The following is a 65,122-nucleotide window of genomic DNA, read 5'->3' on the forward strand; positions in this document are numbered from 1 at the left end:
GTTTTTGTTTCTGTCCCTGGGTTGGTAGTGAACAGCTCCAGGGAGGGAATGAAGTTTTCAGAGGAGGAGGAGGAGGAGGAGAAGAGCCATACCTGTGCTGAGGTTGCTGCACAGCCCGGCTCCCGGAGACTCACCAGGAGAATCTGTATGCCCAACACGGATGAACTGGAGCCATCATCTGTCTTCAAGGGTCTCTCTCCAAGCTGAACCCTGCCCAGCAAACACCCCATCTCCCAGGCACACCAAAATCCGTTGCAAACAGGCTGCCTCACCCATCTAACTCATCCTCTCGCTTTCTGATTAAAATCGAGCAGGAGAGCAGCTGTGTGCCAGTGTTAACAGGGGAAAAAAAACCATCCCTGGCCACATTTCCTTTCTCCAGGCAGAAATCGACCACTTTGTGTCACACACAGTCCCATCCCTCCAACGATTCGTCCACCCCCTAAACCATTTTGAAGCCAGACATCGCCTTAACCATGCCTTCAGCCTCAAGGCATCCTATTCAAGAGATCCATCGAGGTGGTTCGTTAAAGCACTTTATTGGTGATCACATACTCTGTGCACATCAAGCTTTGCATGAAAAAACCCTCCATTAACACCAGGGTGAGAGACAGCCACCAGGAGCTTTGAACGCTGGTTTGGCTCCCTGCAGCAGAAGCAAAAAAAATATGTTTAAAAAAAAAAAAACAAAACAGCCAAATGGGCCACACCGGTTGGACTCCACCAGCAAACCAGTCCCCCAGTTCACAGCCCAAGCCGCAGCATGGAAAATTAAAAACTCTTTCCCAGAGGAGCCTGGTTTGGTCTTGCTGTCGCCAAAGGGATGCACGGAAAAGGCTTTGCATCTCCTGCTGCGCTCCGCCTTCGGGGTCCTGCCTCTCACTTCTGATGTTCCACCATCAAGTGCTGCTGTAGTTTATTAAGACTAATTAAAAACCTCATCTCAAGAGCTCTAAGCCAGCAGGGAAGAAGTTTCCACGCCGGCCACGGCCTCATTTGTCATCGGAGAAGCCCTCCGGCAGCAGGGCGCTGCTGGAGCTCTTGTTGCCTTTGTGGATGCACATGCCGCAGTCCAGCTCCACGTCGATGTCCCCAAATTTCAGCTGGCAGGATTCGTTGCAGCTGCGGGAGGGACAGTGACACCAGTCAGGAATTTGTGGGCAGCGAGAGCCATCGGCTCACCCCAGCCCCCTTGGGAAGGTTGCTGTGGACCATCATAGCATGGTGGCACCGAGTCCATCCTTTCCAGCCAAGCCGTGGACTAGTCCATGCTTGGACATCCATTTTTCTTATCCCTTGATAAACTGATTTCCCAAGGTAGCATTCTCTAGGTATTGCTCTTGGTCCTCCAGCTTGTGCACGGCATGGGGACCCCCCTGGGACCCCTCTCCCCCACGTACCAGCGAGATGCAGCGGAGTTTGCTGCCAAGACGGCGAGAGCGCCCGCGTAGTGCCAGCAGAAGCACATGGTGAGGAACGTCAAGTTGCTGCCGTCGGTCTGATCCCAGCCTGGTCCTCCCCATGGGGGAGACAGCACAAACCCAATCTGGTGGCAGACCCAAGAGATGTTAGGCATCAGCACGTGTCAGACAGCTCTGACACTAAGCCTCGTTTCCTCCTCTTATTGACTGAGATATTCCAACCAGTTTACGAGTTTAACCCCAACAGATGTGCCATAAAGGGCTTCGCACCCCACCCTCCTCTTGCCTTCTTGGGTGCAAAGGCCACTGGTCGGAGGGGAGAGCTGGATGCGCACTGACCTGCCAGAACCAAGAGCCCTGGAGAAGGAAGGAGCCGGTCCTGAAGGTCTCCAGGATGATGTGGTCTCGGATGAAGATCTCTAGGAGGGCACAGAGGGCTCCAGCAAAGATAGCCATGGCCAGCAGGGAATGGAGGTGGTGGTCCAGTGCAGCATCGCTGTAGTCACGGAAAGAGAAGAGCAAACCTGCCAAGATTCATACTGCGTTAGAAAAGGATGCTCTGGGATTCGGTTTTAAACAAAAAAACATTAAAAACTGAGACTATGCTCTAGGTCTTGCCGTGATCTGCCCGGTGGGATGTGCCAGGCAGCAAAGAGCCTGCTGTCATCACCTCCACTCTGCAAGGACCACGCAGCCCCCAGTGCCAGGGTCTGTTCTGCTCATGGAACAGAGCTGGGATCCCCATGCCCCAGCCAGGGCCATGGGGCTGGCAGGAGGAGCACAGTGATGGGGACCAGCTCAGAAGATGACACTCGGAAGTGTTCAAGACCAGGTTGGATGAGGCTTTGTTCAAGGCCAGGATGGATGAGGCTTTGAGCAATCTGTGTAGTGGAAGATGTCCCTGCTCATGGCAGGGGGCTTGGAACTAGGTGATTTTTGAGATCCCTTCCAACCCAAACCATTCTATGATTCTATGACCCTTTGTATCAGGGTTTGTCCTTCCGTGCATCAAACCAAAGCGGGGGGATAAACAGCTTTTTGCCACTCCAGAGAGCCACCAGAAGACACACGCATCCCTAGGGCCTCGTGCATCCCCTGCGCACCTGGGGCATCCAGCCACGGCCGGGTTCATGTTTGGAGAGGAACAGGGAGGAGGTGGCTTTGGCACACATCTGCACACCCTCCAGCTCTGGCTGCACCTCACCAGCCTCAAAACAGTCCAAGGATTCGGGGCTGTGGCACCCTGGTGACCCTCCCAGGGCTTCCCCTAACCCGTACTCCATACTCTGCCAGGCACCGCGTGCCATTCACCTTCGATGAGCAGAGCCACGGACAGCGAGAGCCGATCTAAGCCACGCGGCAGCTTGAGCGGGGAGTGGGAGACGATGTCCACGATGCCGGAGAGCAGGAAGAAGAGGTACATGGTGGTGTAGTGCCAGGAGGTGAGGTCCGTCCAGCTGTGAGCCTTGGGGCTGTACAGCTGCAGGTGAGGGCCATCGGGAATAAACTGCTCGATCAATATCCCTGGGGAGAGAGCAGAAAGCACGAGTTGCAGGAGACTTTTCTTCGTGATGGTGAAGTCCTAGCGGTGTTTGTCCAGAGGAACGGCAGCGAGGTCCCATCACGGAGAGTGCCACAAGCGTGTCCCCAAGCCCTCCCACACCAGCAGCAGCCGTTCCCCGCTACAAACAGCCTCAGTCTTGTAGGAAAGAGTGGCTGCAGCCCCAGTAGATATTGGGGCAGAGACCCATTGTCCTCCCTTACCTGCTAGAGCAAAGAAAGCTTTGACTGCCCCTTCGAAGATTTCCACCCGCCGGACCCCGTGGCTTGGCTGGCTCTCAGCATTGGGTTTCCGCCTGAGATACTGCAGGGGGTATCGCACGGACCACCAGAGACCAAAAATGAAGAAGAAGGTGCCCCGGAGGGCACTGCCGAGGAAACTTGTTGGCATCGGGCTTGCTTGGTGGACCTGCAAGGAGAAACAGTGCCTCGAATTACCCCCGAGAGAGATGTTGGGCTGTTTGGTGTCCTTGGGGGGCCACATCCTGACAGATCAGGGGTGCAAACAGGCAGATGTGACATCACCTCGGAGAAGCTGCCACCACGTACCACTGTATATAGGTGTATACGTATATAGGTGTGTGGTTGCACACACGCAATCAGCAGGACTTGGCCGTGCTGGAGAAAAACACATTAGCATCCAAGAAAGCAGAACGGCTACATGCTATTAGAAGAGGAACCATAACAAAGTTTTTGCTAATAAAAAGCAACACGACAATTATTTCCTCGGAACATAAACTCCCTCCAAACTAGATAATTACCAGGGCGTGAATCCAGCCAGCGTTCTCAGCAGCTCCAGCCAGCCAAGGCTTTGCTGGGCCCTATCTGCTGCACGACAGGAAGAGGCAACCCAGGAGCCATCACTGTTTCCAAAAGAAGCCTCATGCATATTCCACACAACCTTCCTGTGGCACACGTGGGCGGTGATTTGACACAAGGGAAAGAGATTTCATCTCCAGCAGGAAGAGCTCGAAGTCTAAAGGCACGAAAATTGCCTTTGTGCTAAGCTGGACCAAGGCCACCGAGTACCAGCGAGGATGCAGAGCAGCAGAGGTACGGCAGGATGACCTGCTGCTGTGGGCAAAGTTATAACCCTCAAAGTATTTAAGCCCTTGTTCAAATTGTTGGAAAAAAAAAAAAAACCCAACTCAGAGAAACAAGCACGGAAGGGAATAAGTGATGATCTAAATGCTTATAGCAGTGAGCTTCTGATGTTACCTTGGGATGGTCTTGTTTCCTCCAGCGAGACCTCTCTCCTTGCTCTCTATATGCATCTATCACCCGAGGAGGCCTCACCCTCTCCCTCCTCGCAGGCTTTCTGGTCCTTTCCTACTGCTCGGATGCGCACGGAGGAAGGCATTACTCATCCCAAAGCTGCCACACCGACTTGCCCTTGCATCACAAATCACATCCTCGCTGTGTTTATAAATACCGAAGCAAATTGCAGAGGCTGGATGAACAACTCCAGCACGTTCTTCGAGTCCTCCCACACTAGAAAGTAATGAGGTGCTGCAAAACAAGGGTAGGACGTGGCACGGCAAGTGCCTTAGGTGAGAGAGAGCTCTGCGAGGTGCACCCGGTCGGGTTTCGGCTGCGGAGCCGGAGTTGGTGGAACCGGCTCAGCCCACCGTGGGCAAGCGTGGCGTTTGGATGCGGAGACCGTCGTCATCCATCGCATCTGCGGGACACGGGCGATCTGGGGAAGGCTGGAAGCTGTTTACACCGCGTTCAGGTTTCCTTTCAGGAGGGAAGTTACTAAACAGCCTCTCAGGTAGATGAGAAACGCCCCACCCCAGGAGCTGGTTTGGTCTATCTGCTCGATTTTGGACACCTACATCGGGGTAAGATGGCTCATGCCCCACGTCTTTCCTGATTATAGCCTGGACACCCAGTCCAGGGCACGTACCTTCCTCGCACAGACATCTGCACGCTGAAGGCACTAAGAACTAACGTGCACAATTGCACGATATATAACCAAATGTTGCCATTGTCCTACAGGGACGGTGACTACAAGGCCAACAGCCTGAAGCTGGAGTCAGGAGCGTGCCCTGATCAACATACGTAGCAGGAGCGTTAATTTGACATGGTTGATTAGAGGACTGACATGTCCCACCAGCAACTCCAGAGGCTGCCGCACCAGCATCCAGCTTTAACCCAGGGATTTATCACCTCACATCCACCGGGCATCCCCCCCCCTCTGCCTTCGTTACCAGCAGCCCCCAAAACAGTCTGTTTCAGAGCTGTCCCTGGGATCTCCTGCCCCAAACCATCCCTCTCCCAGCGGAGCAGCCTCGCTCTTCACAGTCCCAGGGACCCTTTTGCTTTGTAACCTCCCAGCAGCCCAATTCAGCAAAGCTTTTGGCAGTCGTCACCAGTCCCCTTTGCCTCCCACCACCCTGACGCAGCTCTTCAGCAGCCACCACCTATCCTGGGGCACATCTCACTTTAGCAGAGATGTCCCAAACCCACTCTTTGGTCAAGCAGAAGCTTGGATGTAGCCCGCTCAAAAAAAAACAAACCCAAAACCCAAACAAAACCCCAAAAAAACACATTCTTTTATAAAACAGCCACTATTTTGCAGAGAAACCAGACGTGTTTCCAAGCAACAGCTCACGTATTCGAGGCACGGCAATACAACCCCCCAACATCCACATGGCCCCGGGACCAGCTCACTGAGCCCAAATCCAACCCCTGTCCCCCGCCAGCTTCCCCCAGCCCCGGCACTCGAGCCCACGCTCACGTAAAAGCTGATCAAGCTCCAAGTGAGCCGCAGCCGGGGAAGAGAGCACCGATTGAGGAGAGGCGCTCCGGTGATTTATTTTTCCTGCCAGCTAGTTTGTCTGTCAGAGGACCTGAAATATGGCCGCCGTCAGAAGTTATTACCTGAGCTGCCCTTCTCCCTCCGCAGCATCCAGACTGCGATGCTTTTGCTTAATAGCTGTACAGGAGCTGCCTGCTCTCCTCACCGTGCCTTGCACGGACTCCTCGCGACCTCCCCGAGCTTGGTGTGGTCTGCCCAAATTCCAAGCTCTTCCCCAAGAGCCATCACAGCTCCTGGTCCGTCACCATTGATAATCTTGGCCCCGTGCAGGGGTTCTTTCCCGCTGATGCGGGAGGATCAGTGCTGCCAGGAGGATGCTGTCTGTGCCAGATGCATGAATATCCCCTACGAGCACCCATGGGTGCAACCATCAGCCTGGCAGGGAAAGTGGCATCCCAGGACAGCCAGCCTGAATGCACAGGGCAAGCTCAGCATCTGGCCATGGACGTTTGGAAGGTCTTCTCCTTGTGGATCCTCTTCCATCCCTGCTACCCAGGCACATCTCTCTTGTGCCAACAGCCCTCACCCAACAGAAGAGGCACAAGTGCCTTCTCCTGCCGAACCTCTGCCATGATGCAGCTCCAAAACCAGATAACCCTCCCCAAAGAAGAGCTAAAGCCATGGATTGCTGGCAGACTGCCTCCATCAGCACCGCTTCCACCAGCCTCATGAGTGGCTGTCATCACCCTAAGCCTTTGCTTTGAAGAGATGGACTCTCCCAAAGTCCCTTCTTCTGAAGCTCATGCAGCTACATCCATCCCATGCGCAGCTGCTCCCCAACGTATTCCTCTCTATGGGTAGAAGAGTTTACCTGCGGCTCCTGCCTGTTCCTCTCCCGGCTCCAGATGTGGCAGTGAGGAGCTGTTATTACTCAGAAGAGGCAGATAAAGGGAGAAGCCACCACGGGGAGGTGGCCCTCAAACAGGATGTTTAGAGCCGAACATCCTCCGGGCCAGTTCAAAGCGCGCTGAGTCAACCAGCTTTCACAACCTGGGACACCTCGTCTCTGCTATTAACAAAAAAAACCCCAAACAAAACAGTCTCCCAGAGTTTGCCACAAAAATCAGGACGAGCAGCCAATTCCTGTTGCCATAGCAACCATGTAGAGTCAGTTATTATGTTGGGTTTTTGGATGACTGAGGAAGGAGCCAAGAAGAGACAAGGCTGCAGCATCGCCCAACGTGGCCAGGCTCTGCTGGAAGGGCTCTGAAGTCTTTGAGCTGGGACTCCAGGTACATGATGACCCTTTTAGGGGGGGTCTGGCCTTATAAAGAGTTCCTGTAGGCAGGAGATTTTTGGGCCAGGAGCTCTCAAACCAAAGCAGAACCCTTCCTAGATCCATCTCCCAGCCCACGGTAGCCAAGAGAAGGAGAAAGATAGCCTGCCCTCCGCCAAAACATGGGCCAGCAGGACACAGCAGCCTGTTTCCATTCCTTCTTACCTATCCAACACTCGACGCTACCCAACGCCAAGCACCCCCAGACACAAACCACTACTGATCTGCTGCACATCACGTCGCCGATGGCTGCACGCCCAGAATTAGCACCTCACCAGCTGTATAGACGAGCAACATAAGTGCCTCAGGGCAAGTAAACACCACCAGCCACCCCAGCGTCCCCATCTCCCTCCAAAGCACCCAGTTGATGGTGCAGAAACACCCAGCACCACTCAGCAGCACCACCCGAGCCCCTAACTACCCGAGGACCACTAACAACCACCCAGTGCGTTGGCACCCCAGTATTTGTCCAGGTTGCAACCACACGCACATAACTCCTCGTGCAACCAAAAACTAAACCAGTGGGGCCACAGCCATGCCCAGCACTGCCAAGAGCCACACACGTGAGCCAGCACCCCAGGGAAGCCCCGAGGCTGGAATAGCACGGAAGCAAACCACCCTACACAACCCTCCCCAGGGTGATGGGATGTTTTCCAGCACAGGTATAAAAGCCACCAAGCCATAGCCAGGAGCTGTTTTATACTCATTATCTCTGTATCAGCAGTGGCAAGGAGGAGGAAGGAAGACAGGAAGGAAAACAAGAAGCTGGTGGTGGTGCTGGCACGTAGCCCTGCTTGCACGCCCATCGCTGCTCACCTCCAGCAATGCTCGGGGGCAAGACGCCTTGTAGAGGGCTGAGCACTCATGCAAAAAGGTCCTGTAACAGCAGGGAAGCCCACAGCAGCAGAAGGGCTTCCATAAACACAGCTAGCTTCACCCAAGCTAAAGCTTCAGGAGCTTCCCACCACATGAAGCCCAAGCACAGAGAGAAACACAACCCCCACAGCAGCTCTTCCTTCCAGACCTACCTCTAAAAATAATACAGCAAGAAAAACACACCTTTCCTGCTGGAAAAAAAAGAGCAGCAGCACCATCACAGACTTCTTCACAGCTCCAGTTTTCCTTTCTGAGACCGCTCCACTCTACAAACCATCACCCCGAAAGAGGCAGCTCAGCCCCGAGCTGCTTCCCAAGCAAGACGAGTCAAATCCATGGAGAAAGTGGGAAAACACAAGCTGGGAGGGCAGCAGCTGGAGGGAGAGGGGAGGAAACGAGGCTCAGCTGAAAAGAATCTGCTCAGAGGCTGAAGGTGCCTTTTTCCATGGAGCTTAAAGGGCCAAGAAGGAGAAACGTTTCCATGAAAAGGGCAACTGGTATTAAAGTACCCACCAGTCAGACAGGGGAAAAAAGTTGTAGGTGTAGGAAATGGTGGAGGAAATGGGGTTTCCAGCCTTTGAAACCTTCCCCGTGATAAAAACAAGGACAAAACTGTGCCAAGGGGTTGGGAACAGCCCCAGGAGGGGGTACCTGGAGAAAGGACGGCACCCCCCTGCCATGTCATATCACCGGGCGTGCTGAAATCACTGCAGGCACAAAGGGATGCAATTCCATTACAGTTCTTTAGCTGTAAACTGCTGAGGCACGGAGGAGTATTATGGGATTGTACCACGCACCTGCCCTCCTCTTCCTCCCAGGGAGAGATGGGGGAGGCAGATCTGTGCCTGACCCGCTACAGCCCCTCTAATTTTCTCAAGCCAAACCCTGAACTGATTTTTTTTTTGTTATTTTATTATTATTATTATTTTTCCCTTCTTTTCCTTTTTTTTTTTTTCTCAGATCTAACTGCAACATCCTCTCCCTGAAGGTTCATAATCAGCCTCGGTGCTAATGAAAAAATGTGATAATGTTTGCCTGCTTCCTTGGGGGTGGTGGGAGGCACAATCTAATTAAAGGTTTGCCAGCAGCTCGAGCTCTGCAGATGGATGCTTGTTCGGGAAGTGCAAAGTATTATTACGATGATGATGATGATGATGATGATGAATGCTAACATGGGCTTTCATAAACGGGCAAAAGAGGAGGGGAAGCAGGTGGTATAAGCATAGGCAGGGCTTGTTCTGCTGCCTACACCATCGTTTCAGCCTTACATAAATGTGGCAGCAGTAGATCCCATCACTGCCTGAGGAATGAGTGGCTCGTGGACAAACTGTGCCAGGGCACTCGATGAGGGCTTGTCTTTTTAGCTGCAGGAAGAGCTGCCTGCCAAGGTATTAATAGAACCACAGACTGGTTTGGGTTGGAAAGTACCTTGAAGATCATCTAGTTCCAACACCTCTGCCATGGACAGGGAGGCCCTCCACTACACCAGGTTGCTCAAAGCCTCATCCAACCTGGCCTTGAACACTGCCAGGGATGGGGCAGCCACAACTTCTCTGGGCAACCTGTGCCAGTGCCTCACCACCCTCAATGTAAAAAATTTCTTCCTTAGATCTAATGTAAATCCCCCCTCTTTCAGTTTAAAGCCATTGCCCCTTGTCCTGTCACTACACACCCTTGTCCAAAGCCCCTCTCCAGCATTCTTGTAGCCCCTTTAGGTACTGGAAGGTGCTGGAAGGTCTCTCCGAAGCCTTCTCTTCTCCAGGCTGTACAGCCCCAACTCTCTCAGCCTGTCCCCGTAGCAGAGGTGCTCCAGCCCTCACATCATCTTCATGGCCTCCTCTGGCCCCGCTCCAACAGCTCCGTGTCCTTCTGATGTTGGCTTATTCGGCTGCTTGGGGGGTGTTGTCTGGGTTCCTGCATAAAAGGAGGTTAGATACCAGCATTGGGACGATCAGCAGCTCCTACCTCGGACAGGCAGGTCACTGATTTCAGGAACACCAGTAGCCCCCACCCTTAAAGCCAGCTGTAGATATGGCTACAAATACAGCCCAGGCCCCTTCCAGCTGCAAGGCCAATGGGTCCAGTACAAAGTTTCAAGACACCAGCTAACAATTCCATTTACATGGTGAAATATTAAGGTTGTGTTTAAAGCAGTAGGACTGCCCTGGTATATCTATTACCTGAGAAATAAAGATGAAGATGGCTTGTGATTACCCCTCCCTGTGTAACAAACCATCTCTGGACCACTCACCATGCACCTCCAAGTCCTTGTTGGGCTACCTAAATTCTTTACAACTGTGGCTTTTAGCTATAAAACGAAAATCCTTAATTCTCAGCCAGAAATGATCACCGCCTGCATGTTCTTCCTTAATCACAGGCTGGATCTCTCTTCCTTCGCTGACCTTCATACCTCGGGAAAGAATGTGCTCCGGCGTCGGAAAACAAATTAGCGAGGGCTATAGTGACAGTCCTGGGATGTTTGTAGGAGCGGGGAGTTAATGAGGCAGACAGAAACTATTCCAGCCACCGAGCGCTGCGGAGGGGAAAAGCGTTTTCGTGGCCACGTAGTGACAAGGGACAAAGGAAACCTGGAGGTGAGAGGAGAGGGTGACTTGATTAAGAGGCGCCAAGAATTAAATCAACCTTCGAAAGCAAGGAGGGCTTTGAAAAACTTTAATCTGGGTGCCCTCGGGTGGAAATAACCTCTGGTTTTTGAGGGGACAGCGAGGAAGAGGGTGGTACAAGGTGATCGCAACCTCAGCCAGCCTGGAGCTTCGTCACCTGGTGCTGCCCTCATGTGGCTATTTAACGGGAATAACGATGTTTGGTCTGTTGGCGAAGAGAAAATCACTCTGAAACGATGCAGAAATAATCCAGACACCACGCGAGGCCTTTTCGCCGTTCGATTAAGCCGATCTCTGTCCTGCAGCGCTCCAGGTAACTCGGTTTGTCACCTTGAAAAGGAGGTTTTTTCCGTGCATCAGGAAACGCTCTTCCCGGCTCGTGTCTCCTCGTAGCACCAAGAGGAATTCACCCAGTTTAGGAGAACCATTTCCCTTGGCAGAGGGGAAAAAAAAGGATCTGCAAAACGCTCGTCGCGTTCAGCCGTTACGACTCACGCGACGTCATTGCGCCGTGTTTTATCGGACAGACGGAGATGTGCTGTATATAATTCTGTGTTATATTTGAGGTACTGTATAAAATATTGTATATAATATGAAGATGTATTGCTCTGCTGCTCAGTTCTCTTCGCACCAAACCTCTTTGCACCTCCCCGTATCCAGTCCTGCGGATAAATAAAATAATAACAATAATAATAAAAAAATAAACCAGCTCAGTGGTGGAAACAGAGGAAAGCTGGTATTCCAGGAAGGCTGGTTAATCTTTATAGCACTCTTAATAAGCAATAAAATCCAGGCTGTAGCCCCCTTAGCCTGCAAGGGGCTCTTTGCACAAGGGGAAAGACAAGCTTTGCCTTCCCTGGCTGCGGGCGCACAGTCGTGGACGCCCGGACCTGCCCGTTGCTGCTTTTCTGCTTTTTCATGCACACGAAGCCAAAAATCAGCTGCCATCCATCCCCCCTCCCTGGTTACACAGCAGCCAGAAGACTCCAGCACAGAGCATCCTTCCAGCCCCGGGGCTCTGAGACACGAACAGTTGTCATTCAGCTTGTGCTGGCGTTTATTTTTTTATATATATTTTTTTTTTTTAATTTTTTTTTTTACCGGCACATTTTCCTCCTGTCTAGGAGGTGACATTTCCAGTCGCTTTCTGCAAGAAATTAGCAGGCTAAAAACAAAGTGTGTGCCTGCTTCATCTCGCTTTCCCAGCTGAGGGGTTTGTTTTCAGGGGAAAACTGGGACGTTTTATGAATCCCTGCTGCTTAGCCGTGTAGCTTACAGCCCTTCAGGCTTTCCAGGTCTAAGGGATGGATTTGTCTAAGCTATGATTACACACTCTATAATTTATCAGACTTAAATTTAAGGATATCAGCTCAGGGAGGATTTTTATTTCACATTTATTCACTCTTTCAGCCTTTAAGTGAGCACAAAAACTATTAACAAACCCTCTTCTTTAGTTCAAAGCTTCAGTGATAAAATTTGTATTGTGCACAATCAAGCCATGACGTTGCAAATTTGACATAATTTCGCATTTAAAGCTCTTTTACTCTTCCTTCTTGGGATGATGCCTTGACACAGAGGTACATGACCTCAGCCTGAAGGTTTCCCTGACTTCAGTCATGGCAGGTCTAAGCCTCCAGATGCTTGGAGAAGTCAACTGGCCAACAGATGCCCTCCATTGCTACGGAAACACCTGTGGGAACCCACAGGACAAAATTCAGCTCATCACGCTGAGTTTTTGCACTTCATTTTGTTGCAAACAGTGCTCGTTTCAGAGCTGGTGATATTCGGGCACGGATGGAGAGCAGGTACCTCTCAACGTGCTTCCCAGCAGCACAACGGTGGCACCTCTCTTTGCTCTTCCGAAGCATAGATATTTAATTAGATTTGATTTTTCTTTTTTGCTTCTAGAAAACAGATTCTTCACATATTTGGAGGAGGAGGTTGCCCCCTCTTCACTCTTCATCAGATCCATTTAAGAAGGCGGCTCGGGAGCTCGTGCCACTCTTTTTCTGCCGGACTATGAGACCGATGTAGGGCTCTCCGCTGCCTCTCCGGCACCTCTGGATGCAGCTGCAACACACAAGCGATAAATCGCCGTTAGCAAAACCCCCCAAAATCAGTGCCACTCACCAGACTGCTCAGGGGAGCCAAGTGCCCTTGTAATGAATGCATAGAGGGGGAGAAATTATTATAAAGGTCTTAAAATAATGTTTTTTTGATGTTTGGGTTTTTTTTTTATTTCGTATAAAGTCTATTTGCTTGCATGGGTTGGACTATCCCTTCTGTAGCCCATGTCTCAGCCAGCCATGCAGCGTCCCTAAGAGGTTCCTAGGCTGCAGAAGCATCCCTGAAAGTGGGATAACGTCCCCTTCCAGCCCCCTTGGAAAAGCCACGCCGAGGACCGGCAATGTCTTCACGATAACACACTGCTGTTATTCCTCTCTATATCCTATATACTGTCAACCGCTTCAAAATCCTTGCAGGAGAGGGGACGAAGGGTCAGGCGGTCCTGGTGATGCTTTGATTTCTCAATCAAATTAAAGTTTGACTTCCAGCACCCGGTGCAGAGGGAAAAAAAGCAGTGTGAGTTCCAGGAGCGGCTTCGGGGGCTCGGATATTTGACTTCTCCGCGTTTAATGCCCGTGCCTCTTGCTGACACTCTTTTGCATTCTGTGCACTCAACAAATAACACGCACGTTTGTCACCGTGCCCTGAAACTCGTGGCAGTCAGGGGCTGCTTATTCAGCTGTGACTTTGCACTCCAGGATCGGCTGGAGTACTTCTGCGTCTCGCTCCAGATGTCCCCATCCCCGCCTGCCCACCCTGCTCCTGCCCAAGTTCATGCCCCAGCCGTACCAGTAAGCGAGAGTGTAGTTTATAGCCAGGATGGCCACCGCGGCTGCCCAGTGCCAGAAGAAGCACATGGTGAGAAACATGATGTTGCTGTGGTCCTCCTCGTCCCACATCGTACCTCCCCACGGCCGGAACAGCACGACTCCGATCTGGGTGGAACAAGCAATTTATTACTTTGGGGGGGAAATCAGTGTACTGAAGCCCTCCAGCACCTCTCTATCCATCTCAGTTATTGCCATGATCCAAGTAGCGACCGAGGAACATGAGCCTTGACCAGGACGGTGGTTTTTGCTGGGACAGTGCTGGCCTCCTTGAAGTCCAACCACACCAAGCAAGTCTGCGCCTGCAGTCTCTCTTTTTCTGTACGATATCCAAACACAACCGTCCCTCTGCATTGCAGGCTCCTAGCCATCCTTTAAAAACTCCAAATTTAGTATTTCACAAGCTCAGCCCAGATTTAATCTCGGAATAAACCGTTTGAGTCAGCGCAGCAGACCTGGGGCTGAGAAAGAGGAGAGGAACTCACGTTTCTTTTGGACAGCCTAGTTTTGGGAGCGGTTATCTCCATCTCATCTCTTTGCTTCTCCAACTACTGCCAAAGCTAGGAGCTGGCCGTGTTTTTACTCAGCCATTTTATTGCTTGGTGGGCTTTGCATCTTTCCACTAAACCAGAGGGAGTGCTGCAGGGTGCATTAGACACATTAAGCAATTAGTACTTGGTCGTTAGCTACTGCAAAACGTTGCTTGCTCACTGCAAGCGCTCGCTTTTTCGGCTCCCCCCGGAGAAGCAACAAGCCAAGCCAAACAGCTATTTCAGCAGGAGCAGCCATCAGAGATGACCTGCGATAAGTAAATTTTCATTCTGGGTTATGATCTATTTATGAAGCGAGCCCGGCATAATTATCCTTCAGAGACACACGATTGATACGTGACGTACGGCATCTTTTCCTCTTCTCCCCTCCCTCTCCCACCTCTCCCATCTCTGCTCTGCGAGAAAAGGCAGAACTCACCTGCCAGAACCACGTTCCTTGGACGATGGTGACACCGGCTCTGAACATCTCCAGGACAATGTTGTCACGGAGGAAGACCTCCAGCATGATGCTGCAGGCCCCCGAAAAGACGGCGATGAGCAGCAGGGAGTGGATATGCTGATCCAACATGGGGCGGTGAAGGACGTGGTAATAAAAGAGACAACCTGCCAAAAGATGTCCCGCGCTTAGAGTAGCACTAACACCACCACTCATGACCACAGAGCCCTGATAGAGTAAATCACCCGCCCGGTTGGTGGATTGAGACAGGTCACTGCGAAAACAAAGGACTTCACATAGCACCATCCCTCCAGGTCTCCTGGCATCCCACCATCCTGGAGGGATGAGATGCCGAGCATCGGGGAGGGAGGATCTGAGCAAGATGGGGACTAAAGCAGAGGACAATAGAAGGGTGATTTTCTTCTCGTGTTGGTGCCATCACCTCTTCAGGTCACCCACCCCTCATGGCCATGTTGCTGTGTCCTGCTTTTCTGTTGCTAAGCTTCACCGTTTTCTCGGGCACTGGAAATTATATATTTCCCTTTCTTACATATCAAACGGTACCTGTTGAGATGCCCCTGCTGCTGCTTCAAGAACCATTGGGATTGGGGAAGGGAAAATAACAGGAGCTGTGCCTTCCTTAAGGGGTTTTCTGTATAAGCAAGACCTTCATTTCTTAGTGCCTTTTCCCTGCATGACCCAAGAGGGGTCTGAAATCCTGGCTCGCGACTTCCAGGACAGCCTGAAGACAAAATGATATTCATGATGTGCTGAAGGTGGAATAAGTCACTTGAATTTGCCACGTGCGACGCAAGCAGATGAGGATGACGATGCCTGCAGTGCAATTAATGGCTCTCGGGGGGGAACGCGGGGCACGCGAACAGCTCCGTAGATGTAAGATAAATGCAGCATCCACCAGCCATTTATCATAATGAGGAAACTCAGCCCGCTGCTTTGTACTGCTGTCACCCCAGAAATCCCAAACCAGGCAAAGCCAGGACCTATGGATGCCTGTATTTCCCATCCTGCTGCAGACCGTCCTTCAATAATACATCACCTACAACGTGTCCTATCTTCCAGGGCATTCAGAGCAATATCTCAGTCTGGCAAATTTTGGTCCCTCTCTGACTCCCCCTCCAACATCCCTCCCCGAATTAAGCACCACCTTCTGCTGACCTTCAACGAACACAGCGATGGACATCATGAGGCGGTCCAGCCCCTGCGGCACCACCTGGGAGATGCAGGTGAAGACATCCACCACGCCGGAGAGGCCGTAGAAGAGGTACATGGTGGTGTGCTGCCAGTTCATCAGCTTCACCCAGTCGCGGTTCTCCCCGCTGTAGAGGTACAAATGTGGACCGTCCGGGACGAACTGCTCTGCCAACATCCCTGCACGGACATGTAAGATCACGCCATTTCTGATGGTTTCTATGCAATGATGGTTGATGCTACTGTTCTGAATCAACAGCTGATGGTTTTGTGGTAGGGAGAAAGGACTGGATATAAACATCAGGCCTACATTAATGTAAGCTCAGGTTTGGGAAGGCGTACAAGACTTGGTCTTTTCACACCAAACTCTATTAGAGATTAAGACAAGATGACTTTTGACAAGGGTGTGTAGTGACAGGACACAGGGCAATGGCTTTAAACTGAAAGAGGGGAGATTTCGACTAGATCTAAGGAAGAAATTTTTCACAATGAGGGTGGGGAAGCACCGACACAGGTTGCCCAGAGAAGTTGTCGCTGCCCCATCCCTGGCAGTGTTCAAAAATACAACCCTTACCTATTAGAGCAAAGACGATTTTGATTCCTCCTTCAATGGCATCCACGCGCTGGAAAAACCACGTTCTGTGGGATTTCTTATTTAGTTTCTGGCTGAGATACAGCAGTGGGTATTTCAGAGACCACCAGAGCCCGAAGAAGAGGAAAAAACTGCCTGGAAGTGCATGACCTTTGAAGTTTGCCATCCTGGCAATGTCCTCCGACTACAAGGCAAAGAAAAGCAATGTCATTATACAACTTACGATAGTTATTTGGCATATGCTGGAAAACAAAAAAGGATTTTCTTTTCAGGAAGGACTGGAAATGGCTTGGCCAGGCACATGGGAATAGGAAGGAGCACTGGGAAACCCTCTGACGCTAAGAGGTGAGAACATCAGGGACCTCTCTGAGGTCCTTGCCCCTAGATTAGGAAATACCCAAAAAAGCCAGAGCCCAGACTGGTTTAGCAGAGGCCCCGTATCTGCTACAATCTCTGACACATCCCAGCCTGAACTTTGCATCCCCTGGGATCCCTCCCAGCAGTAGCTCTTGCTTTTCCTACTCTTCTGCTGCTGCGGACCAGGGCAAGGTGGGTTTTTCAGGACCAAGCAGGAGAGAAAATAGACAGGGAAAAGAGTAAGGTCTAGGGGTAAACATCAAGTGGGTTTCTTGAGCTCCTCCAACAGCCACAGAAGTGGTATGCTATGTCCAAAAAAGTTTTAAACTCCTGGAATTTTTTCAGCCCATGCAAGATGAAAAAAATCCCCACCCAACATCTATTTTGCAAAGCCGAAGTGTTTTGTTAAAAATATAGCTTCAAAAATACCCCCAAAGCTGCTGGAAACAAAAAGTTTTGGTTCTGGGCAAAGAAACCAACTCACTCCCTGCATCATTTGCCTCCTCCCACCCGTTCTCTCTCCGGAGCATCACTAAGCCGGGATTTGCACCGCACGGAGCCCGGAGATCCCAGCCGAGCTGCTCAAGCCTCCGTGCCGGAGCACACGCGCACACGGTTAGGAGGAGAGCCGGGGGACCCGTTTCCTAGGAGAATTACAGCAATTAAACCCCAGCCAGCTCCTGTTTGCCGTTTGCTGGTTTCCTTAATTAGGTGGAGAAGCGATTAGCTCTTTGATGTGGGCTCGAGCATATGGTTGGGGTGCCTGCCTTGGCCCGACGGCGGGGCGGTTGTGTCAGGCTGGTCAATTAGGATTTTTTTAATTGATAGCAAAGGCTGTGCTGCTGGCACCCAGGCCGTCCTCCTCCCTTTAGTAACGCTCCTCTCCGCGCTTAACGCCGGGCACAAACCGGCGTGGGTGCCATCCATCCACATAGCAAGGGGCCGTGGAGGTTGGCGCTGGACCTGACCTCCCCATCCCATCGCCCACGACCCCGTTATGCTTAAACCACCTTCCCCAGCTGCATTTTGGGCTTTAGTTCCTGCTCACTGGAAATATAAACCCAAAAATGCCCTTTTTCTGCTGCTGCCTGCCTTCTGCGGAAAGGTTGGGCGTGAGGTTGAGCGTGGCTTGCTGCTGCCAGCCTTTGAGAGAGGACAGTGCTTTCTTTGGCTTTATAAATATCTGATTTCAGGTCGGTTTGTCCCAGGAACTCCTTGTTTTGCCCCATAAAGTCCATGTCCCCGGAGCTCAGCTGGGTGCAGATACCATCTCCCAGAAGCAGCTGCCCCAGGGCTGGAAAATCCGTTGGGTTAGCTCAGCCCTGCAGCTTCGATTCAGACTGGTTTAACCAAACCAGCTAATCCAACACCTCCAGGTAAGCAAACATTGCCTCCTCGTGCAAACACCTCCCCGGCGCGTGCAGCTACGTGCACAGAGCTGATTTACTTGCAGCTTGCACCAGCCTGGTCCCACGGTCCTGCCTTCCCCAAACACCTACGAGTTGCCGTGGTGGGTTTCATGCAAAGAAATTTAGGAGGGGGTTTAATCCGAGGGTGGAAAAGCTGCGTGTGGGAATATTGTTTTCGATGGTCTGGGCCAGCAGCTTTGCAGGCAGCGAAGGCTCTGCCTTATTTCATGACTTAAAAGGAGAGATTTATTGGCAGTGGGTGCATTGGGTGATTAAACCCAAAATCAAAGCCAGACGCTGTTTACCAGCAATGCCAGCACAGCCCAGTGGGTTAGTACAGTGCTGAAGAGGCTTTAGTCCTTTGAAAGAGCCAACCAGGGAATCAGAGCATCCACCTGTATCCCTGCAATCACGTGAGCAGCATCCCTGAGCCAGGGAGATGGCTGAAAAACCTGTGTTTTCTTGGTGGGCAGAGCATCCCATCGCATCTCCACAGGAGATGGATGCCGTCAGAATGGGATGACCCAAAGGATACACTGATGGAGCAAAGTGGGGAAACTTGGAGGTCACTTAAATGGAATATATGTAACCTGGCTGGCTGGCACGTCCACCAGTGCTCACGTGTGCTGGGGTGAGCTCTGCAGGGCAACAGGGATCATTTTTGGGGTCGCTGCCACCTGCACCAGCCCGATCGCTCGCTAGCAGGAAGCAGGGTGGCTTATCTGGGACGTGTGACGAGCAAAACTGTTTCTCCTGCTTCTCTTCCTCCTCTGAAAACATGCAAAAGGTGAGCACAGGGGGGAAAAAAAGGAACAAACACAAAACCAATTATGTTTTCAACTGTGAGTGCCCCGGAGCAAACAGCTCCTGTTTATCCCTACAGCTCCAAACACAGTGAGACTTTTCCAGCCATCAACCACACACGGGAACAGAAAAAGCTGGAGGTCTGGCTCATGTTGGGGTTGGCAGCAACAACCACCACTACAGGGCATCCCTGCCAAGCGTGACTTTGCCCCATTTCTTCGTCATCCAACCTCCTGCGTCCTCACTGGCTGGTAATTAACGCCCTTTGCCCCCTGTTTATTACGACGCCGTGTGCACGCGCCGGCTTAATGATTTACACTTTCATCTGCTCTTATCACATCCCAAAGGAGCTGGTTTCTTCTTGGTTTATTACTAATGCACCCAACCACCCAGGCTGACATCTGGAGCAGGAGGAGGATGGCAAGGAGCCTGACTAGGCTTTACCTCCTCCTCTCCCCATACCCTGGCAGCCACAGATAATCTCTTTTCAGCCAAACCTTGGGCCCTTGGAGTTTTCCAAAGGTCTCGTTCACTTTACCCTTTTTTTTTTTTTTTCTGTGAAGGTTTTATTAGTTGATCGATAATGACTCGGTCAGGGCATCACTTCCATTTTCCCCAGGTTGGAAATTACAGTTTAAAGTTCGCTGTGGGAAAGGGCTCGCAGCCATCACCCCTGCAATTAACTCTGCCCTTCGACCTCTCCAAATCGGGTGGCTCAGACACACCAGAGCTGGTTTGCTCCCCGTGGGACCTGCTGCCTGGCTCTCAGAGTGTCTGCAGGTGACAGGGATGGTCCCCGGGGAAAGGCTGACTCAGTGAAGAGAAGAAATATTTTGCCTTGCAAAAACAAAGGCTGAGCTCAGGCTGAGCTCAGGAACGCCACTGAGGTGTATATCTGGAAACAACGAAGCTATTTCCAGCCCTCTCGAGGTGGTTTGGGTCTCCTCAGGCTGCATCTGAGACTGCAGGAAAGCATCAAACTGAGACCTAAAGACTGCGAGCAGCTGAGGTGCTTTGGACAAAAAAAGCATCCTCCATCAGCCCAATTCCTACCCCGCATGCTCTCCACGTGCACCACATCTTCTGCCGAATACAGCGTAACCCCACAGCCCAAATACTCTGCCTGGGATGGTGGGAGGGAAGCCAGTGGCCCACCGATGGGGTGGCTGGAGGAGAAGACACAGAGGTGAGATAACTGTGCCTCTGTGGACAGAATGTTTCTGGAGAAGACGTCCAAGAGAAGCCAGGAGAGGCATCTCCTATGAATAGAAGCTCTCCTGCTGCCCGCTGCCTCACTCCATCACCAGCACTGCCTTACTCGTCTGCAGAGGCACTTCTAACCATGGCAGTGCTTCCATTAGCTCCCCAAGGAGCTGGATCCCTAATGCATTAGTGTCAGACTAAAACCCCACTCTGGACCATTTCATCCCATTATTGTCATTTTTTCTCCTGTCTCTGCCTCCATCCGCACTGGAGGACGGTGACACTGAGCAATCACGTTGCTTGTTACTGAAACTCGCGTGCCCAGCCGCATCTGCAGAACCAGGAAAGCAACTTTTCCGCCTCTAAAGGATCCTTAGGGGTTAAAAATCATCATCATTCTTGGAACCTATTAGGCCCAATGGCTGGGGGAATATCTGAAGGACCATCAGGCGCTGCAGGAGTTTGTGCAACGGCTGCTGATAGACACGCGGGATAGACGGAGCGAAGCTGAAAACAATGGAAAAATCCAACATGGAAGTTCAAACCAGGATGAAAGCTTCCCATCAGAGATGCTGGACCTCAGGTCTATTTACTAGACACAATGGACCCAGCTGAGAAGAGGCACTGGGACGGGGAGAGAGACCAAAAAGCTGGTGATGGAGAGGTTATACTATGGGGATGTATGAAGAGCATTCGTATATGCTACTCCTCCTCCTTACATCGCCTCTTTTTGCCTTCTGTTTTCCAAGTCCCTGCTTTGGACTCTCCATCCCCACCCCTGCGCTGAGCCTCGCCAGCAGGGGAAGCAGCAAGAAGCAGCTCCGAGTTACAGCCCAGCAGAGAAAGCTGAGAAATAAAACAAATTAGCCAAAGTCATCTTAATTACAGGGGCTCGGAGCGGGCGCTTTGTCATCCTTTTGCTTCTCTTTACGACCTGCATTTGTTTATTTGTGGTCCAAAGGCAGCGAGGTCTGACTTTAAAAATGATCTGGTTTGGGAAATGCAAGTTACCATCTCAAAAGCCATTTTTCTTGGCCTCTGGGCGATGCCTAAGCGATTAAAGTGCTTTTTGAAGGCGGTGGTTGCCATGGGACTCAGTGAGCCAAGGTCTGTGCACCAAACTGCCTCCCCAGCTCCGCGATGTGCCATGACAGAGTAGCCCTCACTCCACCAACCCCTCCTACTTCACAAGTACTGGCACAAAATGAGGACTCCAAAACAGTGTTACTGACGCTGGCAATGCAGCAAAAATCGGTAGTTTCCAAAGATAAGATGATTGCTTGTCCTAAAATCACAGAATCGCAGGATGGTTTGGGTTGAAAGGGACCTCAAAGATCACCTAGTTCCAACCCCCTGCCATGGGCAGGGACACCTTCCACTACACCAGGTTGCCCAAAGCCTCATCCAACCTGGTCTTGAACACTGCCAAGGATGTGTTCAAGACCAGGTGCCAGTGCCTCATCCAACCTGTGCCAGTGCCTCACCACCCTCAGAGGGAAGAATTTCTTCCTTAGATTTCATTGAAATCTCCCCTCTTCCAGTTTAAAGCCATTGCCCCGTGTCCTGTCACTACACGCCCGTGTCCAAAGCCCCTCTCCAGCTTTCTTGTAGCCCCTTTAGGTACTGGAAGGTCTCCCCGGAGCCTTCTCTTCTCCAGGCTGAACAGCCCCAACTCTCTCAGCCTGTCTCCATAGCAGAGGTGCTCCAGCCCTCACATCATCTCCGTGGCCTCCTCTGGCCCCGCTCCAACAGCTCCATGTCCTTCTGATGTTGGGGACCCCAGAGCTGAATGCAGCACTGCAGGGGGGTCTCAGGAGAGCAGAGCAGAGGGGCAGAATCCCCTCCCTTGACCTGCTGGCTACTCTGCTTTGGATGCAGCCCAGGACACGGTTGACTGTTCAAGATGAGCTACTAAAGAAACCGTTTCTGTTGCAATATACCCCAAATACACCCAGTTATTCAGCTTAAACACATACACCCAAGCTGTCGAGAGGCACCTCAATGTCTTAGATAGCTGTGGCTGCCCGACACTGACCTCTGCCAGCCTTGGCAACTGCACCCTGGGCTGCAAAAGCGAGATGTTAGGAGTTGTTTGACAACAAGTTGGTAGGAAGAAGGGAAAAACCCTTCCCCAGCAGTGCCCTGCCCAGGGACGCACCGTCCCTCGAGCCCACTAGTCCCCAGGACTCTGGTTTTCCTCCTGACCTACACATTTCAGGGCACTAAAAGAGACTTTTCCAGGCAATCCTGCAAGGAGAGGAGGGTGGGGAGAGAGTTTCTGGTTCGCTGCACGTAGCAACGATTTCGGCGTAGCTGTTAGGCAGAGCTTCTGCGTTTAACTGGGCTGGGGAGCAGGGCAGGGAGCAGGAGAAGGCTTCTTGCAGGCTGCCCAGCAAGGGGCTCAGGGGATTTGGGGGGGGACCCCTTGCCCCGAGGCTGCCCGGCTCTCGGGCCGCACAGACCGTGTTTATTTTTCAACTTCCTCCTTGGAAAAACGTCGCTGCCCGCCTGCCCCATCACGTCCCACTGCCGCGTCCCAGCCCAGCAGGGACAGCACCAAACCCTCCTCTGCCCCCCGTCCCGCCGGGACCCACAGGGTGGTGGGACACCCCGATGGGTTGAGGAGAGCAGAGTCCACGCCCCCTGCCCTGTCCTCCCCTACTTTGCTTTCCCAAGGGGAGTGGGGCTGGGATCACCCACTCCAATCCTTCTCCTCCCTCCCGATGAGGCTGGTTCAGATACCAAATTTAGGGATCCCCCCACCCCAAAGGGTGAGCAGGTGGGGTCCATTCCCCTCCCAGCTACCAGAGGTGAATCCCACAGCTCAGAGGGACCTTCCACCCTCTTCCTCAGCCCCTCCCCAACACGAAGCCCCCTCCTTACGCCAGCCCCAGCCAACGGAGCCTTACCTGCCCTGGCGATCCCAGTAATCCCAGTGATCCTGCTGCCGCACCTGCGCCCAGGTGAGCCGTGCTCCTCCCCTGCCTGCAGCACTTGCCTCCTTCCTGCCTGCAGCACCTGCCTCCTCCCTGCCAGCCCCAGCCACCCAAATCCCAGCCGGAGAGGGAAGATGGCCCAGGACCCATTAAAAAAAAAGAAACATCATTGGGCAGTTTTCTCCCCCAAAACTCATCTGAGACTTCCTAACTTGAAAAACTGGCTGTCTCAAGGTTTTTTTTTCCCCAAAAAAATCTTTCTTTTCATTGCAAGGATTAAACTTCCTCCTATCAGATTCTGCCATTGCCCACCTCGTGCGGGATCAGGGGGGCTGCCTGGGGCGTTACCCCCCAACCCCGAGTCCCCGCACCCCTCAGCACAACCCCTGCCATGACCCACTGCAGAACAGATTAATTTCTTTAAAGCCTTTCGTTTTCCGTTGCTTCCCGGGGCGTGATGGATGCTCCTCCGGGGATCCCCGCTCATAACCCATATTTCAACTCGGAACGCAATTTTCCGACCAGGCCTCCTATAAAATGTAGTTTATTCTTAATAAGACTTTCCACTTTCATCTCCAGCCCTGCAAGTGCTTTACAAATGTTAAATAATTAACCCCCACGACACCCTGGGGAGAGAGGGAAGCGTTATTATCGCTGTTTGTAAGGGAAGCACTGGCAGAGCCAGAGCCCTGGGTTTAACTGGCTTTTACGGAGCGGCGCAGGTTACTTCCATCACCGACAGCAAATACACCTGCCGTGGGGAATTTGCAGTGAGAAAGCTGAATTTTAATATTTTAAACGTATCCACCTTGCTTTATAAATGACTTCGTGGTTGTAAGAGCTGTCTGGCAACCCCCTGCCTTTTTTTTTTTTTAAATTATTTTGATTTATTAAAATCAAATCTATTCCCTCACCCCGTCCTGCCGTGTTGCTTAAAGAGGTGACTTCTTGTAAAAATAATTCACCATGAATTCATCTTTTCTCACCTCTTGGAGACGTGGGTGCTGCTGGAAGGGGGGAAGCGTCCCACTGGCATCCTCTCGCCACTGATTCTATCGGTGGTGGGGTTGGATGCCCAAACCCCCGTGTGGTTTTTCAGGTGGGTTGATTCAAACTTTCCAGAGGCAAAAGCCAAGCTGTAGGCATTTCTTTTCTCTGTTAGACAGTTCCTCCATTAAATTGTTCCATGAACACTCTAAGAGCCTGCTGCCATTTTAATACTCGTCCCTCAAGCTCTGGAATAAATCAGAATAAATTAGGGTGCTGCAGGCACATGGGAGGATTTAACCCCTCCCCGAAAAACCCTCCACCAGAAACTGAGATTGAGAAATAAATGGGAGAAAAATAAGTGATGAGATGGAAACATGAAGAATTATTCAGCTGGGGAGTTGCTGTCTCTGTGCAACCTCATGAAGAAAATCAGAAAATGTCCAAAAACGCAACTGAAGCACCATAAATGCTTGTTAGTGATGGAGTTGCTCGACCTGGTCCCTGAATCCCACGGCTCCTCTCATCTCGAAAGGCTGAGTTTAGCTAAAAACCTAAACCTTTAGCTAAAAACCTAAACCTTTAGCTAAACCTGACTCAGGAATGGAAATTCGTCCCCACCAAAGCCTCTGCTGCGTCACGTTGGTGTTTCTTGGCTACCAGGAAATTTGCACCTTCAAATATTTGCAGAATGAAACCACGGGGTTTGGGGGGGGTGGATCTGACTATGAGGAAACAAATAACCTTTACCTGGGTATTTATTGCAGTAAAGATCATCCCTGAGCTGGAGGGTTAAACAGAATCTGAACTCAGCAAAACTTCTCATTTCCACATGATCCAGAGCAACCATTTCCCAACAGAACACATTAAAAAAAGTAATCTCTAATCTATAACTATATTTTCAGTGGGGCTCAGCCACCACTTAAAACCCTCATAGTTCCTTAAACAGCTTTGAAATGACATGTAAAGACTATAACTTATCTGACCTATGTCCAGATTTTGGCCACTGGGCTACCACTGAAGGTGGGACTCCTGGTCACCACGCTGCACCACACACCCAGCCAAAAAAATACCTTGATTAGCAGGTTTTTTACATCTTACTGCTTTCACAGGAAATCAGCCCTGGAAAAAAAAAATCACAAATCCTGTTCTAGGAATTTTTGAGGGTTCAAAAGGCTCTTTTACGTCCTGCCCATCTCTCATGTCCCACCTCTCCATGTCTGTTTTCTCCCTGCCTGTCCCCCACAGGATCGCAGCCCTTAAACATATCCATAGGGCCTCTGACAGCAAACAGCAGCCTGCCAGTCTCTTTACATCAACAGACAAATCTGCAGGGAGTAAGCAGGAAAACAGGAGTTTGCTGCTCTTGGAAACACCTCAGGATGCCCTCCGAGAAGATGACCTGCTCTTTGGTACCCGCAGAGATTAACTCCCTCGTTTTTGTGTGCTGGCAGTGAGGACGTGTGAGAGAGACACCTGCCATGTTGCTCCTCATAGAATCACAGAATCTTAGAATGGTTTGGGTTGGAAGGGACCTCAAAGATCATCTAGTTCCAACCCCCCTGCCATGGGCAGGGACACCCTCCACTACACCAGGTTGCCCAAAGCCTCATCCAACCTGGCCTTGAACACTGCCAGGGATGGGGCATCCACAACTCCTCTGGGAAACATGTTCCAGTGCCTCATCACCCTCAGAGGGAAGAATTTCTTCCTTAGATCTCATAGAAATCTCCCCTTTTTCAGTTTAAAACCCTCACCCCTTGCCCTGTCACTACATGCCCTTGTCCAAAGCCCCTCTCCAGCTTTCCTGTAGCCCCTTTAGGTACTGGAAGGCTGCTAGAAGGTCTCCCCAGAGCCTTCTCTTCTCCAGGCTGAACAGCCCCAACTCTCTCAGCCTGTCTCCATAGCAGAGGTGCTCCAGCCCTCACATCATCTTCGTGGCCTCCTCTGGACCTGCTTCCAACAGCTCCGTGTCCTTCTTGTGTTGGGGACCCCAGAGCTGAATGCAGCACTGCGGGGGGGTGTCACAAGAGCAGAGGGGCAGAATCCCCTCGCTTGACCTGCTGGCTACTCTGCTTTGGATGCAGCCCAGGACACGGTTGGCTTTCTGCAGAGATGAGCTGCACAGGTTGCCTGCAATTTTAGGATGCAGGAAAACTGGAAAGCAAGCTGGAGAGCTGCCTGGCACACCCGCCCAGACACAGGTATTTCTGTGATCCATCCCTGGGATATCAACATATTTCCAACCATGACAATCACACTTTGTTTTCCTTCACTTCCCTCCTGCACCCATGAAACTGGCCTCAATAAGGTCATGTATCTGTGGGAAAATGGTTGCATACATTGCATACCTGCATCCTCCGATTTTTTATGCAGCAACAAACAGCTCTGTCCCATCAGCCTTGCTGGTACCCAGGGACAGATCCCTTCAAAGCATCATCCCATCTCAGCGTCATTTGTTGGCTGAGCACTCACCCATCACGTGCGATTCAGCTTTGCAGCAAGGCTGAAGGACCTTGCAACAGGGCAGAGATCCACAGCTGCCTCCAAAGTACCATCAGCACAATTTGCTCCCTGCCGTGGGCAGCTTTGGTCCCCAGGGAAAGAGCCCTGGGGAGGTGAAAAGCAGGAATTAGCAAAGGAGAAGGTGAGAGACTCGCCGAACTACGCTCGAAAAGTGCCCTGATTCTTGCAAACACCCCATTCCCTCGCCAAGATGTCTAGGAAAGAGTTTTCCAGATGGAAAAAGAAGACGAATAAATCTGATATGGTGCATCTGCAGAGAGCAAAGAGCATCCGTGCACGGCCGCTCCGAAAAGGGATCGCTTTGGGGCAGGGCTTGGCAAAGAAAGCAGGAAAAAACCCACAAAAGTCTCTATTACAGCCCCCACCGTGAACAGATCTGAGACTCCGGCTGGGTAAAAGCAGGAGAGAGGGGAGTGGAATTAAAAAAAAAGCAGGAAAAGCTCAGCCACGATGTGATTCGAGCTGCATCAGCCCCAGCTGGGTGCTGGCACTGCCGCGTGCTTGGGCAAGGCGAAAGCGTGAATAAGCAACAAAAAGAAAAGCATTTAAAAGAAAATCGTGGAGTCAGGTAAGAGAAACGCCAGAGGAAATGAAAGTGGAGAGGAAGAAAATAGTGAAAGGGAGATACAGCGCACAGTATTAATAAAATCCCCAAACTTCCCAAAGGTTTGAATTTTTTTTTCCCTTTTCTTTCCCTCCTTCAAGCTGCCACTGAGCAGTGAGTGGAGCAAGGGCACATCCCGGTGGCAGAGGGAGGAATGCCACCTCCCCTCTTCGTACCCATCTCACCTATCAAACCAAGCGGCATTTCTTTGGAGACTCGGTGATCTTCAACATCTGGAGGTGGAAGAACCGTCTCTGAGCACTGGTGAGGTTACTGGGGATGCAAAGCTGCGAGGGACGGGCAGGAGTGGAGCCGCTGGGTTGTTTCATCTGGAAAGAGAGAGGGAAAACAAGCTCGTCATCTTGGCACCTTAACACTAAACACTTCACTTCTTAGATTAAGTTTAGGAAGTGTTGTTAATACCCATATTAATTTTTTCCTCTTACCCATATTTATCACCAGTTCCAATTTTTGCCTGCTGTCACCCCCCCTCCCCAGTACTCCAGCTCCAACTCTCCTTCCTGAGCAAATTTTTAATTTCTGCTCATTTCCAGCATCCTGATCAACCCTAAAAGTTCCATTTCCTCAAAAACCATACCCGGGGACAAGAGCAAATTTAAAACCTGATATTTATCAACCTCCAGCAATAGAAATACAGCCCAGATGTGCTACAAACCAGCACACCCCCAAAGCTCCGTGGAAGTGACCTTGGACACCGAGGCTTTTCAGCCTGCCCCATAAAAAAAATCTGTGCCCACCAAGGAGGGTGCTTTGGGAGGGCTGCAGGAAGCGAGTGCTGGGATTTTTGGGAGCAGCCTTCACACCCCAGAGCTTGTGCAAGGGATTTGTGCTGTTAAATACAAGAGAAGCAGCGATTGGGGAGGGTCCTTGCAGATGCAGGGACAAGGGGTTGCGGGATGCTGCTGCTGCTGTCCCGGTCTTGGGCACCAGCCATCACGCAGCGTGGCCAGACGTGGCTCGGAGTGTGCAGAAGTGAACCCCATAAAAATTTGGGAACACTAGGTGGTGCTGAGAACTCACGGAAAGGCTCCCGTCCCACCGCGGGATGCTCAGGGATGCAGGTCTGGGGGATCAGAGGGGGCTTCATCCCCATTTTGGGGTTGGCTTTCCGCTAGCGGAGCCCAGCTCCCAGCCGGCCCCGCGCTGCCGGCGAGATGTTCCTTGTGTCACTTTGTCACGGCCCTCCCTCTGCTAAAGGCACTGGATTTAGGAAGACCAGCTCTTAGCTGGTCCCTTCCCCTCCTTTTCTAGGATTGTACTGAACATCACATCCCTGTTTTATCCGTGGGGAAACTGAGGCACGAGGCGAGGTGTTACCCTGGGCAGTTTCCATCCTCACCCGCTGTCCCAACCCACTCAGCAGCATCATTTTTCCAGCGAGGAGGTAGCATCGCCTTCAGGTGAGCCCTAAAACAGATCCCAAGGGGTTCAAACCATCCTTAAAAAAATAAGGATTGCAGCAAAACACCTGTTTTCAGCCACTGATCTCTTTGGTGCCGCAGCTTTTGCGGGCACATATGAGTCTCCCAGCACCCTTAGCCACCCCTCTGAGAAATGAGGGGGCTGCTAATTAGGGTGAAACCCACTCAGGGCTGCCCCCCTGCACACCAGCCCCCTTCACCCACCACCTCCCATTCCTCCCCACCACCCATGGGCTCCGGTTACGCCGCGGGGTCCGTGAACAGCGTCTAAAATAATTGTGCAGTTGTCACCGTTGGGTAGGGGAAGGCTGGGGGGGAAGGGGGGGGACGAGACAGGACTATTTTAAAACGCCCAGCTTAGCCCAAAGGACCGAGGGGATTGTGGCACAGCCCAGCTGTCCCCAGCGAGCACGGGCGGGTGCTTCAAAGTACCAGGCTGGATGCCTCAGCGCCAGCCTGTCCTCGAAGTTGCAGCCGGGGATGAGCTAATGGTGTTGGGACATGTTGTTTCAAAAGCAATTGCTGGGGCTCGGGAGATGTGGGGAGCAGCTGGAAAGGACCCGGAGGTGATGGAGGGAGGATGGGTAAAGGGTTGGGGTGGGGAAAAGAGGGAGGTTGGGAGAGGGATGCAGCCATGGCGAGGTTGCGTGTCCTGTTTGACTTCAGGACACCCCAAAGCAGAGGGGTTTTGCGTTGCCTCTGCTCAGGTGCTGCAGACCCCAGAGAGGAGCACAGACAGGAGCCCGAAGTGAAGTGCATCTCACTGTAGCTTTTCTCCTTGTCCTGCACCACTTCTGACATCAACGTGGCTGGTATCTCCTCTCACCGGGGCAAAACCTGAGTCTGGAGGAAAAGAGAAACACATCTCAGAATCTCCTGGGACTACCAAGATTTGCCCATGTCTTGGTCGTCAAGGCAAGGCTCCCCCATAGCTCCAGGCCCAAAGACAATACTTTTAAATCTCCCTGTAAAGTAAGAGCTGATCATGTTCCATCCCTGGAGGTGTTCAAGGCCAGGTTGGATGAGGCTTTGAGCAACCTGGTGTAGTGGAAGGTGTCCCTGCCCATGGCAGGGCAGTTGGAACTAGATGATCTCTGAGGTCCCTTCCAACTCAAACCATTCTACATTTCTATGATTAAAGCATTATTGGTGCTGGCCGGCCCAAAGCAAAACTCAACCTGTCATTCCCTTTGGTTAGCATGAGGCCAGATGGCCGGGAGAAGGTGAGGATGCAGTCTTCATCTTGGCCTCTTGCCTGTACTCTTGCTCTGCCCACAAGTGAGCATATTGTCCTCCCTCCTGATGGTCACCTATTGCTGAGCCTGGTGAGGAGGGGATGCTCAGCTGGGGTGACTCTTACAGCCTCTCCGCTTTATTTTGCATCATTTCTCCCCAAGCCACTGAAGCACATTGCCTGCATGCTTCCCACATTTAGGCTTCCAGGGACTGCATAACCATCTCGGTGACCTTCCTGTCCTCTACGAGGTCCTCCTGCCTTGGCCATCCCTGAGTCAACCAGCCCAGGACATGAACAACCTAATAAATAATAGGCTCGCTTGTCTGCATGCTTCTTACTCCTCCAAATAACACTCCTCTCTCTTTCCCTGAAACACTGGGCACTAGTCAGCCCTGAACTTTGATTTTTGGAGGAAAAAACACCATAATTAGCATGCTGATCAATTGGGCATTGTCACTTTTCACAACTCTCATTTATCACTCACCTCTCACCTGCACGAGGCAGGGGTTACACATAAGGACTGAGTCTGCTCCTCCACCGCCACACAAATTAAGGAAAGTATGATTAAGGAAAGCAATGTTTCAGCACACCTTCTCCTGCAGTGCAGAGGTCCATTCATCTTGCACCTCGACTCCATCAGATATACCCACCTGGATGGGCCAAGCTCCTCCTTCCAAGAATAATCAACTTGCAAATCTCATGCAAAGACCTTCAACGGTTTTCCCGCACATCCTATACAACAGACATCTCTGGATAACCATGATGTGTTATCCTGACCTTTTGGTTAAATCATAGAATGGTTAGGGCTGGAAGAGACCTTCAAAGGTCATCTAGTCCAACCCCCCTGCAAGGAACAGGGATATCTCCAACTAGATCAGGTTGCTCAGGGCCTCATCCAACCTGGCTTTGAACGTCTCCAGGGATGGAGCATCCACCACCTCTCTGGGCAACCTGTTCCAGTGTTAAATGGGAGAAGGTTTGGCAAACTGAAACGAGGTTTTACCTAAAGCCAGGAGAAACCATTTAGGAATCGTAGGCCCCTCTCGGAGAGGCCAAAGGCTCAGACCCCTTGCGAGGTGAACCCAGAGCCAGACAAGAGGTGTCCTTCAGCAGCTGAGAGCCATTCATTAGATGGGTTTGAACGCTTCTGCAAAAGCCAAGCCTGGGGGACGGAGGTGGAGGGGGCGGACAAATGTGGAAAAAAAAAATAAATTGTGTTAATTACCAATCCATTCATATGACGTGAAGCTGCCCCAGTCCATCATCTCATCCCCCTCCGCGTCGTGGTTTGTCGGGTCTTCGGCTTTCATGCCGGGCTCCCAGCGGGACCCGTGTTTCTCCGCATCGCCATCGGGACGGCAGCTGCAGCTGACTTCTCCCGTTAGAAGGGACCGCCGGCGCTCCAGAAACCATTTCGGCAGCATTTGTCGCGACAGCTTCTGCTAATCTCCCTTTCATTTGTAATTATTTTCTCGCCCAGGCGCTCCGACACCGGAGCCGCCTTCCCAGCCCGCCCCTGCAGCCGCGCGGGACCAGCGTCGGCCGTGCCCGGGGATGTCGTGGCGAGATGAAAAAGGACGCGGGGGCAGGAGCGGAGATGGTCTTGTGAGGAGGATGGTGGGCTTCAAACGGGCTGGGGCTCCTCCGAAGGCGATTGAAGTGGGCCGAGGGATGGAGCCGGCAGCCTTTGAGGTAGCCCGAGCCATCTCGGCCAAGAATAATTGAACAAATAGTTTATCTGGTGAACCAACAGCTGTAGGGAACAGGCGATTTCCAGAGGATTAAGGGAGAGCTGTGAAAGGGAGCTCCCATGGGAAGCCTAAAACCCTCATCTTGAATTCAATCGGCCAAGAACACATGTTGGAGCCTTTGACTTAATTTTTCTGCAGCTTTTCCTCCTCCTTTTTTTCCAAACTACTCCACAAACCAAAAAGCTTTAGTTGTTGAAGCTCAAGGCAAGAAAATGGGGTCCATAGGAGAGAGATGAATTATTTAGTGGCAGCAGATTTCTAAATGGGGTTTTCCTATTTTATTTTGATCTAATCCTGGCAGTAGTATTTTTCTAACCTTTTCCCCCCCTGGTGTTTCCATTTATTGGCATTTAAGTTCCTAGCAGTCACCAGCAAGGCAGGGAAGCAAGAGAGATGACTTGTCTAGCAAAGCTAGAGCCACAACAGGAAGCTGAGACATTCTTTACCTTGCAGCCGCTTCACATTGTGATCTCTTCTTCCTCTGCCATGGCACAAACACCCAAAACAAACACTCTACACCCAACTGCTGTTTTGCCCAGGGTAAAGTCAAAGCAGATCTAATCCCAAACCCCTCGGCTCTTGATTGCATGTGAATAGATGCAATCAGAGATGAAGATAAAGTGCCTGGGGAGTGGGCTGCAGCTCAGCTACTATGGAAACTGCTTCTACGTCTTGTCCCACGGAGTGCTCCAACCCCGACCTGAAGGATCATGTCTGGGAGAGATCATCCCAGCGGTGCCCCGCACCTCCCTTCCCCAAAGACAGATCCTGAGTCACCTCTGAACCAGTCCCTCCTGAAACCTCTCTGCAAAACCAGTGGCTCTCGTTCAGGCACAGATTACAGCTTTTTCTAGTGCTGTTGCCAGGGTCAGGAGCCTTCAGCAGCCAGGGCTCACGTCGCTCAAAAGTCAAGGAACACGGGGGTGGCACTGGGGAGTTGGAGATGCTCAGGGAAAGCCTCCAGCATCCGCTGTACCCCCTCTCAAAACACTACAGACCACCTCAAAACCATGTCAATCCACCTGCAGAGAAGTCAAGCCCAGTGAGCATCACCAGGGATGAGCTCACCCTGGCCAGAGAGACACATCTATAAAATCTGCGATGAGCTGCTGACTCGACCTCCCTCTCTCTTCGCTGCAGAGTCAAGACAACCAGCTTTGATTCAACATCTCCTTTTCAAACAGACACATGAGATAAAACCCCTTTTCCCAGCCAGAGGCAAACTCTGGTCACCTACATGACCAGGTGCAGAGCCAACACTAAAAATCACGTATGTGTATTCATTCCAAAACAGCCCAAGTTTGAGGTTCTCCCTATTTTCCCCCTCGTGTGAAACAATGCCTTCGCCTAAACTGCATTGTATTTAAAGATGGAGAATGGTTGTGTCAACACAGTGGTCACTGCAGGTTTCCTCCTAACCCTGATCTGCAGGAGGACAAAGCTGGTGGAAAGTGCTAAGCTCAGTGGCACCCCCTTTCCCTTCGCACCAGCTCCACATCCGTCCTCAGACTTAATTTGGATCAAGACAGAGACGGAGCTAATGATCTAATCACTATTTTTAGAAAACCAGTCCTCTGTTGAGTATGTATTTGGCAATCCCTACAGCTGCATCACCAGCAACGAAACCTTTGGGGATGGGTTTTGCCTAACTCCAGTCACTCAGCAAGAAAATAAACTTTTAAGCCCTTCCCTTGCCCGTACAAAACTATTCTTTATTGCCTTTTCACCACAGCATTATCCAGGCTAGTTTTAATCTCATATGCAGTGAGAGGTCCCTGCAAAATTATGGCAATTTCTGATTTTTTAATTTTTTTTTATTGTAGAGGGAAAAAAAGGTGATGATTTCTGGAGAAGAGATTTGCTGGGGGTTATTAAACCCAGTGGTCTAGGGGCAGATTTTGGTTTAGGGAGGTTATAAACCACCGACTGCTAAAAGGCGCAAAATTTACAAGGAAAAAAACAAACTCAACATTATTCTGTGCCATATTTCTCAAGGGTACACAGCTCGAAATTGCTCTTTTCTTGCTCTCTTTCCCTGGTGTTGAGTGAATCTGTGGTTCCTGCTGGGTCCCAGCTTGTAGGCAAAAGGGGTGAGTGTGGAGGGGCTCAAGATCCTCAAAGCCTTGGAGGAGTCACGCAGCATCTAAAAACCCCATTGTCGACTTCTAGACTTGGTGGAGGGGAGGGGGGGTGATTTCTAGAGCAAGCCAAGTTCAAGGCAGTTCTAGCAGACTCCAGTACATAAACCACAGTTTAAGTGGAAAAAAGGGGGGAAAAAAACCCAAACCCTTTTACATTATGGGCTGATGAGAGCTTAACAAAAGAAACCTCGTTTGTTCATTTCTTTTTTTATTTTTTTTTAAGTTCTGTTCACTCATTCCACTCACTGGAGAGACCTTAAATTGAATCTCAGCCCTAGAAAATGCACTACTTACTGCTGAATTGATGTCACTGCCAAAGAATTTTCTCTGGGCTTAAGCTGTCTGCAGCAACACGCCAGTGGCACGTTGGAGATGTTTCCCTATTTGCGGAGCAAAATTCCTTGTGTTGGTTCTTCACTTTTTTTTCCCCCTTTCGCCCCGTTTTTATTTCATTCTTTTTCGGGGGCGGGAGGCGCCGCCGGAGCCGAGCGGACCGAACGACGCGGATTTCCGCAGTCAATGGGAAACACTCGCACATCCCACCTGGGTTTTGCCCACCATGTCAAGGATTCACCTCCAGATCCACCATGGCCATCTCTACGTCTTCCCTCTAACCTACCACCCGTTGCACGAGCTGGGTTTAGACAAACGTTAAAATCACAAGGAAGATTCCACATCTACCAGCAGGTTGATCCAGAGACAAGGCTGGAACTCGAGCGCAGCAGGAGCCCAGCTGACTGCATCCTCAACTCTTCTCTGGTCCAGAAGGACAGAAAACTCATTTAACACATAACATTAAAGCTGGGGGGGCTGACAAGTCTGCAATACATAAAACATATAAAATATATGTGCACGGTAGAGCCAGCTCTTTGGGCAGACTGATATTCTCTCAAGACTTCAGTTTAAAACACCCTCAGCTTGGCTTGAGCTTCAGTAGAAATTAAACATTCTCATTATTTAACATCCCAAATTTTCATTTCTTTGTTTCTTACTGCAGATTTTTCTTTCCTTCCCATTCTACTACCCAAACCACAGTAGTGTCCCGTTGCTTTTACCTTCCCCTATTTTCTGCCAAAAGGCAGGCAAAAAGGTGGCCAGGACTCAACTCTACTAGTTTTTCCTAAGCCCTGTGACTCCTTACCTGCTTTTCTTCTTGACAGAGCTTTCAAATCAGGACTGGAACAGGTTGCCCAGAGAAGCTGTGGCTGCCCCATCCCTGGCAGTGTTCAAGGCCAGGTTGGATGAGGCTTTGAGCAACCTGGTGTAGTGGAAGGTGTCCCTGCCCATGGCAGGGGGGTTGGAACTAGACGATCTTTGAGGTCCCTTCCAGAACTTTCGTGATTATTCAGATTAATTCATTAACTTAGGGAAAAAAAGGAGGTCAAGAAACATTTGCCCCAAGAGATCCCACAAAGCTGTTCAGAGCCACTGAATTACCTTTCCAAGTACTTCCAAGCTTGTTGAGATCTGAAGCACAAAGGTGGGGAAAGGAGCTGCATCCCTGCAAACTGGGGTCCTCCTTCCAATCCCAGAGGTTTTCTCCATCACCTCACTGGGCAGTTTTCACCCAGGACAGGGACACAACTAGCTCTTTGCTGGTTTTTCCTCAGCTCCACAGTTCAGCTTGCCCTAGCAGTAGAGCTAACACTGTTAGTAGGGAAAGCAGGTGGTGGCTGACTCACATTTATGAGGTGCTACCACAAAGGGGTTTCACCTGAAGATACTTGGAAACACCAAGGCCCATTAGCCGTGCTCAGGTCTCTTCCCCAGCTGTGCATCTCCCATCCCCTCCAAGCTGTGCTGCCCTGGCTCAGAGAAAACCCTTGAGATCTGCTAAAACAGCTAATATCTTGGAATTATTTTATCCATTTCCATCCTGATAGGAGACAGGGGGTTCACTGGTGACACTGGTTTTCCTAACAAACCTCTTGCCCATCCCTGCTTGAATTTTACCAGGACCCACCAGATCCGTCTTCACTGGGATCCTTTTCCAAATCTCCCCAGCCCCAAAACCTTGTAGTTCATGGCCATTAAACAGGCTCAGCGTGGACGTGCCCACAGGAGTGCCAAGGGAGAAGCTCTGAAGAGCAAATATGCAAAAACCATAAAGGAAACTACATCTTAGTGAAATCGGTAGGATTTATGATCACACCGGCATGTAAGCACCTGATATCTGGCCCCGAATACATATTTTAAGTATCACACAAAATAGGAAATGTGCTGAACCATTTCTACAGTGCCCTGGGCTCTTTTTATGGGTTTGTTGCCTCAAGCCAGATCAATAAAATCGTTCGGTAAGGGGCTCTCAGCCTACTTTTGGGAATGCTGCTTGAAGCCAGGGCTTTGCAACCCTTTCTTCCCATCTCTAAGGAGGACAAATGCAGCTAGCCAGCATTTTTGCCAACCCTTTCCCTCCCATCTTATTTCACAACCCCTCTGTCTCCCTCCTATCATCCTCCCTCCCTGCACGTACAATTGCTGATGTCTTCCCAACCAGATGCACACCTGCAGGAAAAGTTGGCATCTTCTCTTTCCAAGCTGTCATAGAGTCAAATAGTTTATGAGACTATTGATGACAGATAAATTAATTGCAGAAAATATGAATGACTTAATATTTTGTGTGCTAATATCTTTTTTTTTTTTCCTACTTCTTTTAAAACCACGTCACCGTATAAGATATATCTCAGGCTATTTGGGTCGTGTTCAGATTCCCATGTCTCACCATCTACTTAAGGTGGCAGAAGATACCCTGTGGCTTATGAGCTCCTGGATTTGATGTTTTAATCATGCAACACCACTTTTCTGGAAAGGTGCTTACTGAACTTAACCCAGCCTGGACTAAGGAGGGAAATAAGCAGGGACTTCTGGAGAAGATTTTCGCTGGATACAAAAGCGTATCCAAATCCCATGGCACTCACTGGTACCCAGATTCATCCCACCCTGTTTAACCTCAGGGCTTACTCTCTCTTTGTAGACAACAGACAGAGAGGAGGTAATTCAAACTACCCTGACCATCTTTGAGACAACACTCTTTCTTCAGCGGCTGCACGGAGGGGCAGAAAAAGCTTTTAAAGGCTGAAAAATAATGGCTCCCTATATAAAACATGAGAGAATCCACAGCTTTTGTGGCTTGTCCTCCTGTGATAGTCTCCCATGATGGATGACATGAGTGCGTAATTGCTCCACGACTGGGTCTCTAGTTCAAGCCATGGAGAGTTGTGGGGATTTGTCAGGTTTTGGTTCATCCCTCATCATTGGGCAACTGCTTGTAGACTCAGAGGGAGCCCAAATTACCTACGTGGATGACCTGGATGTGAATGTTGTAAGCCCAGGTTGAATCTGGCCACAGATGCCCTGTCATTTGTGCACGTATTGATGACTAACCCATTACGACCCAGATAGAGATCTCTAGTCAATATATTAGATCATTGCCTGATATTGATCCAACAAGTTTCAATTATCTGCTTAGATTTAAACGAACTTCAGTTTGTGTATTGAGGACAATGATCCCTCTGTTTTATGCAACAGAGTAAGCAACAGGATTGATGATCTAAAGGAAGCCTGAGTAAGACAGGGTTGCTCAGTCGAGAAAAGGGGGGGGTCAGAGAGGAAGAAATAATTAAAGCCGTGCAAAAATATTTGATTGACGTAGTGAAATAACCTCTGTTCACTCTCAATAGGATGAGTAAGACACGAAGTGGAATTGGAACAAAGGGGTTCAGGCTGACCTTTAGGTAACAACTAAATAAAATTAAAAAAAACAGAATAGATTCCTTACAGAAATATGGAATTTGAGTCATTGATGGCTTTTAAGGACAGGATAGACAAAAGCGTCAAGCAAGGATTTAGACAGACTTGTCTCTGCCTTTGCACCTTGATGGGGTGGGTATGTTAGATGGGGTTTCAAAGCTGCTCTCCATCTCCGTCTCTGCTTTCTAGACTTGCTGGAAAATGTTTGGGCACAAGGCTGTTGATACTGGGGCTGAAGAGGATGTTCATGGCTAGACATGGGCTTAACTGGTCTGACTAAAGTCAATGGCAGACATTAAAAGAGCAGCCCTCCTTTCTTCTCCTCAGTCATTCAAGTGGGATAACGCAGTAGGAGCGCCGCCTAGAAGAGCTGGGATTAGGACTGGTTACGTTGACTCCAACCCCAAATCTTTACCTGACTTCAGAAGAAGTTCTGAATCCAAATGACCTACATAACAGACAGAGAGTGACGTGTTTGGTCTGCAAACTTCGTTCCTTGTTAGCGACGAATGAGGTCACCCCGCCGTTTGCATCGCACCCATGAGGGACGGGATGCTTTATGAGCAGCCAGAAGATGAGATTGCCGCTCCCACACACCAAGACCAGATTGTTGAGCCTGTGGTGCTATCCAAAGGTGGACTCTGCTGTCTGAGACCATCAGCGACTCTGTTATTAATGGTTTCCCCCTCAATTTTCCCTCTTATTGCTATGGCCCTTGTTAAGCCGCTTCACTTCTCTTGTTTTCCAGATTGAAGGTGCATTTTAAAGCAGAGCAGGACCAGCTCCTGGGCCAGGCAGTGCTTTAGCAACACTATCTGGGCTGAAAGTAATGGCATTGTTCTGCATTTGCAATAGATTTTTGCTCAGTGTGGTAATGCGCCACGAGTGAATTCCAGAATTTAGTTGCAATGACTGTTAATCGGGTCCGTGTTTTTCCAGGGGAATAATTATTTAAATGAGAAGGAGCAGGTTCCTCCCCACTTGCTGTTTAGCCTCTAGGATGTCAACAGAAAACAAGTCCCAAGTGGCAGAGGCCACAGCACAAGCCAAGCAAAAGCAGCAAGGTCTCTGCCCCACTTCCAAGGAGAACAATTTTTTTCTGGACACCTCAGTGGAGTTCATTTTGGTTTACACTGGGGTGAACTGGGGGGAAATCAGAGCTCCTGCTTCTAAAGCCATTCCACCTTAATGCAAAATAAAAAAAGAAAATCTTTGAAATCGGATGAGAAAGAAGCCAATGGAGGAGAATCTGGAGAACCGTGCTGTAGAAGACACCCTTGCTATAAAAAGTGACTTTTGATAATTGCTGGAAAAGTGCCGGAGTGTATTTTGGGAGAGAGGAAGAAAAAAAAAAATTAATCTATGACCTAATGTTTCTGGAACCCATCCACCAACCTGGGTGCCCTGTGGCTGTTTAATTTTTTTATCTGCCTTTCCAACAGGCGTTTCGCAATCTGGATTGTTCCGTGTGCAAGGCAGAAAGAGGGAGGCTGCTCCCTTTCAAGGGCCCTCTCTGGTCTTTGCCTTGAATAGCTCTTATTCAGGTGAAGAGCAGATAACACCTCTACAGCCAGTTCATCATCAACTGTAACAACCTGAAGACCTCATTAGAATGGAGCCATGAAGAAGGGGGATAATTAAATTGAGATATAATTAGACGGATGCTCCGTAGTTTTACTGCTACTACTCTGACTGCTATTGCTACCGTCGTAAAACAGCAATAAAAGAAGGAAAATTCCAAGGGAGAAGTATGAGTAATGAGTAAATGCAGTTATTTATGCTAGCAAATGTCATTTCTGCTACGTTTTAATATATCCAGGATGATTCTATGAAGCCTGTGTCTCGGTGATGTTTCCTGGACCTGTTTTCCCGTGGGGAATGAGGCTGTGATCTCTCGGCTCCTACCGAGAAACGGTGCCGTCTCCGTGCGGTACGTGGTGCGGGATCACGATCCCAGTCCCTCGAGGACACAGAACGAAGCAGGATTAGCTGTAAGATGTAAGTGGTAAGAGATACAGTAATTAACCACCGGATCAAGAGTTCACGTAGCGCCAGGTATTTTTGCCAGGTTTCCAGAGAAGTCTTCTCTTCAAATGTGCTATTATAAATGAATCCAAAGCTGTTGGCTTAATGTAGGAATGAATATGTTTTCTTGCTGGACTGGGCTTAGCAAGAAGCTGGTCTAGATGGTCATTACCATCATGCACGAAGCATCCTGAACGCCCGGTGCTGGGTCTGCGCCGCTCCGTGAATCCCATGGGGAGCTCTGGGACCATCCAGCTGAATTTGTGGCGAGCCTCTTGGGGGTGCTGGGCTTCAGGACCTGATCCCTAAACACCTGTGAGAGTTGGGTCCGGACATGTGAGGAGATAGTTTGGAACATGATCTTTACCTTGTAACCTCCCGGCCTCCCCGTCACACCCTTTCGGCTCAAACTCTTAACTCTGCCATGTGAGCCCACATTTTCCATTTGATTTTACAGCCTGGAGGGCTGTTTGGACAAGATTGGCTGGTAGGGATGTTAGCAGATTAGGAATCAAAGGGAAGGAATTTGCTCCAGAAAATGCAATGGCAGTGATGGCTCCCGTTGAAGCCTTCATCAGACGTAATTAAACAAAGCTTCATATTAGGAAAGTGCTTGTACTTGCTAGCTCCCCTAGGCTGAACTGGCTCCTCTTTCCCCATCAATTAACTCTTTTGGGTGCAATCTGTGCGTGATCAACCCTTGAATCCCCCCTCCCAGCAAAGCAAAGCAAGCTGCTGTCCTTAACCCAGGCAGGGCACCAAGCTCCTTCCTCCTGTCTCCCACAGGAAACAGGAGAAACGGCATCAGCTAACACAAGACCTCAGGAGCCTCCATGGTGACCTTTCAGCTCCGTGACACCAATAAACCAACAGCAGCAACAGGCATTTCAACCAGCACCGGTGGTTAAGACACAGGAGACATCACACCCCAAAAGAGACGCTAGACCCTCAAAAGCCTAACTCTCTGCAGCCCACAGAAAGCAGTCAGGACATGAACTATTAGGTGCAAAAATCACATTTTCCAGCTCACGGGCAGTTACAGTTTCTCTCTGCAGTTCCAGGGTTTTTCCCATTAAATGGGGGCGACAGCTCATTGCTACAGTGAGCTCTTCTCCTCAACCAAGACAAAGGCAGGAGAAGCTTCAAGCCAAGCGTTGCTGTTGTGAGAGAGGCAGGAGCACTCGGGGGTGATTTCTGAATGTCGTTGTGCTCTCCTGGTGAACGGGATGGTCAGCATCTGCACACAGCCGAGAGGGGAAAATAAGCTGGAAGAAGCCACGGCGTCTTGAAGTCACCCCATGGCAAACACTTGAGGGCTGTCAGAGATACTACTGAGAAGCTTTAAGGGCTTCTTGTTTCCCTCACCAGTCTGCAAAGTTTGGGGCTGAAAGGGTGAAGGATGGAAGATACAGAAGACCGAAAGGATGACAGCATTTAGAAAAGAGGAGCGTGGACCAGAGATGCTTTGGTGATGGGATCAGGGTAGCCCTGAAGCATCAAAAGAAGTTGACAGGCAGTGAGAGCAAGTCCATTTCCCTCCTGTAAAACACCTCTTTCTCTAAATATTTATGTTCAATGTGCTATTTATTAAGTAAATGTTACCTTCTTGACAGCCTCCTTGTTGGTGATGGATCTGGTAGCACCAGGTCACGCTTAGGGTTGCTGTGATATAGGACCAGGGCTAAGAGTGGGAGAATTAAGCAGCAACGGGCTGCAAACGTGAAGCACAAACAGGCTCCAGGTTCGAGCTGGGGCTTGTGAAGGGGCAATTGGGTTATGTGACAAGAGCAGACTGTCCCCAGTAACCCCCAGTCCTGTGTTCCCAGCTGAGCCCCCACGTCCCTACTTGTGTCCCCACCACAGGAGAGGCAGGTTGTGGGTCGGGTCAAGGGGGCATGACCAGCCAACAGAGCAGAAGCAATTCCTTAATTCATTACAGGCTTGTCTAGGACCTCTGAGTTATTTCCCTGTGTTGTCCTCCACAATTCAGCTACTTTTTGGAAGCTGGTGGTGTAAAAGCATTTTTAACCTAAGAACCGTTCTGCCTTTCACCTGAGCCTGCATGTAGCATTTCCAAGATTTTTCTCTTTAATATCCACCTGGCGCTTCCCTGGAGCTGGTGGGTGAACCACAGCCCCTTTCCACGTTCATCGCTGCATTTTTAGCACGTCTCAGAGGCGATGTGGCTTCGCAGCCACGGAGAAAATGGGGAAAATTTCCCTTTTTGGTGGTGCCACTGACTGTGTGGTCCGGGGCAAACCGTGTAACCTCTCTGTGACTCTATTTACCCGTCTGCACACCGACGAGCACAGCATTTACCTCATCAGGGGTTGAGAGGCTTAATTATTCCCAGACGGAATATTATGGATGCTGCATAAGCGCAAAGTATCACGATGACTAAATCTTCCTGGAGGTGCCTCTAATATCTCTGATTAGTTTGTTTATCCCCCAGATTCTGTACCATGGGCATGACAAAGATTACAAGGAACGTGTTTAAGCAGGGGCATGAACGTCGTGCCAGATACCTCCAGGTCAGAGGGAAACAGATGATGGAAAACCAATTAATTTTTTATAGCAAAAGAAATAGCTACAGGATTAAGAAACATTAATTATTTATTGAACTGCTGCCTTTGTGGAAAAAAAGGGTTTATACATATCTATCTATATAAAATAATCACTCATTGTACACAGCAGGATAATAACTTTGGCAATCTGAGCTCCTGTTTTGATACTGCTCTTTTCTCACAGGTCGATTAAAATAATTAGAGCAAAAATACTCAGGAACATCAAGAAGAAAAAAAACCTATCACGATAATGTCAGGGGTTTGAGTTATTGAGTACTTCACCCATGGGGCATGGAAGCCTGGTGCTGGTCTCCCTGGTATGAATCGCTGTACTTCTGTGTGTCCATCAGAGCTGTGGAGCTGCCCTGGGATCCAGGGGAGCTCCAAGCATCAGCAATGGAGAGAAGCTATAGCAGCTTAGCAAGCTACTGTTGGTCACCTGCAACTCAGACACCAGCCGTGTGCACCTTGCTATTCCAGAGGTGGGATGCAAATGTAGGATTAAATAGATTTGCCAAAGCCACCTTCTTGCTCATAATGCACTAAACTCCAGTAATTCAGCACTGCAAAAACCTGATCACCTCTGATTCCCAGCCTGGATGTACCTTGAGATACCACTGGTGTCTTCTACAGGCTTGGGTAACTCTCCTCTGGCTCATGGCACACACAATGTCTGCAGGGTCATCTCATTGCTGGGCAAGAACATGCATTTTTTGTGGGATTTGTTTGTGGGAAACTTGCATTTGGCTTCAATGTTCTCGAGAGCTGCACCTCATTTCCCTCACGTGCACACACACTTTGCTGGCATCCAAAACAAGGACACTCAGACAAAACACCCGTTTCCTGTTTTGCCTGGAAATCAGAAAAAAAAAAACCAACAAACCAATTTTGAATAAGCAGAGAGGCTGGAAAGTGAGTGCTGTAACTTCACAAGTCTTTAGCTGGACTTGCAAAGGACACCAAGGCTCTTGCTGCAGGAGCAGGGGGATCTCCTGGTCCCCTGCATGATGCTTTGCAGATCCTGAGCTCACAGCCCTTGTCTCTTGTTCCCCTGGGAATAAGGTCCAGGGTCATAGGCCTAAGTAAGACAGGATGAGCTGTGCAAGGCAGATCCTTTGGGATCCTATTAGTATCCTTGCCCAGTATATCCAGGTACAATCCTCCAAATGCAAACTCAAAGGGACATGAAGAAAAGCAAATAGTTTTCAATGCAGCTCCAAACCAGAGTTTGCATCCATGCCCAAGGACAAGGGGACCTCCAAGCTCCATCACTGGTGGAGCGATTCCTCCTCAACGCCCCGTCTGGAGAAGACCGAGCAGTAGAGCCAAGCCAAGGTTGTCATGGCAGCAACTGGGAACAAGACAGAGGTGAACAGCAAGCCCATACAGGCCTCCAGTGAGTGCACCCGAGCACGTTCCATCTGCAGCGGGGCCCTCACCCATCAGGGCCTCTCAGGCTGTGCAGCAAGATTTCTTTTATCCAGGTAGATTCGGAGGCTCTTCCTCAGTGGAGCTCTTCCCTGTGAAGGAAAGGGATGGAAACGATGCCCTGATGAGAAATCACAGCTGCATCTCTTAAAGCTGTCCCTTAACTTAACCCTTGGGTCTAAAGAACTACCAAACTTCTGGGAAGTGAAGAGGGATTTCTTGCAAGATGTGCAGCCTGGGAGATGGATTGGCAATGCTATTTCACAGCTGGCTCCATCCACCACTCAACTAGATTCCCAAGCCTCAACACCCTCCGGCTTCGCACGGCCGGCGCAGCTCTGGCTTTTACCCCCAGCCCTCGGGCCAGGCTTCGTTATTTCTTGCTGCAAGTTCCTCCTTGGATTAGGAGGTTTTTGGAGCGCAGCCTGATCTGAAACCTTTGCTGAGCCCCAGCGCATCGTGTACGCAGCCTCCAATAGCCAGACTAAGGTTACCCCTTTGGTCCAAACAGCAAGTGTCTTTGGGTGGGTGGGATGTTGCGTGATCACATCCCATGGGACAATAGTACATGGCCCAAGTTCCATGCTCATGGAAGACTTCTTTATAGATAAATAGTTTAGTTGCAGAAAACTGTTTTCTTTTTTCTAATGCAAGAAAGGAAAAATTTCAGCAGATTTCCTTGCTCCGGCACCCAGTGGGGCCACTTCAGCAAGCTCAGTGCTCGAAGGAGCTCAGGTCTCTGCTGAGACATGTTCACTAGGTTTTCAACCCAAAATCCCAACCTCTGTGTCCTCCCTCACTTGCCAACTTCACCGTCCTCAGCTCTGCCCACGCACCCCCCGCCACGGCCAGGAGGCTTCTGTGTCTACTGCTCTTTTACTGCCTAAAAGGGCTTCACCAGTCCTCCCCTTGACCCTGATTATTTTGGGCACATCTGCATTTTTACATCAGTGTCGTTTCATCCAAAAGCGACGCAATCATTGTGCAGTCACCTCACTAATTATCAATACAGAACAGCAGTAATTATGAACCAGGCACAATAATTACACGTTTTCCCCTCGTGATTTGAAATGGTGAAGAACAACTGGGTTTGCTTGCTCCAGCTGAAGCCCACAACATCTCCAGTCGCTGCTGAGGATGAAGGTTTGGCAACTGGAGCAAAGCTAAACACTTGGGCTAACTTGGCTCCTGAATTTTATTCCCCATTCTGCAACTTACTTTGGAAATCAGGCCCACGTTTTGGCACAGTGTCTCTGACCACAGGAGCTTCAGGTTTAATTCCTGTCTCATCAGGATGTGCAAAAACCCAGGAGATGCCCTGAAACCCTTGGTCCGTTTTTTTTTGCAGCCACACAGAGATGGTTTGGTTTGAGCTCGGTTCAAGCTTGTGGCAAAGTTGTCAGGAGGGTGGAGGGTGAGAAGATCCAACAGGAGGAATTTCCTATGGCTCTCCTCCATGAGTCTTTCTATCTCTGTCTTCATTTCCCTAGCAATGATGCAGCAACAGAGGTTTTCATCCAGGGATTTTTTTAATCCCAGCAACCCTCAGCCTCTGCCAGGAGCAGGGCTGTCCTGAGCATGCGAGTCCCTGAGGCCACTTACCTGTCACCATCTCTCACACCTAGTCTCTGCAATTCATAGCACAAAGTCTTCCAGCAAGGGGTGACGTGACCAACGTACTTTCAAATGTGGTCACTACAAGGCAGGGAGTCCACTCATCTCCAAAACAATCGACCATGCCAAGCTCCAAATATCTCCTGCTAATGGTGTCTGGGCAAAGTTCACCCCGTGCAGTTTGCCATGGCCAACAAAAAAGCCAACAAGAATTTTTTTTTATCATCATGAGGCTGCTCTGGGTTATCCCAACAGCCACATAGGGCAGTCAAAAACCTCCCACTGGACTTTTGAGGGGAAAAAGGGGAAAAACCAGGAAGGCTGTGTCCCCTGAGAACAAGCAGGTAAGCGTCGGACTATTTCTTCTCCATACCAAGGATTAATTTCCTACGTTTGCCCCGCAGGGAGAAGCGAGTCAGACAGAGCAGCCCTGGTCTTGATACAGTGGCACAATCCTGGGGCTTCTGAGGAAAAAGCAAGAGACAAAAGTTTGATTCATAAAAGCTTGAGGAAGGTGGGGGGAGGAGACGATGATAATAATAATAACAATAATAATGATAATAAAAAAAACGCCTGAGGGCGATTTCATAACATTAATAGGTAATGTAGTCAATTATGTAGGCTTATTTTATTTCAGCAAAGTGCAGGTGGTGAGCTACATCTCATCGCAGGTGCTTTTCCAATTAGCTGTGCGGATTCGAGGTGAATAAATGGCCGCGCGCCAAACCTCCCTGCCACTAGCAACAGACTAATCCAAACTAATCCCGAGGACTCATCTTGCTTCATGTTAAAGCAACTAGAGTCTATTTTATTTATTATCTCTTGAAAGATCTCTCCTTATCTTGGAAAAACAAGGAGGACTATTTCACATCGGAGGCCATAAATACACTTCACTCGGCGTTCGGTAAGGGCTGGAAGCCTCCATCGCTGCCTAAATTCGGTTGCTTATTACCATTATGTAATAGCAGATGAATATCCTGTTCTGCATGTGCTAAATGTTTTCTTTTAATAATCAACTCGTACCCACATCATGGGCCAGCTTATGCAATCGGCTGCCTTATGAGCTCTTGAAGGAGACATCTGTTTTTCAGCATCGTTAATTACCAGCATCGGATCATTAAAATGTATTTATTTACTTTTGTTATTACAACTGGGCGAGCCCCATTGTTTAGGAAAGTGGCAGGCTGATAAGACCGCCCAGTGTAGGCACGGTGTAGGCAGGAATTATACCAGATAGCCCCACACACACATACCTGCATCTACCAGGCACTTTGGTTTTAACGTGGAGCCCGGCTCCTCCTGAGGCATCTGCTGCTGATGTAGGAATGGAGCAGACAGGCAGGAGAAATGGAGGACGACCATCTCTGGTGACTTAGTTGTTCATTTGAAGTTCAACCCGAGAGAAATCCAAGACTTCATTTCTAGAAACATGGATGTTCAGCCCTGTAGGATGGATTTTTGTAGAGCATCATCACTAATCTTGTGATCGCTGGGTGTCAGATGCCGGGCTCAGCAGCTCCTCGGTAATTTGAAATGAGTAAAGAGCCAAAAGTGCTCAGTTTTGACCTGATGCAGGGAACTTTAGCAACCACCCACACCGTTCGATGTTCTTTGCTGGACCTACAGTGTTTCTTAACAAATATCTTTGGGGAAAGGAATTTTTTTCTCCCCAGTTTTCCAAAAAGTCTGACTCTTCCCTGTGATGAAGAAAGATGCCGATAGAGGCTCTCAGAGGTCCTTAGATCATTAGTTCCTATTAATTTCACTGACAGCTCAGCCCCTTACACTGCAGACTTGCACAATGTTGCTCACTAAAACCACTTAAATCCTCCTTCTTTTGGGGTTTGCCCAAGCACCAGCGCTGGGTCACCGGCAGATCCCCAGCAACTCTACCCAGCTGTGCCCAACTTGCTTCAAACACTCCTGGAAGCCCCAAAACTTCTCAGGGAACCCTTTAAAAAAAAACCAACAAACACAAAACCAACCCAACAACCTCTTCAGGCTTTTGCAATGATGACCCCAGGAGCTCGCAGGGGTTGGGGGGAAGAGGGGCCTGCCAGGATGAAAGCTGCCTGACATCATCCAAATCCGGTCCAGGACCATCAGACACCTGCTGAGCCTCCCAGTGTAATTCCACAGCAGCTGCTGCCCTAGCCCACAAGTGCACAAGCGGGAACATGAGTTGTTTGGATCACTTGCCTCCAACATTGTTCTCTGGAGTGTTTGAAAAAGGGCTAATGAAATGTGACTCAGAAATAACTGACAAGTGCCAGCCTCACCTTCTTATTGTTTCATCAAAATGGGAAAGACAGTGAAGGAGAAGAGTCAACCTTCTCCATAAGATTTGCTGTCCCAACTTGCCTGCAACTCGCAGGCTGAGTGAAATGTTGACACAGGGTTGACATCTCTGCTTGATTTATGAAGAGCTTGAACCAGGGGGGAGAAGAATTAAACATTATAAATCAATGAGTAACATCCATAACCCTGAAGTGCTTGTTGTAAACAATACAAAACACCAGCCTAATTTTTATAAGTGTAATTTACGACGAGCAATTCCTTCCAAATGAGAGAATTTAAAAGCAAAAAACCCTCACTTGTTAGAATATCATTAATTCAATCAGATGAGAACTAAGCCAACCATTGTTCCTAATGGTGGAAAGTTTCATGGGAGCTAATTGCTCCTGTGTGGTGCCTCTTAGCGTGTTTTCATTCAACCGAGCGGAGACCTGTTAATGCTGGAGGAGAACCACGGCTGGAGGTGAGAGCGGGTGATGGGCACAACCGGACCCTCAACACTGCCAAGTCCTCAGGGCAGCTCTCAATACTACCCTGCCCCAGGTGCAAACTCGCTTCCAGGTGTGAAGCTGGCTTTATCCCAGCATCTCCCAGCCTGCTCTTCTTTCCCGGGACTTATTTAAAACCTGGAGCAGAGGAATTTGGCCAACTAGTGATCCAATCTCTTGGGCAGTGGGCAGCAAAGGTCTCAGGGCAATGCCAGGTTGGCCACCTCCCAGCAAAACCCAATTATTGCGGGTAAGCAGAGGGTGCCAAATGTGTTCCCAAAGTCAGGAGTGATGCCCAGATTGATAATCAGGGGATATTATATAGCTGGAGTTGCAGCCACATTGTCAGCTCACCAAACCCTGCCCCTGCCTGCTGACGTGGGTGTTAAGACCCCCATGGCAAGGAGACGGCATGAAGTCAACCCAGAAATCCTGCTGTTATTTCTGCCTGGCTTGTTGCTCACCATCAGCCAAAAAATTCACCCTTTAGTATTCCCCACCTCCAGTGCTCAAAGCTGGTAGGTTAACGCTGCGAACGGCACCACGGAGAAACAAAACCAAACCGATTTTCCATGTCGGGCAAGCGCAGAACAAGAAACGGCCCCGTCTTGTCCCAAAAAATCTTGCTGTGCAAATAGGGAAGCGAGAAAAGGGACGTTTTTACACCAACCGTCACACCAGGGCTGAGCTGGAGGCAGATGCCCGGGCGGTTACTCTCCTGGCCATGGTTTAAAAGTGTTTTAATATATTCCAAAGTGGATTAGAAGCGCACGGCACAGCGGATGGGACAGAACATCTTCATCCTCTACCTCCAGCTCCAAAAAACAGTGCCCACTTACTCCACGGCTAGGTTCAAGCGACCCGGTTTGCCCAAACGCGTGGCCGGAGCAGGAACCCAACCCCGATGGGAATCCCAACCCACAACCTTGCTCACAAGAGCCTCTTTGTGTTCATCCCCAACGTTTTCGCAGCAGATCTCGTCTCTCCGGGCACGCTGTTTGCCTTGAGGTGATTAACACGTTCCAGAGCGCTCGGGGACGGAAAGTTCTTCGTAAATAAATAAATGGATCTAACAGAGACGTAATGAGGCTGTAATTAATTAACGTTCACAGAACACCGTGAGAGGCACGATGAGATGTGCTAGCAAAAGGCGAGGTATTGCTGCAGAAAATGTATTATTGTTGGCACGCCGGGGGGGGGCATTAGCGAAGCTCTTTGCTCGCTATCTGCTTACCTTCCGCGCTGTTTCACAATTGTTATTCCTCCTGAAGGGAAGCCGGGGTGCTTCGCCTGGTGATTTGCACGCCAGCAAAATGCTCGTTCATTAAGGGAGGTAATGACTGAGCTCCGTGAGGGCACCAAGCAGGGAGGGCGGTGCTGGGGCATGGAGCTCGCCCGCCGTGCCGGGTGTGCAACGCTCGCCCTGGATGGAGATCTGGGAGCTCAGCTGCGCCGCAGGATCTGGCCTCGACCACAGGACACATACGTTGTCAGACCTTGAAGGGCTCTTCCACTTTCAAATTTGTGCTCGGGAGAGCAAAAAAATGCCTTTGCCAGGGAGTGTTTGTGCATTACTGCTCCTTGCGAGAGATGTCGTCACCTCCGAGTTTTGTAAATGGTCTTCAAGTAGCAAATTCAGCACCAAGTTTTAGGGGTTTGGCCCTTCCATCCCCAAATCCCTGTTTAATTCCTGCACGCAACAAACATTTCAAGTCTTTCCCAGAGATTTCTATGTTTTTGAGAGCCCTACAATTCTGACAATTCTCAAGTATAGGGCAAGAAGACTGCATAGGTTGAGGGTTATCTGAGCTGCATGTTAAAATCAAAGCGCAAATAATCAGGATTCAGCTAATAACGATTAAATATCAAGGTGGGGAAAAAATGTCCTCCATGAACTGACGTTCAGCTGCTCTGAGCATCTACTCCTTTATGCTGCCGGAGAATCCGTCCTTGTGCAACTCACAGGAGCGCACATGTTGCAAAGTTAAGATTAAAGATTTCCCACGGACAGCTATGACTACATATTTCTTTCACCAGGACTGCTTGGAGAGTGGATGAAAGCACCCTTAGCAGGCAAGTCGTAGGCTATCGCTTTACACCCATACATAAATACACATATATGCATCAACGCTGAAGGAGGGGATAACTGCAACCTTTGGAGAGCCTGAAAAGCAAAATAAATCTGTTTCCACTGTATCTCGGCGGGAAGGAACCGAGTGAGTTGCGTTATAGGCACTTCGCAGATTGAGCAATGACATTTGTTTTTCTGGTAAGCTCTTAAATGCTTTGAAAGAGCTGAAACACGATCCATCTACAACACAAGCTTCGAGTCATCGACTCTAAAGCCACCCTCTCAATTACACTTACAAACAGCATTTTCCTGTACAGAATTAGGAGGAATCCCCATAATCCCTTGCCCATTGTAGCGTAGCGATGATACGCCGTGCCTCCACGGGCTGCCAGCTCAGCAGGTCTCGTGTGCAGGGCAGGGTACCTCTCAGATGAGCAGACCACGAGGAGACAACCCAAGATGACACCAGAAATGCTGTAGCACAAGCGGGTAAAAGAGGGAAAACTCTGCTCCAAGAGATGCCACTGACCATGGGGCTTGACCTTCATCCCTGCTCTGCAAAGCATGCCAGTATTTGGGAGGGATAAAGTAGGAAGGCAAGGAGGAGCCCACCTAGCTAAAGTAAAGCATGGTGAGCTGCTAAAGACTTTACTAAGTTGCAAAGCCTTCAGTTCATCTTCCCAGCACTGGTAAGGTGGGAAGTGGGCAGATGTTCTGGGGAGGGAGCAGAGGACCTCAATAGAAATGATAAAGGACCAGGGAATGTGAACTACTCCAAGAAATGGAATAAACTCATTTCCACTCATTCTCAGAGTCAGACCTTGAAGTTGTAACCAACCCAACACTACAACCTGCTGGGGGATGGCTGCAAAAAGAGCTCTCGCTCATTCTGACTGCAAAGATTGAACAGGGAACCACAAAACTTAAGAGCTGCAACAGCTCCATGACTCAAATGATGGATTAGGATGTGCAACATGCTGGTGGAGGACATCTGCTGCATCTGGCCAATCTGTTTGCCGGGACAGGAAAGCAACCTCCAAGTTAACATCTGAACCAGCTTAGTGGAGATGTGTATGGCCATATATTTTTTTTTTTAAACCCATGAACAGTCTCTTGTATAAATTTCTCCTTGCAAGGCAGCTTCCCACCACAGGTCTTGTGTCTCACCTACCCAGGCAAGGCTGTTTTTGGCAGGCTAACCCCAGGAGGGAGAGTGGAAGACAGCTTGATTGCCAATATCTAATCATAATTGGGGATCCAGAAAACTACTTATCTTAGGAATTGCTTAATAACGTGCTGAGTGTGTGAAGGATTATCGTTGCGTATAATTAAATACAGAGAGTTACACGGAGGGAGATAAGGATCCTGTGCAAACGGACGAGAAGGAAGGTAATTGAGATTTAAGCTTCTGCTCTGCCAGCTTCTCACCTAGATCATTGTGAACTGCCTCAACATGTGCTCCCGGAGAGAGAAGGGCTCGGGAAGGGGGGGTGCCAGCCATGGGCACATCACTCACTCCTGCCCTATTCGTCCCTGCTCCTCTATTTCCACAAATGGTGCCCACAAAATCCGCAGGAAGCCCTGGAGTGCAACCAGGGAATCGGTTAGAAGGAACAATTAAGCCCTCGGGTGTGAATTACTTAGCACTGTGGAAGAACAATTAAGCTCTGTGAGCTATTTCGTCCGGCCCTATAGCAGATTTACGTTGGAAAGTGCAGGAGAGGAGTGACACGAGAGCCCGGGGTTGGAACTAGATGATCTTTGAGGTCCCTTCCAATCCTAAACCCTAACCATTCTATGATTCTATAATTCTAAGTTCTTATTTCATCTCAAGAGACAAAAATCTCTGTTGGAATATTGAAAACATCCTGAGGATTTGCACAGGAGGTTATTGCCAACCTGGCGTTGACCATTTCAAGAGTTGCCAACTATAAAGAGGGGTGATACGTGACACCCCAACTCCTGCCTGCTCTGCTGCCCTTGAGCAGAGCTGCCAGGTTGCAGGAGGTTCAGCATCCCTTCTGCTTGCTAAAGGCATGGGGAAAGCCACTGAGACCATATCCAATTTCTTCTGCTCCGCTGGAAGTGGACACGGAGCAAACAAGAAAAAGGGAAGGGAAAAGAGCAGGAAAACGGTGAATACCAATGAGAGTAGAGGTCCCAGCATGACATTTCTGCCACAAAATGACCCATGTTTCAGCAGCAGTGCTGCTGGCACTCATGCTAACGTTGCTCAGCTCGTGGGATTTTCTTCCTGTCCCTCTTCCTGGGGTTACACGAGCATCAGCAGCACTATGTTTGTTGTGGAAACCATAAAGCCTTACTCACAGACCCTCTCGTGCCAAGCACTGAAAAAACACGAACCTGAACAAGGAAACCTCTCTTCGGAGAGGGAGCACGTACGGAGCAGACGGCTGTCGCAGAGGCAAGACAGAGAGAGGCTGCAAACAGATGAAAGGAGAAAGGCAGCTATTGCTCGCAATTATTTCCCAATCTTTTGTGCCCATGAAAAAAACAAAAAAGAAATAAATCAGAAAATGTGTCTGGAATAGCATGGGGAGCAGCAGGAATCCAGGAAAGGACCTTAAAGTTATTTCTCCAAGCCCTCTATTCTCTGCACCTACTGAGCCTCAATCGACAGATCCTGATTACAGCGTCCAGCTCCAGCATCATAAATTGAGGTGAGCAGCGAGCCCGAGAGAAAAGCTCCATTCAAACATAAGAGGCTCTTGGCTCTCCTCCCCGCTGAAGCCATCTCGAAAACTGGAGGATCCTTCACCTTTTCCTCACCCAAGGATACTAACAGAATAAACAAATAAGAGAAGAGGAAAATGGTTCACGTCCCCTTGGCAAGACGAGCAGCAAGCAAGCACCAGGCTTTGTGCTAACCAACACATCAGGAAACAAAACAAAGGTGGAACAGACGAGGGAGAAAAATATTGATTTTTTTTTCTAGAGTCCTTTTCCCTTTGACCAAATAATATTTATCCCATGGGGCTTTGACAGTCATCTAGAAACCACACAAAGCCTATTTGTTCCCTCTCACCTCCTGGGCAGGAGGACTGGTGGAGCAGCTCTCAAGAATGAGGATGAAAACAAATGACCCAGCTCCACTATTTAAATGTGAGAAGAGGAAGAGCAGCACAGAGTGGGGCAGAGGGGCCAAATCCCTGCAAGGGAAGAAACAGGAGAGTTTCGAGGCTGGGAACTAGGAGAAGAGCCCAGAGTCTGGGCCCTGGGAGTGGGATTAAAGGAGTAGTTTCTCCCTCTGTGCTCACTTTGGGAAGGCAAGGAGTTTCCATCTCAGCTCCCGGGAGCTGGTTAGACACGTCTGCCATGAATAGCTCTAATTCTGCCTTTGGGCAACTACTTGATGCTCCACATCAGTCCTCTATAATTCAGTAGAGCATAGCATCCATCCTGACCCAAAAGGACCTACATCGCACTCAAAACCCTCTCCTGAACCATCAGCTAAAATTCGGCTATAGACATCATTGGGACACGATTTCACTCGCACAACAAATTCCCAGGTCTTTTTAAGGCTGGACTTTAAGCCCTGTTAAATTGCAAAGATCTGCAAGAAGTCTCGAGTGACGACGTTGGCTCCTTCCAACCGTGCATTTAGGACACGATAAATTTGGTCTGAACTTAAACTTCCTCCCACGGCGAGCTCTGCGAGCCAAAAAGCACTTTCAAGACAAATTCACAGTGGTGTAATGGATATGTGACTAAAGCAGTGGTTTTTAGGTAAGCCTTAATCCTTAATAAATTACAGATAATCTGTACGTAAAGGGGTTCTAAAGACTATATGGATACTTTTAATAACTAAATGGCTGAGAGAAGAGGAAAGAAGATATGAGAAGATCAATTAGATGTAAATTTAAATAGGAGACCAGCTTAACAACCCTTAGAAATGCTCGTTTTATTTTGGGAAATGCTGGTCTGATGGAATTGAAGTGCTCCGTGGGAAGAGGACAGTTTTTTTTAAAGCACAGGAGAGTTTGGAGGTGGACAGAAGGAAATGAGGAACTGGCTTAGACTTGAAGGGTTTTTTGCTTTTGTGGGGAAAAAATAAAAAATAAAAATCGTGATTTGAAAGTTGAGCATTTTGAAGTGCTCTGGCTGATCCTTTTTCAAAATTTGAGGCATTTTCTATTTCAATGAGTTTATAAAAAAAGAAGTTATAGCTAATGGTTTCATCAGCAAAACAGTGATTTCTCAACAAGGATTTCTGCTTGAAAAAAAGAATCTTTTAGTGAAGAATAAAAAGGGCTGTTAACATTAAGCATGATTTTTTTTTTTTAGAAAAGGACACTTTCTCTTTTTTTTCTCCCCAGTTAAATTGCTCAATAGTTCTCAAATGCAGCATATTTTGGTTGTCCCAGACTCAGCCTTCCTGTACCAAGTGAGATGTCTGGAACACAAATGGCTGAGGGCCGTTTGCCCCCACAAACACCCACATGGGTAAGCAAAGATTTTCCACTCATTAATCCACCCCAAAGCCCATCTGCACAGCAAGGGATTTACTGTAACCTGGGCAGAACCCCACAAAGGGGTTTGCAGGATTTGGGATGTGCCGCTCCACGCTGGACTTTCACCCTCGGCACCGATCCGGTCCCACAAAGGCTTTGCTGGGCTCGCTGCATCCGAAATCTCAAATATTGCCATCTGGGTTGGTCACCCCACCTTTCTGCAATAGGAGTGTTGCTCAGAGCCATTGACATCTACTCATCCAAGACTGGCAGGGAAATAAACACAGAATTTGCCCTGTTTGAACACATCATCACGCTCCCGAATACTGCTTTAAATCTGACCCTTTCCATACATCCTGTAAATCACTTTTTCCCTAACAGACTGCCCCTCTTACCACTGCCAAGGGTGCAAGGAAAACCAGAGGGGACCCTGCAACCAACATGGGCGTCGAAGCTGCCAGAAAGAGCAGAATCAGGTCCCCCCCAAGTCTAATCTTTCATGACCCGCTGGTACATTTTAGCAGGTGATGAATCCGGGGGCAGCTAATTCTGCTTGCTGGTTAATTAATCCAGCGTTACAAGAGCAACGAGAGTCTAATGACCGTTCTTAATCCCCCTGCAATAACATTGCATACCACGTTTCAAAGTGGGGCCACCTGTTGGGGTGCAACCCGGGTATTTAGGATGGTGGTGGCTACTGGTTATTAGTGCCACATCCACCACTGATACTTTATTAGCTATAATTTGATACGTTATCCGCCTCGTACACTCGATCTAAGTCTGAAATATTGTTTTACAACATTAATTAAAAGCATCGACAGCGAATCCTTGGTTCACATGCTCCGACGGGATTTATGGGCTGCATTTAATTACCTGACAACCATGATTTACCACATCTACCTGGTAGGTACCATGTGTATTTAAATCAATTAACATTTGGTGGCTTTAGTGTATCTTACTGAGGAGGCAAGGAGAGTTTCTCCTGAGCAATTAAACTCCAGACATACACGCACTAAAAAAAGAGAAGTCAGATATTTCAGGCATCTAAACTGCAAACAAGATAATGTGACCTGGGCAGAGTCACACAACAGCTGTTCGTAGAGCATTGCTTTATTAAGGATCCTAGTGACTTCTCGTGGAAGATTTAACTAATTAGTCAAGTAGGCCCTCAATAAACTAGACACTAAGTTATGTTTAGCTTTAATTACACAGTAGTCCTGTCGGCCCATTCAGTTGTTGAAATTTAGACATGTGCTTAAGTGTTTTGCTGAATTAGGGTCAGTAGAAATACACAACCCTTGCAAGCATCTAGGATGCTGCACTGATACTAATTTCATGGACTCAGTGGTTCAGAGAGATTTGCAGCTGGGGAAAAAAAATATCCAGAAAAATAATGAGGACAAGTAAGAGGAGAAAAGATACAGCTGGAGCATTGGGTCAGAAGGAGCACAGCAACAGGCACCTCCTTTTGTTGCTCCTATTGACTTTAACAGGATAACACACACAATTGGGTTGAGAGGCAGTTTGTTCTGGCATTTTGTCCCAGTGCAGTAAGATCCCTGCCCCAGAGAGCGAAGCCTATTGCAGAGGGTCCTTAAGGATGGAGAATTTTGCCAGATGTCCTCTTATCATAGAACGTTTAGGGTTAGAAGGGACCTCAAAGATCATCCAGTTCCAACACCCTGCCATGGGCAGGGACACCTTTCACTACTCCAGGTTGCTCAAAGCCTCATCCAACCTGGCCTTATGAGCTTTGTCCAGTCACACCCCTCTTCTGCATCATAACATCCTCCTTGTCCCTCTCTGTCCAACCTTGTCCCCATCACAGGCTCCATGTCCTCCCAGTCACTTTCTCTCCCCATCACTGCTGCCAGCTCCTCTTACCATCCCCAGCCCAGCTCTCTTCTTCCACCACAGCAATTTTAAATGCAGAGCTCTCCCTCTCCCACCCCAAACCCCAACTACTCTTTCCAGTCCAGCCTCCTCCATCTCATACTCCATTTGCAATTTGCTCCTTCTAATTTGTGTCTATCTCTTTCCTTCCCTGGAAGCCTCAGGTGCTCTTCACAGTAAGTGGATCACAGCCAGCTTCATAACTCTCTCCTTTCCACCCCCAGCTATAGGGATACCGTGAGTCCTTCTGGTTTTTAGAGGGGTTGTGTCCTAAATCCAACCAAGACAGAAGTACTGGGCTCCCCTTACTGCTGCAGATACATCTCCTCTTCCCTGTCTGTCCTCCACCTACTTGTCACCAAAGGACCCCCTCATGCTGTGCACTACTCTGTTCCCTCCTCCAGCACAAAACACCACAACATTTCACATTTCTTCTCATTTTCCTTTCTTCAGACCCAAATCTCTCCCAGTTTGCCCTACACCAGACAACCTCCCCAGCAGTTCCTCCCTTTACCTTCAGCAGCTGTCAGGCTCACATCCACCTCCTCTCCTTGATTTTTCCCCATTATTTCCCCCATCAGCACAAACATGCCCTGATTTATATCACTTGCCCTTCGCAGCTCCCACCCACCCCCAGTTGCTTCTCGTCAAAAAACTCATCAAATATCCTTTTGGCAATTGCTGCCCCAGCTCCTCTTCTTCCCTCCTTTGTCCAGTTTGTCTTCTGCTGTTTGCCCCCCTTCTCCTTCCACAGAGTATTTCAACCCCATTAAATCAACACTTCCCAAAACAAAGAGGGCCAGTATTCAGGTGGAAAATTTCTTTGGAAAATAAATGTCTCCTGCTCTTGAGATGAACACGCATTACCGAATTGTTTCCCAGCTGCTCTGTTTATGTAACCTTGAAGCTATTTTGTACAGTCCTTTCGTTTTGACAGCTTCAGATTTGTTATGAACTAATATTTGAAAATCAAAATAACTCAGAGGTACAAGAGATTGTTAAAGATCGTCCAGACAATCTGTGCAGGGAGTAACATGGAGAAGCAAAATATTTTATTATTTTTTTATTTTTAAAGGAAAGGCTTTTCCTGGGTTACCTTGTCTTCAACTCAGGAGATGTTTGAGTAAAGTAAAACCACTCCCTTTCCAATTTGATGGCCTTTAGGAAGTTGAAAATATACACATGGATACACACTTATTGTCTTTCTACCTGGCATTTCTATGTGAATAAAGGGCTTCCAGCCAAAACCAACCAGATAAAATCTTTCAGGAACTTTTACAATGTCACATACTTGTTCAAATTGCCAGCGTGTTTATAGCAACAGGCACCACAACAGACCTCTGTGCTTTCAATTAGGCCAGGCAGATCAAGCAACCTCCTCCGTCTGTTTATGTGCCCGGATTTGCTCATGGCATCGTGCGAGAGATTACCCCGCCAAAGCACGGAGGTGCTCGGGAGGGGTGGGGAAATCACTGCATTCCACTGACCCTCCTGCCCTTAGACCCCAAACGGACCATGGACATGTCTGCAGGAACCCATCGGTCTGTTCAAGGGGATGGAGCCCGGCACAGTGGTCAAAACAAATCAAACGTGATGATTTTGGGTCCTTTTGTAGCAAGACCTTGAGCTGCTCCACCAGTTCCTTCCTATCTATATGAAGGAGATTAAACAATACTTAATCACCTCTCTGAAGGTGCTGTGAACTGTCAAAGACCTGGAAATCCTGGAGCGGAAGATCCAGCACGAGAAGGAAATATGATTATGCATGATGATGTGTAACCATCTTGGTGAGAAGTTGCTTAATGTTGGATATGGAGAAATCAGCTTCCAAGTTGCGTTAAGGTAAAGGGAGAAAAGACACTCTTATTCCAAATGCAAATGTTCCTATCAAAATCATGATTCCAGAATAGCTATTCTGACAAATATCCAAAAGTGGACGACTTCTGTGTACTGGAATGAAGGATTTTCGTGGTTTTGGGGGATTATTTCTAGGCATGTTGTTGGCTGTTTTGCCAGACAGTGCCTAAAATGGTGGGCTTCCATCTTCCTGGGCCAGAGAGAAACGTAAATAACATCTGCGAGGATAAGATGGAAGTGATTAATTTGAGTTCTCATCCACAAAAAAAAATGGACTGGAAGGATCAGGCCCAGACATCTTTAACCATAAAAACCTTCTCACCAACAGTGAGATTTTTATCCAATATATTGATTTTTTTTTCAAGGAATAAATTATGTACTTTAATGTTTCCATTACTCAACGGAAATGATTTTCCAAGAAGCTGAGTAGAGTCTTTTTTCTTCTCAATGGACAAGTCCTTTCTCCTTTGCACCTTCCAGCAAGGCAGGAGGTGAGACCTTCACCTGCCAGGGCTGAGTGTTGAGGACGCAGATGTTTATCAACAGGTAAAATGGGTCCCGGGGCAGTGCAGGGTGATGGGGAGCTCAGCGCCGTGCTTTAAAATGGGATGGGAAAGTGTCTGGACTGCTGCAGAGGGGGAGCCTGGGAAAGATGAGCGTGATTTATTGAGCTAAATCACACAAATAAAAATAAGTCAGGGACTCAAGCATGTGCTTGCCTTAGCAGGGGTCAGCGCAGCCGCGAGACACATCCCTCTTCCCACCTGGTGGAAAACCGCCCCGGGGGATCCTCCCAGGATCCAGTTACTGATCTGGCGAACATCACTTAAGCCAATGTATTTCATTTCCAGTCCCTTGAGATTCCAGATGAACAATCAAAGGGGTGAAAAGGGAAGCTCCACCCAAGTTTGTATTTCAGAGGATAAGAGGTGTGTTATCGAGCGACAGTGAAACGAGCCCGAGGCGCAACGAGTGCCGATAGAGTCCCTACGTATCCCTGAGTTTTGATTAATTACCGTGGTATAGTTTTATATCTCTCTCCAGCCATGGTTATTGATTATAATTAATTGAGACGTTCAAGGCCAGGTTGGACGAGGCCCTGAGCAACCTCATCTAGTTGGAGATATCCCTGTTCCTTGCAGGGGGGTTGGACTAGATGACCTTTGAAGGTCCCTTCCAGCCCTGACCATTCTATGATTCTATGATTCTATGAATTAACCGTATGGACCGAGTGGAGGAGATGCCGAGAGGGAAGGTGACAAAGAGCCCCAGCTCCCAGCCTGCAAACTCCTCTCTTGTTGCAAAACCCTTTGGAAATGGAGACAATTTCTGAAGGGCCACGCTGAACGGGCATTAAACCATCCTTAGGTGGGGACGGGCTACACAGCTCGGTTGGAACTGCCATTAAAAGACGAAGAAATGATTCACTCCATCACCTTTCAAAGCGACGCTGTCTCGTTGTGGGAGGAGAGGAGAAAGTACCAACTGCCCACTCGCCAAACCCCGCTCTCCTTACTCAGAGGAAATTTTTATATTGCCACCCACACGCATTCAACAGCCCGTGACTCATCTCCGCGGATAGTGAGATCAGCTTTAAAGCGACGAGATTTTGAATACAATGAAGGTCGCCTCCTAAGTTCTTCACTCGTAGAAGGCACTTTTTCCAGCTTATCCCACCTACCCAAGAGGTGGAAATGTCCTGGTTTACTTCCATTTACTGATTTACCTATTTACTGATTTACTTACATGGAAGCCAATCAGGACATTTCCACCTCTCCCAGGAACAGAGGCTCTCAGGAGATCCTGTGCCTCCTAGAGCCAAGTTTTTTTGGACAAACACCATCTATTCTCGACCTACAGCACAAAAATCACAGCAGCTGGCAAAGCCCTCATGTTGGTGGGAGCGCTGCCCGAGCAGGAACAGAGAGGTCTGGCCCACGATCAGCTCCGTCTCGAGATGCTTCACTCGTTCCTGGCTCTCCTCCCACTGCTCCGTTCCCAGCCCAAACCAGGCGGTGGAGGACAGAGAGAGGATTTAACACCTGAATATGCCTCCTGTCCTCTGCAGCTGCCGTTGCAGGGCAGGATCAGGCTATGAATCACGGACCCCTCTGGATTTCGGACAAGAAAATCATTCCCAGAGGGATTTTGATGCTCAGCTACAAGCTTAGGGGCTCTCACCCACTCTGTGGTTGGGTTGTGGTTTGTTTTTTTTGACATTACCCCTTTGGGCTCAGGGTTCCAATTACTCCTTTTCATTCCTTTTTTCCTTAATGATTCGGAAATATTTGAGTGACAGATCTTTTATTAAAACATCGTTATCAGAAAGCATCCAAGAACGGGCAGGGCTAGCGCTCCACTCAGGGTTTCCATGCCTCAGGGAGAGCAAAGCTCTTCCTGACTCTCACCTGGCCTCTGATGAGGGAAGGTTTGGTATGTAGGCTTGGGTAAAGAAGACAGAAGAACGTGATTGTCCCAAAAAGTTGGTAGGAAAATGAAGGTCCATCACACCAGAAAGGTAAGCGGCGAGGCAAAGGAGATGCCCTTCAAGGGCTTCTTCCCATCCCACTCCTGGCAGGACAGCCATGATCAAGAAGGACGTGGCGTGGGCAGCTGATGCCATCACTTACCTTGCTCCTTGTCCACTCAGTCACCATCTTCACAGCAAAGAGCCATGTCCTCACTTCTTGCACCAATGCTTTGGGCACCCAAGCTAAATCTAGTGGTGGTCATGTCTTAGACCCTTCTTTTGGAGCACAGTTTTGCATGAGTCATTTGTCTTTGCTTCACCTTCTCTCCTCCCGCTTTGCCCATTGAGACTGCAAGTTTCCCAGGACAAGAAGCCTGTAATGATCCATCACTTGATGCTACAGTAGTGCCATGATCGCATCTTCTGACATGGGCACGGCCCATAAAGGTCTATGGATTATATTCTGCAGGAGGTCAAATTAATTGCTCGTGGATTTGATGGAAAACGAGGTTTTATCCATCTATCCTTTTATTTCCACCAAGAGCATATTTTTTCTATTTTTCTTTAAAGATTCTTCTAAAGTCAGACTTGGGGCCAGAACCTGAAACAATTGTGTTCAAAAGGGCCTCACCAGGGGTTGCTCTTGGGTTGCCATGTTCCTTCTCAAAGCTCTCCCACCTTCCACAGCACATTCTGGCTGTGATTTCAAGGAACTGGGCAAGAACTGTCCAGCCGCTGTCCTCAGCTCGCCTCACCCAGGGGATTTTGGGTTTAGAGATGATGGGATTGAGTGCCCAACACCAACAGCTCTTTGTCAGAGCACGCACTCGACACGGCACTGCTTTCCAGTCCTCCCAGGCTGATGTGGTTTCTGCCCAGCTAAGTCAACATCACACCCAACGGTTGTGGAAAAAGAAGGAAGAAAAAAAGGCCAATTTGCTCCCTCTTGCCTATCCAAGGAGCAATTCCAATTATTTAATGTACTAAACGAGCCTGAAAGCCACAAGGAGCACCTGCAGTGAGAGGAAAAGAGTATTTCACAGCTGGATGCATTTGACAGGTCACTCGTGGGTTTTGGCACGGAGGGGCATTGCCAGCATCCGGGGCTTGGCTGTGCCATCCCTCCTCTGCTCCCGAGAGGGAGGAGACTGGGAGAGGGGAATCTCTGATTTTCTAATCACGCTTGCTAAAAATGTCACTCCTGCTGAAATTGGGTGGATGCTGGGCACGTTTGCTTGAGGCACGGGGTGAAGCCCCTTTCCTAGAGGCCACTTATCTTTCAGGAGATGAGGTTTTTGGGAAGCCCACACTCATCTTCACCGACGAAAGATATGAGCAGAAAAATTCCACCTGACGTGCAGGGACAGACCTCGCCGAGGGCCTGAGGCTACACACGCCCCCGTCACTGTGCCAGGGGGTGCCAAGTGTTACCACAGCTCCATCCTACTTACATGCTCCCGAGTGCATGTTCTTAAATCCTTTTTTTCCAAAAGAAAAATGATTATCAGGGCTTTTGCTTCCCCTGTTTTGGTTGGCCAGGTCACCTCTATTTTTTGTTTATCGCTGTGCGGTGGGAGGTGTGGGATGGGAGAGAAGAGTCTGGATGTGCAGGATGCGGCGCTGCCTGCTTGAGGCTCTGCTTGTGACCCGAAACAGTGGGAAAAATTCAGCCAAAACTTTGTTTTGACAGAGGACTTGGTTTCCCATGCACCCCCAGTAATTCTTGCATTATTATTATTATTACTACTACTACTATTACTGTTACTATTACTATAGCTATTATTATCATTATTTTGTCCTGAAATACCCACAACAAACATGTTAGGATTTGGCTTTTGCTTCACTTTATTTTCCTGACAAAAAAAAAATGTTATTTATTTTTGAGGAGAACTCGTGAACTAATAAAGCAATGGGGTAAAAACCACTAAAACTTTCTGAGTGGGGTGAAAAAAGCTGGATGGAAAGGAGACTGGGCAGGGGCTGCGAGCAAGGCGGCAGCAAAAGTGCTCAGGCTGGAGGTTTTGAACCCAAGCAAGAGACATTAAGTGAGAAATACAACTAGAAAGGGGTCAGAAAATGAATGAGAAGCACCTTTTCTGCATCCCTGCTTGCTCAGAAAACTGGAGGAGCAAAGCAACAAATGCCACGTGTGCCAAGGGAAAGGGGAGGAGAGGAAAAACGACAGCATCACTTCAGGAAAAAAAAATAAATGACCTTTTGTGCTGTCTGGGAAGAGACTCTTCCATCATCTTTATGGATTTCCACCTTCGGCAATAGCTAAATAGCCTTGCATATCTACCATCAAGACACTAACAGCCATGCCATAAATCTTAACCCTAAACTATCATTATTTGCCAGAGAAAATGAATGGTTTGCTGTGTAGATGAAAAAAAAAAATCACAGCTTCTGAAAGAGAAGACCCTTCTTGGGCTGGGCACACTCCCTGGCTGCGTTTTGGGCTCGCTCCTACTTGTTGGTGGGATGAGCTCTTCTTGCACATTCAGCTTTCAGAAACATCCATGAAAACGTGTTATTTTCTATTTCTTGAAACTGATGTTATCTGCAGCTTGAAAGAGCAACTCAGGTTGGGAAACGACGCCGGGCGGTCAGGTCTCTGTCGCTCATCTGCAAAACAGAGTTAGATCAACCCACTTGGAATAAACATTAAGATTATTGAGGTCCCAGAAATGAGAACAATTGAAGGTAAACTCATTGATACAGCCAGAAAAAATGTCCAGAGCTCGTTTTTCCTGCCTAGTCTCCTCTATGAAGGACACACAGCCCAGGTACGGGCTGGAGCCAGCCCCTCGTGTTGGCTCCAGGGCAACTCCAATGCCATTTAATTCCTTCCTTCTCATTACGGCTTCCTTAGCCGGGGTGCCTGCGAGCCCTAAGGGAGAGCAGGAGATGAGAGGAAACATCAGTTTCTTAACGAATTCTTGTGTCATCTTCTTGACAGCACCTTGAAGCACTGAACGACGCTCAGGAACGGTGTGGCTTAACCTCCAGAGTTCAAGCGAGGGAGCGTTTCCCCCTGCCAAGGAGCAGCAGTAATCGCCGGAGAAGAAATCCATTCTGTTGGCAGCCACTGATCATTTTTTAGGTCCCGTGGCAGGGACACATCCGAGGGGCCCTGCTCCCTCTGGGCTGGGCCATTAGCACCATGGGTACAACAGCGTTTTGGAAAAACGTTAGGATATTTGCGAATAAAGGGGATATAACATATGGAAAATGACCACCTTCCAGCCCAGGTGGCCTTATACACACTCTGAATCTACTGCAAACGGACGAAAAAAGGGGTTAACGCAAAGCACGGGGAAGGTGAGAGCAAGTGGAGCCGATGTCGGCCGCCTCGGCGTTCCCGCGGGATTCGGGCGTAAAGGCGCCCGGCTCACCGTGCCGGAGGAGTTGGATGCGAAGGCTTTCCCGCAGCACTCCCTTTCCACACTTATTATCCAGAGACCAATAAAAAGCCACCGTCTGAAATCGCAGGGATTAAAGGTTTAACGTGACCAAGAAGAAGAAGCCTAGAGAGCATTAATTAATGTTTATATGTGGTTTCTACCTTCTCTTCACCCTTTGTCTCCTTCGAAAGATAATAGGTGGGAACAGCTTCTTCTGCCAAGGCTAAGACTCTTCTTTCTCCTCTCCAAAACCTGTGTTACAGTTTAATGCACGGGCTCATGATTCATGTGGCTTTTGCGGCGTTTATCTGCAATTAAGGCTCCCATTGTTCCTGGGAAAAGCACTGGCCTTTTCTTGCAGGTTGTGCTTTCCACGCCATGATCTCCATCCCAGTCCTGCAGCCCTGGGAAACGCTGGGCACCCCACCTCCAGCACCAGAGCTCACACTTCTCCCTCCTCTCCAAAACGGAGAGGTAAATCCCTTCCCATCGATGCGGCGCGAAGAGCGGACACCGCTGCGAATTCCCACCCTCGCTGACTTCTCAGGAATTGGTGTGTGTATCCCCGACCTTTCTTTCTAATTTCTTCAGGTCAAAGCTATTCCTTGTTCATGGGACGAGCCTCTGGCAGCGAGGACAGAAGATGAAATTCCTAATCCCTGGGCAGATCCTCAGAGGGTATAAATGGCTCTCCGCTGATTTATGTCAGCTGAAAATACGACTCGACTGCGTCCCTGGGTTCCTGTATAGCATTGCACTATGCTGCACTTGAACCCAGTAATTTTAGGCTAAGCAAAAATGTCAAGCTACTGCAACAGGTGAAAAGGGGCTGCTCTCTTCTCCTGCCTCGACAGAATAAACCTATTGCCGTCGTCTTTAAAAAAACCCAGAAAATGACAAAGAAAATGAAAATAAATCCCCCCTCCCCTATTTATCTAAATTCCTGAAGTTTTTAATGCTGCATTATGCTTTTATTTTTCACGTGCAGCCAGCGGGGAGGCCTCGTTGCATGGACAATCCTGCACTTCGTCACACAGAGGTGCCTTTGCATTGGGAGGAAGAGGCTTACACTTGGACACAACATTCTCGTTTGCGTGAAGAAACCACAAAAACCTCTAGATATTTCAGTTGTGA

At 49.2% G+C, this 65,122-nt stretch overlaps 2 protein-coding genes across 2 annotated transcripts; both read right to left on the minus strand.

The window, feature by feature from the left end:
- Positions 1–992: 992 nt before the first annotated feature.
- On the minus strand, positions 993–4,255 carry LOC104383941 (transmembrane protein 45B). Its single transcript, XM_009992239.2, has 6 exons — positions 4,200–4,255; positions 3,186–3,409; positions 2,733–2,945; positions 1,761–1,945; positions 1,401–1,546; positions 993–1,122 (listed from the first exon to the last, which is right to left on the minus strand). The coding sequence occupies exons 1-6, from the start codon at positions 4,253–4,255 to the stop codon at positions 993–995; spliced, it is 954 nt and encodes a 317-aa protein (XP_009990541.2).
- An 8,275-nt stretch (positions 4,256–12,530) lies between these two features.
- On the minus strand, positions 12,531–18,509 carry LOC104384517 (transmembrane protein 45B). Its single transcript, XM_086627008.1, has 6 exons — positions 18,455–18,509; positions 16,243–16,446; positions 15,636–15,848; positions 14,442–14,626; positions 13,435–13,580; positions 12,531–12,648 (listed from the first exon to the last, which is right to left on the minus strand). The coding sequence occupies exons 1-6, from the start codon at positions 18,507–18,509 to the stop codon at positions 12,531–12,533; spliced, it is 921 nt and encodes a 306-aa protein (XP_086483134.1).
- Positions 18,510–65,122: the final 46,613 nt, after the last annotated feature.

Source organism: Tauraco erythrolophus, chromosome 26 (genome assembly GCF_009769465.1).
Source record: "Tauraco erythrolophus isolate bTauEry1 chromosome 26, bTauEry1.pri, whole genome shotgun sequence".
NCBI classification, from domain to species: Eukaryota; Metazoa; Chordata; class Aves; order Musophagiformes; family Musophagidae; genus Tauraco; species Tauraco erythrolophus.

Coding starts and splice junctions, on each gene's coding strand:
- LOC104383941 (XM_009992239.2), bottom strand. CDS start 4,255: ATGCATATAGAGAGCAAGGAGAGAGGTCTCGCTGGAGGAAACAAGACC. Junction 1,946..2,732: donor CGTGGCTCTGCTCATCGAAG/GTGAATGGCACG, acceptor GAATCTTGGCAG/GTTTGCTCTTCTCTTTCCGT. Junction 1,123..1,400: donor AACTCCGCTGCATCTCGCTG/GTACGTGGGGGA, acceptor TCCCTCCCGCAG/CTGCAACGAATCCTGCCAGC.
- LOC104384517 (XM_086627008.1), bottom strand. CDS start 18,509: ATGGGATGCTCTGCCCACCAAGAAAACACAGGTTTTTCAGCCATCTCC. Junction 16,447..18,454: donor TTCAGCCATCTCCCTGGCTC/AGGGATGCTGCT, acceptor TCTTTGCCTTGT/AGTCGGAGGACATTGCCAGG. Junction 14,627..15,635: donor CATCGCTGTGTTCGTTGAAG/GTCAGCAGAAGG, acceptor ATCTTTTGGCAG/GTTGTCTCTTTTATTACCAC.